The 71,104-nt window shown below is 45.0% G+C and overlaps 3 protein-coding genes and 1 long non-coding RNA gene across 8 annotated transcripts; 1 reads left to right on the top strand and 3 right to left on the bottom strand.

Moving 5' to 3' along the window:
* The first annotated feature begins 15,823 nt into the window (after positions 1–15,823).
* Positions 15,824–24,757, top strand: fgf18a (fibroblast growth factor 18a). Of its 3 annotated transcripts, XM_057042796.1 has the most exons (6): positions 15,826–17,326; positions 20,491–20,530; positions 20,647–20,827; positions 22,919–23,025; positions 23,134–23,320; positions 23,694–24,757. In XM_057042796.1, exons 1-6 carry the CDS (start codon positions 17,295–17,297, stop codon positions 23,705–23,707), a joined length of 561 nt encoding a protein of 186 aa, XP_056898776.1. In that variant the 5' UTR covers positions 15,826–17,294; the 3' UTR covers positions 23,708–24,757. The 3 variants fall into 3 exon arrangements, with proteins under 3 accessions (XP_056898775.1, XP_056898774.1, XP_056898776.1); XM_057042795.1 differs by having other exon boundaries at positions 15,824–17,326; positions 20,650–20,827; positions 23,134–24,757; XM_057042794.1 differs by having other exon boundaries at positions 15,825–17,326; positions 23,134–24,757.
* On the bottom strand, positions 17,671–18,533 carry LOC130531072 (uncharacterized). Its single transcript, XR_008952007.1, has 2 exons — positions 18,219–18,533; positions 17,671–17,985 (listed from the first exon to the last, which is right to left on the bottom strand). It is a non-coding gene; the product is annotated as an uncharacterized LOC130531072 (long non-coding RNA).
* A 2,136-nt stretch (positions 24,758–26,893) lies between the features above and the next one.
* Positions 26,894–37,590, bottom strand: fbxw11a (F-box and WD repeat domain containing 11a). Of its 3 annotated transcripts, XM_057042790.1 has the most exons (14): positions 37,428–37,557; positions 35,210–35,314; positions 34,098–34,166; positions 33,149–33,368; positions 32,886–33,072; positions 32,710–32,800; positions 32,162–32,299; positions 31,726–31,844; positions 29,624–29,873; positions 28,814–28,932; positions 28,597–28,707; positions 28,435–28,513; positions 28,118–28,282; positions 26,894–28,015 (listed from the first exon to the last, which is right to left on the bottom strand). In XM_057042790.1, exons 1-13 carry the CDS (start codon positions 37,464–37,466, stop codon positions 28,121–28,123), a joined length of 1,689 nt encoding a protein of 562 aa, XP_056898770.1. In that variant the 5' UTR covers positions 37,467–37,557; the 3' UTR covers positions 26,894–28,015; positions 28,118–28,120. The 3 variants fall into 3 exon arrangements, with proteins under 3 accessions (XP_056898770.1, XP_056898771.1, XP_056898772.1); XM_057042791.1 differs by lacking the exon at positions 35,210–35,314 and having other exon boundaries at positions 37,428–37,590; XM_057042792.1 differs by lacking the exon at positions 26,894–28,015 and having other exon boundaries at positions 28,157–28,296; positions 28,374–28,513; positions 37,428–37,560.
* Positions 37,591–38,409: 819 nt separating this feature from the next.
* Positions 38,410–43,924, bottom strand: etf1a (eukaryotic translation termination factor 1a). The gene is made up of 11 exons (XM_057042793.1): positions 43,753–43,924; positions 43,294–43,404; positions 42,121–42,296; positions 41,375–41,514; positions 41,122–41,260; positions 40,805–40,995; positions 40,232–40,361; positions 39,953–40,126; positions 39,803–39,867; positions 39,572–39,719; positions 38,410–39,117 (listed from the first exon to the last, which is right to left on the bottom strand). Exons 2-11 carry the CDS (start codon positions 43,377–43,379, stop codon positions 39,035–39,037), a joined length of 1,332 nt encoding a protein of 443 aa, XP_056898773.1. The 5' UTR covers positions 43,380–43,404; positions 43,753–43,924; the 3' UTR covers positions 38,410–39,034.
* Between the last annotated feature and the right edge of the window lie 27,180 nt (positions 43,925–71,104).

Here is a 71,104-nt window from a genome sequence, read left to right as displayed (position 1 = left end):
GACCTGACTAAGCTGAATTTCCCCCTGCTCCCCTTTCCTATTTTCCATCTGCCTCAGCGTAGGAGAACCTGTGTGGGGGAAAATGATGCCCACCGTACAAATGCCATGGCTCACTTTCTTTACACTTTCTGAGCCTCCACTGTTCATTCACTCCGCTCATCTCTGCAGTTTCCTTCTGCTTTGCGATTTCTTCCCATGCAGCCTCCCCGTCCACTTGTTCCCCTTTCTCTTTATCTCTATCCTCCCCCCTCAACCCTCCCCCCCGTCCCTTTGTCGTTCCTGCGGTTCTGCACCGTTGACCAAAAGCCAGGGAGAGACAAGTGCAGGAGTGCCGGCCAAATTTCTCTGCCTCTCCGCCCAAATTACATGGGACAGTCCCAATTACCATGTGGCCAACCAAAGCATTTCCTGGGTTAGCACTGGTGACGCGTGCCCCCCTTTGCTGTGGTTATAGGGGGTGCCATTAGATGCTTGTTTTACTGCAACCCCAAGAACGTGCCCGTCAGCCGCATCCACGCCGCGGGAAGCACAACTGCAATGTTCCAATAAGTTTGCCGAGACTGATGGATGACAAATGGAAGAACGTGAAGTTGGAGCTTGTAGTAAATTCCTGCCGGCCAAGAGGGAGATGCAAAAGGTTTGCAGGGAAAATCTGAAATTCTAGACAAGCTGCTTTGACTTCTGCAAAACAAATAAGTGTGAGCATTTCTGTTTTGCGAGACTCAAAACACGGTGAAAAAATAAGTGCGGAGGGACGGGTTTGGAGACGTATTCCACGATGCAAAGCACAGATGTGGAGACATAAATGACTGGGAATAAAACTGTTCAAGATAATCCGTAAAGGAAGAAAAATACACGGATCCATAAACACGCAGAAGGGCATGCCACGAGCGTTGTGTTTTGCCTTCATAATTCTAGTTTATGCAACTCTGGATGCTGTTCTTTTGAGGACAAATCACTTTTTTTCCTCATCTACATTTATTTGAAAGCTTTATTTACTATTTTTATATTTAAAACATACCAGCAGCCTATAAAATACGATGCCTGTTATATTTAACAGCCCAGATGTTTTAAAGTCGTTCACCCTCGGTCCACCTCGACCAGCAAAAGCATTAAAATGCTTCCTACACATTTGTGAAGGAGAAATAATCATCTAAAAATAGCCCTAACTTAATATTCCCATACTTTAAATCAATAAAGGTATTTGCTTTTGGAAACTAGAGGATTGGCTCTGCTTCTTCCTTTGCCTTAAGGTGTGCTATAGTGAATGAGGAGTGGCTAACAAGCACCCTTTCATATGCATTAAATCCAGCTTTCGTATCTCCTTTATTGACTAAATGAATGAATAAACTCTCTGTGTTGTTGGTGGTTGCTATTCTGTGGAAAACAGAAAGTGATCCGCCAGTCGTTGCTACGGCAGTGCCAACAATAATACCATGAGGGTAGCGGTGTGGGGGGTGGGTGAGCGAGGAGATTTAAATTAAACTTTGAATGCATGAGTTTTCACGCCATTCTAGTCTTACATAAGAACGCCAGCGCCTCTTCCAACGCTTGTGTCCCGGGCAGACGATCCCGTCGCAGCAAAGACCCAAAAAGACATAAACTCATTTTCCACCTTGTTTTCTTTTTTTTTTTTTTGTCTCTCCCCCTCGATTTAACCAAACAAAGTGGAGTAAAAGCAGGAAAGGGAGGAAGAAAGAGATGGCTCTCGTGGAGGAAAGTAGGCATGGGGAGAAGGGAAAGAGTGGCGACTGACGCACGGAGCGGGGATGAGGGTTTTGGAGGGGGCGTCTGGCGAGAGGTGGAGTGACGTAATGGATGAGAGGAGACGGGGATTAGCCGAGTGACAGAGATGAAGGGATGCGCCCTGGTGTCACCCGTCCTCCCTCTCACTCTGTCCATCATTCTGAGGGAGCATCGCTGGAGTGCGTGGCACATCTGTGTAATCAATTTGTTTGCAGGCCTCTCTCAGCCTGTGTGTACACACGTGTGCCCTTTGTATTAATGTTCCCTCCGTCAGTCCGACAATATTAATGGACACCATGTGTCTGCAAGAGTGTTTGTCTTATGCATGTATGCGTGTGTGTGTGTGTGCGTGTGTGTGTGTTTTGTAGGCGTGTACATGCGTTGCGTCTACTTCAAGTTGCCCATCTGGTGCTGCTATGTGGTTGTGCTCAGCCAGCACTCTAATAGCTCCAATAAGCCTGTGGTTTGCTGCCTCATACACACACACTCACACACACACGTACACATACATGCAGATACACAACAGCGCATGAATGCAGACACATACTTACACCGTTAACACAAACCTTTACACACATGCTCCTCTTACTGTTATTCTTCCTCCAAGAGAAAGAGGCCGAAAAATGACCATTTATTTATTTTGAGCTCCGCGACGCCGACTGCCAGAAACCCGAGGAGGAAAAAAAAAGGGAGTCGAAGAACAGTTAGAAAAAAGAGCGAGAAGGCAAATGGCAGACGGACAACAGAAGAGGACAGAGGGTGGAGCGGTGGATGAACAAGAAAAGAATTAGTCAGGTTGCTGGAAGGAGGAAAGATTTCGCTGGTGGATGTGGTTTGGTCCGGCGCAGTCTTTGGTTGTGTTGCAGTTTGGCTGCAGATTATGTGGGTTGGCCTGAAGAGAGCGGGGAAACAAACTCAAGAAAGTAAGAAAGTAGCGCAATTCACTCGAAAACACTCATTGCAAGTGTTTAACAAACATACCTTCGCCGTGACTTCGGTCCACATTGAGGTTGTGGAAGGGTCTGATGAGACAAATTAACGTTCACCTCATACATTTCAAATATTTAGAAGCGTGATTATGTTTGTGCAGGTATTGGGGGGGTTGAGGTCGCACCCTGCTCGGCCTGTTCCTGGCCATCCGTTAGGGATCCGTTCAGTAGCCGAGTGTCTTTCCAGCTCGCGGGGCCTCGGTCGATCCAATTCCAACAAACTTATTTACATTCGCAGGGAAAATATGCCTTTCCCAATATGCCTTACAAGTCATTTCTACCCAGATAAATATCCCTAAACATGTAAATAGGACAAATTGTCAACTTTACTTTGACGTGATTCCACTGGTTGTGGTGGATTATGCTCAGATTCAAAGCCAGGCTGTTCCAGGTTATCCAGCAAAACAGGCCTCTCTTCAACTCCATGTTTGTCTGATTCCCCCCGGGAGAAGCCAGGTGTTGCCAGTGTACACACGCCTAATGTGGTTTCGGGGAGTTTGCTGACGAGCGTGGAGCACAGGTGCCTGCAGGAGCGTGCGCGCCGCTCACAAAGATAAGGTGGTGAGCGGGCAGGGGGCGCGTGTCCCGAAACCACAGGGCTGCGGCCGCCACATTGACTGGCAGATGACTGCACGTACACACGCGCGTACCGACCGTCTCCGCTGAAGGCCAAGGTTGCCGCAGTTACCTGCTTTCTGTTTCTTTTCCTTCTACTTCTTCTCTATTTCATCCCTCTCTCCCTCCTCCGTCTCCTGCTAATCTATTCCAGAGCATTGTGATCACATGGAAAAAAAGCAAAATAGCAAGTGCACATATTTCTCCCTTAGCCAGGAGTCAAACACACACTCACACACACACACACAGGGTGGGATGGGGTGCAGGGGGAGTTAGGGAGATTGGGGGGGAGAAAGAAGTGAAATAAACTGTTTATTCAAAGGCAGCGCTCAGGCCTTTTGTTGTGGTGGGGACCTGTCTTTTATTAGCAGCCTGAAAAGCCTTCAAAGGCTGGAAAGACAGAGGACATGCCAACAGCCGAGTGTATACAAGGCAGAGGAGGGAGGAGGGGGAGGAAAAACATGGGGCATTGAAGGGGACACGGCAAGAACTTTTAGAAAGACCCAAACAAATAAAAATCCAGGGACGTGAATGGGTATAAAGGTCTGTGGTCGGGGCCACGGAGGAGGTGATGGAGTGATGAGAACTTGAGATGGTGCCACTGGCAGGGAGGACACGGTGTGAAGGCCAGCACTGAAGGAAAAGGGGTGGGGGTGGGTTCCAGATGGACCATAATACAGGGAAACTGTTCAGAACTACTCTCATATGTGTGCAGCCTTTTACACTGGCAGGACTTGCACGGAGCCTTGTAACCGATGTTGTAAGTGCGGGTGTCAGTTGGGGATTTGAAGGGAAGAATTATGTTTTGCATCATATCTGATCTTGGGACATTGAAAAGGTTCTGGCAAAGATTAGCTGCAGTGTGTGTGTGTGTGTGTGTGTGTGTGTGTGTGTGTGTGGTAGGTGTTCATAACTTCATGTGAGTTTGATGGATGTATTTATGGGTGGGAAAAGGAGACGTTCCCTCATTGTGTAACTCTATCGCTCTTATCGGTGCTCCCAAAGCAACGCGTCATGGCCAAATTCCCATCTGTGGGGCTCCGGCTGAAGGCCGAGCCGTCGCGGCTCCCCGAGCGAATTCTTTTTCAAGTTTGCCTGCGTCTGCCAATGCAAGTGCAGCACGTGTGCGCAAGTCTCCCTGCCTGCAGTGCACGCGCGGCTCTGTCTATGCGTGCGTCGCCCGCGCTGCACTTTCTCTTCAACCCAAAATCAAAGTGCTCTGCTTCCAATAAGAGTCACAATCAGCAATTGGCAGCACGCAATGACATCACTGCAGCTGCAGAGAGAGAGAGAGAGAGAGAGCGAGAGAGAGAGAGAAAACATGTATGTGCAGATCAGCATAATTTATTTTCAAAATGCATTTTTCATGCGTTTCATTAATTTAGGTTTGGAAAATGCATATGGGACCATGCCAGTGAATGACCTTTTCCTTGCACTACACACACACTACACGCGCATGTGTGTGTGTGAGATTTCCAACCTCAGTCATCCCCATCAGTCGCTGCACATTCTGTGCCGTGTTTCTATTGGAGCAGATGGTGCTGCGGTGAGAAAAACAACAGGAATTTCATCTGTCATTGATTAAGCCCATTAACGGTGGTGTCTGATGTCTTTTACATTCATTCCACACACACACGCACACACAGAGGTGTGCAGCTGTACTCACAAATGTTACACACCCTGCCCTCTCTGCTACCAAGACTACAATATAGTAACAGACACACCGTGGAATTTAATCAAGATCCACACTGTTTCTGTGTGTGTTTCCGTGTGTTTTTCTGTGCGTGTGTGTTTCTGTGTGTTTGTTTTGGGTGTAAGTGGGTTTTCACACGCTAAGTCATGCAAGCCGGAAAATACTGATCATAAACCCCCACCCAGCGTGAGCAACCAACAACCCCACAGCGAGCCAACACATACTCACACACACCGTGCTACTGGATGCAACAAAAACACCGACACCCTTCACACACACAGGTACACACACATTGTAAAATGCACATGTGAACAAACTGTGCTTTCAAATGCACACACACGTACAAGGGAGCCACTGAAAACACACCGCTACCGAGCATACCGTGCAACCAGACACTCCGAGCTCACTGATGTTGTCGCTCTGGTATTTACCACCGCACCACCGTCTTTTTATTAGCCAGCCTCGCCGCTTTGAATGTGCAAGAATTGTGATTTTAGCTGTGCGCTGAGAGGAGCTCACGGCTCATGTGAGGTGACAGTTATTGGTCGAATAAAAACAGAGCTCGAATGTCGCAGCTCCTCAGTGACTCTGATCTGTTTCATCTGGGAGTAAAAACAGATATGTGTGAACACCTGAAGGGCGGGCGGCGGCCATCACTGAGAATCAAGCCTAGCTAAGTCCTGTTGCACTTTCCAAAAGCAACGGTGCTTCTTTCTTTCTTTCTATTTTATTTTTAAACCCAAACTAGTCACTTTTCCAAATTGAATTGACCAAAAGTTACATGACCTCAACATCAGCTGGAGACTTGAACAGCTGTTGGTTTAGATCTCTGACATTTTTCTCCTCATGACGATCACCAAGCTTCAGATTCATCTACATTTTGGGGCTTTTTTTTTTTACTTACTAAATGTTACAGATCAAAGAAGAATAAAATAAAAGAATAAAAAAAACCATTTATTCACCTGTCAGCAAATGTTTCTGAACAGAACTGCTTTCTTGGTCAGGTTGGTCCGTTTCAGCATGTTTGCCAGGTAATAAAAATCAAGTTAATTACTATAAACTCCAGACAAAGTGGCATCAGACACTATTGACCCAAAACATAGTATATAAAATTTACATTTTCAACACATTGCAGCCAAAATATGTTAGGAAATATAGGAAATGTTTGCATATTTGCACTGTGAGAGCTGTGGCTTCAGGGAGGGGATAAATCATGCTCATTAGAGTGTAGTTTGTGTCAAATTACTGTTGTAAACAGGAAATATTAACTTTTCATTTGGTGCTGAATCACCAAACACAATCCAAAATCAGTGTTTGGATTGGATAAACAGGCATTGATTGGGTGGATGGATCTTTCTTCTCAGTTGAAAACCTTAAAGCTTCCAGGCTCATTCAACTCAACCCCTACAGGCCGTTTCTGGTATGACACCAAGCTGATGTGGCGGTAAAGGAGGAGAGCTGAGAGCGGAGGTAACAGCATTTATCTCTGGTCTGAGATGTTTTCGCTCCTGCTAAATGAGAACAAATCTGACAGATTAGTGCAGTCAAATCATGCATATCCCAGCATGCAATAATGGACGGCTAGGCTCAAAAACATCGCATTTAATAGCACAGCTCACTATAAATCTGCATTCAGGCTTTGTTTTTAATAACAGGAACGTTTTGAATATGTCGCTCGGTGATATTTGAGACAGTTGTGCTTTGCTAATGTGGGGTCGGCTTTAATACCTGCGCTGGTGAAGCCAAAGCCCTTCGTATTTACTGCACAGCTGCCTGATTCTCTGTAGCTAATCCTCTTACCGGGCAATTGTTTTTTTTCTAAAATCCCAGTTTATTTCACAAAAGAATATTCTTGTAAGAGTGCCAGTAAAGCTGGTAAGGAGCGGTAAACAGGTCCCCTGTGCATTGTAGTGTTGTTTGACATGAACTGCTGTCCATGGTGCTGATGCAACTGTCACGTTGTTGCTATTGTAGTCTCGGTGTTTTGCAATTGGAGCTGCAATGGTCCTTCGTTTGGCTGAGGAGGAATTGCCAATTGTAATTAGCAGGACACCTCCCAATTGGCAGGAGTTCAGCTGTTACAAATAAAGATTTGCTATATTGAATCGCAGTTTGCAATTAACTGTGATGGATTTGAGCTGATTAATTCTACGTGTCAAGAACAAAGTACGCAACATCATTTGTGGTTAGTCTTTCAGTATAAAAATACAAAAGAAAGATTTGGATGCCACACCCGACATCGTGGCTGCAGACTCTGCTGGTCTGACAGCAACATTTCACTGTGCATCGAATGCCTTTTATAGCAGAGGTTAGATGTCTTTACGTCTAAGGCGTGTGCTCATACAATGGTGGCAGTGATTAGTATCTATCACTATCTATTATAGGACTCTCAAGCTCCAAGGCTGCAGCAGCTGCACTCCAGAGATCAGAGATTTGACCTTTTGACCTTTCAGTCACCCGACCACCACTGTAACGGCTTAGCTGACTCGACATGGACAAGCTGGCCGTGTGGAGCCCCTGACAGAGAGGCTACTGAACGTGTCTTGTGTGCTCTGCGAGGATTTTGGAGGCTAAGTCAAAGTGTAGAAGCTATGTGCTCACATGCTAGAAGTGATTTATTTCACCCGTCAGCAGCTTCAATGGCACAACAGTGATTATTAATAAACGGACAAAAAAATAAAAAATACCCACCAGAGAGTCTACAAATGCCAAAGATTGTGTTTACACCAATAATATTTAATATCACGGAGAATATTATATAGTTTGATGTTTAAGTCAACAACAGAGCAATTGGCTGTTGGCGCCCTGCCGCCCACATGCTCTTGCACCACCCCATGTGGAACACAGGCACAGCCTTGGACGGCTCTCGCTGTATTTCATCTGAGTCAAAACACTGTAAAATGTGTCTTTGTCCATAAACATTCTTCCAGAAAAGTTTCACTGTTGAAAGTGTAGCTAGTTTACAAGCGAGGAAAAGAAGCTTAGATTTCGAGCGCCCCCTGGCTAATATCTGAAGCCACGCGCACGGGCAAACATCGGGCGTGCTCTTTCTCCTGGATCTGAGGAAGTTATTGTGTTAATCAGTGTATTAGTGTTGATTTTACTCCAGTACTCTTAAATTTAGTCATCACATATACATTGAAAAAGGTAATCATAAACAGAAAATAATGATACTAGTATTGAAAGACGCCTCTAGATTTGCCATCTGACCTTTACTGCAGTTCTCATTTAGCTTTTTGAACATTGCAGTTTAGTAACAAACACGTGTCGGCTCACGCCTTTAGTAATTCCTTAAGCTGGTTCTGTAAACACAAGCAGCCATTTTATTTCTCCATCACAGTTTCTGTGAGCATTTTGCGGTTGTGATAAAGGTATTTGTTAGCTTCTTTATGTGTGGGCTTTTGTATGTGAAACCTGTATCAATTTATGTGCTGTCAACACAGTTTTCTGTTGTTGTCGCATTTACATATGATACGACTTCCCACTTTTTTCCATTCTCAGAAGTTTCCTTTCACTTAATTCAGTGCACATGCAGATCTTTCAGGTCCAGAACAGTTATGGCTCATCATAAAAGTCATTTTTCCCGATCCAGGTTGAATGATGGCTATGGAATATTTGACCAAAATGTTGTCTTACAGCTGTCACCGCCTGTTTCATTTGTGCTTCTTTACGGTGGGAGGAATGAGAGTTATGACTTACAAGATATAAAAATAGAGCGGTCAAAATTCAGATATTCATCCTGAGTTCATCCAAAATACAGATCTGATGAGTTAAGGCCAAATGTTATCATCAATGTCGTAAAATATGCCCTGGCGAGCCTTTTAACAAGTGCTGCGGTTGGACGGCCTCTCATCAAAGGATTGGAGACGACTGGGAGGACCGGTGAAACAGAACAGGGTTAAAAAAACGGCTGCACGGCAGAAACAAGAGAGGAAGGAGAAGCCAACCACAAAAACCTGAGGGACCAGAGAGCAGTGATGAGGGACAGCTACCAGAGACACCCAGCAACCTAGAAAGACCCGCACACACGCACACACACACACACACACACACAGACAAGAAGAACATGTAAAGACACACACACTCTGGGGGGAGGTGCACAATCAAACAACACACACGTCCCTTAAAAACACACCTGTGACGTGCGCACATATGCCTGTTTTGCTCCAGTGCATATTGAACACATAAACCCATTCTTGTTATTAGGTTCTCTTATCTGCTTGTCTCCACTCATATTTCTCGGTGTGCTTTCACCATCATTCTTCTTCCCCCTTTTCCATCAAATTCCAAGGATCCATCATATTTTATATTTCCATCACAGGAGACAGGCTCACGGCCATGCAGCGCTCCAGAAGTCCGGAGCTCGGTCCAACACGCTGATTCCACTCCAAAAGCCTGTCATGTGCTATAAATTTAGCCTTTTCCAGAATGTTTTACCTTTCCTCCGACTGTCACTTCCTATTTATCTCTGTCAATCAGCTCCTATGTCAGCGTCAGAGAAGCGTGCATGATTGAGCAGAGCTGGCAGTGCACTCCCATGTCAAGCCCTCTCCTTGTTTCCTCTGCTCGTAACATACAGGCTAAACACAAACACGTAAGTCTGATTTGCAGAGGCCAGAGGGGAAAAGCAGGTGAGTTTACAAGGAGCGAGAATCTGGGGGGGAAAGAGGGGAGAGGGAGGCCACAGAACGAGTGGAAGAGGACAGAAAGAGCGTGAGAGAACAAGAGCCATTGAAAGGAAGGGGAGAATAAAACAACAGGCAAAAGTGGGAGCGAACAGGAGAGGGAGAAAACCTCTGGAGTGCTTTTTTGCTCCAGCGGGACAAAAGGTTACAGCATGACGGGGGTAGGTGTCAGGTGATGTGTGACAAGTCCAAATTAAAGATGACATAATGGCAGGGGCCTGCATGGGGTCCAAACTGGGGGCTGACTGAGGCTGAAGGCGGGGGCAGGCTGTGGCAACCAAGTCGATCTGGGCCATGCTGGGCTGGGCTGGGCTGGGCTGGGCTGGGCTGGGCAGCAGGGGGCTACCCTGCAGGCTCCTCCATATGGAACGTGTTAGCTCAGAGATTGCTAATGAAATGCAGGCTGACGTCAGGAAGACACCCACCCATTGTTTTGCTGCTTAATTTGGTATAATATTTGTCTTACAAATGAGGGGTTTTGCCAAAAAATGAGAAAAGAGGCTGCAGCTGTGGAAAAAAGCAGAGGTAAACGTCTAATTGGGGTCTGGCGTTAATACAGCAAATGTCATTTCTAGCATCAATGGTAAAGAGAAAACTTAGCACAAGCGCTAACACAGGAAGGGCCTCAGCTGTCTAAGTGGGAGGTATGGTGACCAGGGGACCGACGTGTGTGTGTGTGTGTGTGTGTGTGTGTGTGTGTGTGTGTGTGTGTGTGTGAGAGAGAGAGAGAGAGAGAGCTTTGGAGTATTTGTTAATTGCATGTGGAAGTCTTTAGCTGGAAACAAACATTTCTGCCTTACTCATAAACAATTTGTTTAAGGAATGCATGGCATGGGCTACTGAAGCTGTCTGATTTTTAGGTGCTTATTTATTTACAACCCGTAGTTGTTATTTATCTGTTCTCTCCCTCTTCCCAAAGCCCATTCACCCAGGTTCCAACATATGGGGGGGGGGGGGGCTCTGCCTAAAATGGGCTCAGTGGAGCAAGTTTAAGAATGCTTTTGTTATTCCAAAAGGATTTGTGCCGTAATTGCCCGGTGCCTGGGCATCTGGCAGAAGTCAAAGTGAGCCAGGCTGAAGAGGGGATGCAGAGGGAGAGGGAAGGATGGAAAGAATGGAAGAAACTACAAAAAGGCAATGAACAAATGGGGCAGAGGAAAGAATAGATGTTGAGGAGATTAATGGAAGTTCAGGGGGGTGGAAAGTGTCTGCTCCTATACACCCACCCACCCACACACACACACACACACACACACACACACACACTCACTCTGCTTTTCTGGCCTTTTTCCTCTCCCATTCTGACATGTCAATTCAACTGTGCTTTATTAACATGAGTAATTATGGGATGTGTTGCCAGGGTAATTACATGGCACATTAAAGGGATTCATAAACATTACAGTTCCTCCGTTACCCAGTGGCAAAAGGGTCAGCAAGGAGGAAGAAACAGATGGAGAGAAACGGACATGGAGGAGGCCAGAGGGGCAGAGGGCAACCAACTGGAGAGAAAATGCGTGAAAGAGATGAATTAGGGGTAAAAACGAGATGACAGGAAGAATGGTTGCCCCGGAGAGTACCTGAACATGAGACATACTGGCTGAACATCCATCAACACACTGGAAATGCCATGATTCCTCCAGTTGTGGCTCAGTGCTGTGCCATATACACACATACCCACGTCACGTAGATTAAGCTGCAGCGTTTGGGTCCCGTACGGCCCCAGTCAGCTGCACACAGTCTGTCACTGTCTGACGCTGCCCTTCGACCAAACACACAACCACAAGGACCATAATTAAACAAACATCTCGCCAGGCGCTGAGCGCTGCGTATTTATTTACAACCTCATTGGTCGAAAGCAATTATCTTCACCTTTTCTGCCAATCAGTCCAATCCCTGCCGCTCATCACGCAGAATTTTCCTTCTGTTTACTTTAACACCCCAGTTTTAGTCTTGTGCATCTAAATGTCAAAAAATCCCTGTTTTGCTTTATTCCTAGCCTGCTTTAATTTAATGGCATCGTCAGTTGCCATTAAATTAAAGCAAGTTCTTGGCTTGCAGCTGGGTTTCTGTCGTGAGCGCCCGATGAAGGCTCCTCACTCCACCTTTTACTTTTCATTTTATGTATTTATTTATTTTGTGCAGCGCTTCAACGCAACGCGCCTCACCGCGCAGCCCTTCCTGATGGGTCAGGGGTGAGGACGAGACCGTCCCCCTGCTGGAATGCATATGTCCCTGGACGCGCGCCATTGTTGTAGCCTCGGCTGATCTGAGAGGCGCACATGTTTTACATTATTACATATTTGGCAAACCTATATCCACACCAAAACCAGCAAACTCCTGAAGCCACTGAATAGCTTTCATAATGAAAATCATACCACATATCCTAGTAGAGGACAAGTGCAGCCCAGAGAACATGATTACCTGGGCACCACTCAGTGTGCAAACTAAGCTCTGGCGTGGAAGTGACAAGATAGATTGCATGAATAATTATCCTGACACGCGGCCAAAGCAGCATCCAACCCTCCGAGATGAAAGTGTGAGAGCATAAGCCAGTGCTTCAGCTAGGCGATGGGAGAGACAGTTATAAACTGTAAACAGCTGCAATGGATTCTGGGAGGGAGGAAAGTAAACGTTCCTAGTCGCTGGATTAATGTTGCCGAGCGAGAGAAGCGAGCAGGCTGCGCACCACCAACAACGCCACTAATAGAAACAATATTGTGCTCTTCTATTCATCTCGGCTGCAGCTCGCTCTCACACAAACGGCTCGCCGATAATTAATTCCTGCTTTGCTTTAGCTGCAGCTGTCGATTCTCTCGTCCCGCAGACGCTGACAAGTGGCGAACAGGTTCTCCCTTCAAAGGCCGCCACACTTTGCACATTCCTTGACTCTGCACGGGCCCCGCGTTTGTCATCAAAGGGGCTTTAGTAAGTGTCTCATTCGTTTGCACATTCGGGGAACAGCTTTAATTGGGACTGCGATGACGAGAGCAGGCGTTTTATTTCTTATCCCAAAGAAAACAATGTCAGGCTGACATCCCGGCATCAGACGTGTGCAGGTATTAATCAGAGCTGCAACCCTCCGGGTCCCGAAACAGATCCCACGTGCATACGCACGGACCCTTCCAGTCCCCCCTCCTGATCAAATAAATATATGATCCATATCTCATAGACAAAGTTAACATAATCATCTGTATTTGACAAATCTAAGAATTCCAGATCTACACAATGTGTCACCGGAATGATGAATTGCTCTCTATAGTTCAAAGTTTGAGCAGTGATTTAACACTTTCTAACACACAGTGGGGGGAACAAGGCTGCATGTCTGCCAACTTTTCTTAGACTGCCTCCAAGTCATATCTAAACCTGACTCACACCTAAACACACGCACACACACACACACACAGAAAACCATGATAATGAGTCAACAACTGGCCCGTGGCTCAGAACGCTCCACGCTCCGCCTAAGGTTCCGGTCCAGTCACCCATAACAGAGAGTCCTGCACAGCACGCCTCTCCTCCATGATGACCTTGGGGTCAGGCCAGAATGCCCTCATATAATGAGAGTGCTGTTTGGGGATTTGTTGGGCTGTGATAGAGAAAGGGCAAGCACACGCAATGCACCCTGGGTCTTTGTCTGGGTGCTGACAGTATTGACGAGTGCTGATCGATGTTAATTGCTAGACAGAATGGCCATATTGACCATGTTCCCTGGATGAAGAAGCCAGCAGACCCAGTCAAAGAGAAAGAGAGAGAGAAAACCGCAGAGAAAGAAAGGCTGCTGGGCCCAAACCCACCACACTTCACAGACACAGATACACACACACACACACCCACACACACACACACACGCGCACGCTCATTCGCTTTAATGAGTCCAGAGAAGAGCACAAAGGCAAAACGTCCATCAATGCCAAGTCTATTGAACACAACAGAGGGCATATGCAAAAAGTTGGCGCCCTGGTGTGGCTCTACTTGTGCATGTGTGAAATTTATGGATGATGTGTGTGGGGGGGCAAAGATCGGCCACATGTGAGCGATCTTCCGACACTGAAAGGGACAGGAAGAGGGCATCCATTTATGTGGCAAACATGTGTGCGCACAAGTTTGTGTGCACGCTTCTTAGCTAAGGATCAATAAGCAGGAGCTGCAGAGGCAAAGGCACTGGCAATCAATATGGTGGCTTCAAACAGAGGGAGGGACAGCTTGAGCTGATAACACCAGCCAGGGAGATTAAGGAGACAGATAGGGGGACAGACTATGAATGAGGGCGTGTTTGAGAGAGGGGCACTGATCAGAAAAGTTTGTGTTTATTTAATATTCTAGTAACTTTCACCTTTCTGCAAGCTCCAAAGGGACAACCCTTGCTGTCTGTAGTCAATTACGAAAGCAAACACAGACAGTTAAATTAACAATCGAACAATATCACAGTGATATTTTGACAGGCGGTAGTTACAGAGCTGAATGATTCACCATTTAACTTTGTTCTTTTCTCCTTTTTTCTGGTTCAAACTAAATTTTATGTTAATTGTATTACTCAACCACATGTACAAAGTCCAAAAGAATCTTGGAATGACATAAATTTTGCAGATTTACAGCGCAAGCAAGATTATCTCTGCATCTGGATTCTTTTGCAAAACCTAGTATCTTCAAATATACGGCTACCGTTAAGTCGGGATTTCATATGGAAATATGTAATCCACCATTGTACCAAGATGTTCTGCAGTCCCCATTCTGAACCCTTCCATCTGGGCTTAACAGTACCAGACGGGCCCATACCTCATCACCAGAATGTGGTTCAAATCCCTCTCCACAACATTTGCACTCATGTCCCTTGCAGCAGTGCGGTGAGGGGTGAAAAAAAAGTGCCCAGACACAGGTGCAAGGACAGGGAGAGCCAGTAGTGGGAGAGAAGGCCAGAGGCTTGTCTGTGGAGCATGACTGGAAAGGCATTCAACCACAGTACCCCTACCCAGCCTAATTCAACCTTGTCCAGTTGCAGAACAGTGCATGTGTGTGTGCATGTGGGTGATTTGAAAGTACAATGTTGAAAAGAATAAGCCTGCAGTTGGAGCCAAGATAGCCGTCCCTGATGTATGAGGCCAGCCCCCCCTTCCCATCTCTATTACACACACACATCTACGATCCCTCTATTCTTTTTCTCTCCGTGTGTGTGTGTGTGTGTGTGTGTGTGTGTGTGTGGTGTGTGTGTGTGTGTGTGTGTGTGTGTGTGTGTGTGTGTGTGAATGAAAGGTATGGCAGGAGTGTTGTGTTGGCTTGGCCGACCGTCTGCGGTTGTGCAGCGGCGGTGAGAGGGAGTTTTGGGAGCGCGGAGCGGGCGTTGCTGCCGAAATCCCTGAGAAATGTTCGTTTTGGATCTCTGTCCGTGCTTACATACCTCCCTCCCGACTGTCTCTCATTCCCCGTTTCATTTTTCCTTTTTAAGGTTTAACTTAAAAGTTATGAAATGGAGAGGCTAAATCCTTTAGATGAAAGCGCAGCCGCTCGGACCGAAGGTGCGTCCGAGGCCAACCGCACCGCGGACAGAGGTTATGGGGGGTGGGGGTGGGGGGGTGATGAGAGGCAGAAAGCTTTCAGACAAACGCTTCTTGACGGAGACAGGTGTCTTTTGTTTTCTGAGGATCTGAAGGAAAGATTTCTCGCATTGTCTAAAATAGTAGCACAAGAAATCAGTTCTGATCTTCAAAAATCGCATTTCTGGGAAGGAATGAATGCCAGTCGATACAATGACATCATTCAAATTGTTTCCAGTGCACTTTATTTGTCAGGAATTCAAACTGAACATTGAAACAAGGGAGAATAACGCAAACAAGAAAGGCCCGATGCGGGAGAAAAAGTTGCTTTTGCGTTGTCGAAATGAAATCGCCTAATATGCGTAAAGATATTAAACGGGGCTGAATATAATTTTAGACGAAAGTTGGGTCGGCATCGTATAGCTCTGACTAATCCCCATTTTGATCCAATAAGTGTGCGTGTGCGTGTGTGCGAGGGAGAGAGAGAGGGAGAGAGAGCGAGAGGAGGGAGGGAGGAGAGGGAGGGAGGGAGGGAGGATTGATCTGCGTCTGTTAAAATCTTGTTCTGGTTTTTCTTGGAGTGAGGTCTGTGCCTGCCGACGCGCCTCTCCTGTGCAGCCCCCTTCATGAAAGCTTTTTATGGAAGGAAACCTCGGATTTTTGTGTAAGAAGATCTGCAGAGCGCCAGATGAGTGGATAAAAGCGATTACACTTTTGCCTTGCGTTTGTTCCTAGAGAAAGAAGCGGGGATGCAGTTTTAAGTGTGGAAAGGACGGCGCAGGTTGAGGGATTCGGTGTGACTACTTCTTTTTACACTGCGGAACTTTTTACTCTTCTTCGTCGAGCTCCTCTCGTCCTGCACGACAGGCTCGCTTTTCTCGGAACAGGGAGACTTTCCTCTGGTCCACCACCACCACCCCCCGCCCCACCACCCTCGTCAGACAAACTGCTTAAACTTTCTAAGTCTACGAAAATAAATAAGAAGATCAGATTGCATTTTCCCCTTAAAACCTTCTGGGGGTGATGTCATCGTGCTGTGTTTTGGCTGGTATTGTGTCGAGAGGGCGCAGGGAGAACCGCTGCAGCCAGGAGGGAACCAGCGGTTGAGGCGAGCGGGGAAGTCCGGAAAATCAGGTGCAAAGTGCGGTTGTTATTTCCTCGCTGTGTCGCGGGTGGCTGAGTCCGCCACCCAGTCACAGCTGTTCCCCAGCCTCCCCAGCCACCCCCTCCCTCTTCTTTTTCCTCATGTAGAATCTTCTCCCTCTCCCATTGAGCAGTCTCCCTCTGAACTGGACCGCGCCAGGGCGGCTCTGCCTCTCTGTCGGACACTGCTGGTCCTTGTCACCTGAGCCACAGGCTGTGCGGGGCGCAGTCATGACCGAGGCCGTCTTGCATTCTTCTGCGCCGGCAGATCCCCCTTGTCTAGCTCGCCATTTGCTCCATCAGACAGCCCAGGTAGCGCACGTCCAAAAGGTTCTGTTTGTCGCCTGCTAGGAATAACACTCCTGTCTAGGCTGGGACTACAGTGCCCCTCTTTTTTTTTATATCACCTCATTTACCCCAGAAAGCTCTTTTTGAATCAGAAGTCTGCACTGACTACACGCGCATTGGATTACGCACGCCCGACATCAGTCTACAGGGCCGAGACTCTATCTGAGAGGTTGACTGGGTTGGCCTATCCGTGACACGTGAGCGCGCTTTCACCTGTTCCTCTCCTTGTCGGGGACGCGCATCCAGCGAAGCCCTCACCTTTTCTCGCTGTCTCCCCCCGCCCCCCCGCCCGTCTGGACAGCTGTTAGGGGTTGCCCCGCGGTCATAGCGGCGCAGGTAGAGCGGCCTCGCACCCCTCGTTCAGCCACAGGCGGGGAACCGGGGCACACCGCTGCCGATGCCAACGGGACTGTGCGCTGACTCTTGGACTCCGCACTTCCAGTGGATTAAAAACACAGACAGAAGCTATCCGGACTGTCGGACTGGCTCAGACCGAGCGAGGAGACTGTCTCTCGGCCAAGTTCCATAGTGGAGGGGGGAAGCGATGTGGTCCCTTCTTTCCACGCTGACCGTCTTGTAAGTTATCTTTTTATCATACGATAACAAGCCCCTTCAATCTTAGCCTATTCTCTGAATGTTTAACCAAGGTCCACATAGACCTGGCTGCAGATGAATATGATAGGAGGGTTGCAGCGTCTCCTGATTACAGCACTCCTCATCACCCCTCAGAAAACAGGCCACCGAGGGCCCTATTTTGATTGGCTGAGGGCTCAGGGTCACCGGGTCAGATTCGGGGTCCTGTTTCTCATAAAAGGTGCCATAAACCATCTGCACACTTCAGAGACGAGACAACGCTTTAGAAAAGACCATTTCCACAGCTCCAGAGGCTATCAACCCTTCTCCCGATCAAAAACGCAGAGTCAAATCGCACCAACTTTATCAAAAAAAGTGACAATATCAAATTTCAGATAGGGGGAAAGCGGGATAGAATTTGCCCATTCAAGGTGTGTCTTTAAAGTTCAGGGGATTTCTTTTTCCTTTGTTTTTGCCGGCTGCACTTCGACCAGATGGCAGTCATCTCCAAATACTTTTCATTCCTCACACAAGCTGGACAGGGTGTGTGTTGCTGTTGCGCTCCTCTCTTCATCCGTGCCTTCCTTTCAGTGTCTGCGCCCACCGAGCTGCATACATCTGTCTCCCAGCTTTGTAAATTCTAGCCAGTGCATTTGTTCAGACTGAAACATAAATAAGATAATGTTCCAGGTCACGCTGTTTGCATTGAAAACGTGCGGTGATATGCGTTGCCATAGCACATTTATCAGAGTGGAAAGCTCTATTTTCACATGCTGTAGGTTTAGCGGGGAGAAAAGTCGGAGCTTTGCCACAGCAACCTGTTACAGCCCTCCATCTTTCCCACCCGTTGCTCCACAGTAGGCCCCATTACTGCTGATCCCACTCACACACCCACCGGCTTAACCGCTCTTCTTCGCCGAGGCCTGCTGCCGAACATCTGAGGCTTTTTTCTTTTACGTTGCGCCGAAGCCCACTGCTCTAGTGTTGGCCTACCACGTTAACCGCCGCTACACACAGCTGAAACCACCGTTCTGAGCTAACTCCCACCAGGCCAACCACTCTCGCTCCACGCTGCTGCCCAGAGCTGAGGCCCGCTAGACTAACCGCAGCCTCCATATGGAAGATCTGCTGGGACGCAGGTTTATGATGTCAGACCCTTGCTTGCTTTGGCGGCCGGCCAAGGCGCACCGGGCTTTCCCTCTCTTCCATAGCTCCTTCTGTCTTTACTCTCCTCGACTTCTCCTCTGCGCTCTCTTATTTTCTCCTTTTCTCATCCCTCCCCCGCCTGGCCGTTCCCCGTCTCCTTCTTTCCTCTCCTTTTTCTCTCTATGGCTGGCATAATATGGAGTGTCTGTGGTTTTTGTGGGAGCGGGGGAATCCAGTGCCGAGGCACTTTTCCTGCAGCGTCCTCGGCTACAGTGCAGCTGTGGTGTTTTAACAGCTGAGAGTCCTCACAATGCAGGGCGCACTCGGGAGTTTTCGTTTGCGCAGGCAAAATCTGAGGGCCAACGCTCGGCGGCAGTACCTGGGATACGTGCGCGTCGGGGAGATGGAGTCGGGGGCCAAGACAGGAGCCGCTATGACGCAAATGTTGACAAAGAGAGAAAGGAAGCAGGATGGTATTTATGGTAGCCTGGAGGTGGTGACATGTCCCTCACAGTGTGCATAACGTCAAACCCCTCCCCTCTTATTTCCATTATTTGTCTTTTTGTCTACTTCTCACGCCACAGCACATTCTGCGGTTACGCGTCTGTCTCTCGTTTGGCGGCCTTTTCTCCCCAGACCTTCCAGACGTAATGCAGGTCTTTGTTGAAGCTCCTTGCACCTTCTCACATCTGTGCATCTGCCGGCTCCCTCTGGATTTACCTCCCTTATCATCTGTCCACCCTCACCTGCTTCATCGTCCTCATCCTCTCTTCAGTCCCACATCACCTTCTCCCGTTCCCTTTGTGCAGGTCCCGGTCTGCCTCGGTCTCCTGTTCACTATCTCCTTCTCTCAGCAGCACGTATGTCTTTGCTTTGGCCCAGCTGTCAGCTGCCCGCTCCTCCTGTACACACACACGTGCGCACACACACCTACACATCTGTGTACATGCCCATGACAGTGCGGAGGAGTCGCTAGGCAAACTCCCAACATAAAGGAAGATGGGAGGCAGGGAAGCCGAGGAGAAAGGTGGAGTGAAGGGCTAGATAAGGTGAAGGAGAGCGATAAAGGGCGAACAACAGGGCAGAAAGTGAGAGAAGAGGCATGCAGAAAGATAGCAAAAGATGAGGTGGGGAAAGACTAAATTCATAGAATGTCTTTCCAGCCCACACACCCTGCGCTGGGCTTCTTCGCCGCAAATTTAGAGCGGTTCAAGGACTGCCAGAGGCGAATTTAAGCAACACCATCACTCCCTTGCTAAAGCTCTAAATAACATTTGATACATCCAAGTTCAAGGTCTAAATTTCAATTAAGCAATGTGGAAAGTATTCCGAAGCTAAGTGTATGGTTTCGCTCAGAAACGTCCAGATCTGCTGAGCAATAAATATCCCATGTTGAAGTTTTATATGGATAATTTACATTAGCCTGCACGCTACATTGCCGGCGTCGGTCCCGCTACAGATCGACTTTCCTCGCCCTTTATTAACTCGGCTTCAAACGTATTCATAGAATCTCTAAATGTTTCCACAGTTTGCGGCTCTGTCCACACCTGTAGCCCAGCACAGCTGTCTACATACACGCGCCGCCAAATGAGCCTGCACATTTCCTTAGATGTACGAACCATAACACCTTCTAGTTGTCTTGGCGTGTTTGCCATTTCGCCACAGTCCAGCCGGGTCATTTGGAGGCCAGATTTTTGGTGCGCGAAACTCGTGAACGGGGTCAGAATGTGGGGCTTGAACAGAAAGCTGGTAGCGGAACAGTAAACACAGCTCTGGGTGTTGTCCGTCTGCTGATCCCGGTACATCTGTTAGTCGCTGGCGTTGCTGAGGCGGCCGCACACCCGGCCGGAGTAATCGCCCAATAAGGAAAAGGGATGCTGAACAGAAAGAACAACAGAGAAGAAAGAAATGGAAATGATGCTGTCACGCATGGACTTTCCAATACGCAGTGTTCCTTACATAAATTACAGATGAGTTTAAAGACACAGACGCTCATCTGTTTCTTGTGTTTTTTTTAACAGATGTATCCAGATGTTGCTGGTGATGTGCAATCCATTACAGGTGAGAGTCTGGATGCGTGGCCGAGAGCGGGCCGACAGTAGAAAAAGACAAGTTGTTTAGTCTTCCCGAGGCCGTGCGCGACTCCCTGACTCTCCGGTATGTGCGCGCCTCTCCAGCAGGTGCTCGGTGTGGATGGGGTGAACTTCAGCGTGCACGTAGAGAACCAGACGCAGGTGCGAGACACCATGAGTCGGCGGCACCACCGGGTCTACCAACTGTACAGCCGAACCAGCGGCAAACACGTGCAAGTGCTGGGCCGTAAAATCAGCGCCCGGGGAGAAGATGGAGACAAATATGGTAAGCCATATACATTATATGTAGGGGAGGCAAACAGGTGCTTCACCTGGAGGCGTAGAGACCTAAAGGTCGATGGGTTCATGGCTGAATGGAGACAGAATGCTTATTCTTTCTCTCTCTCTCACTCACACACACACACACACACACACACACACACATGCCCCCGGGCTTTGGCAGAGGGGCACTGCAGCTTGTCATCTGAGAACAAAAACTAATCGACTGGCTGCTGACTGGATGATTTGAGGGAGAGAGAGTGTAAGTTTGTAGCAGAAGCCTGGCAGGTAGATTGTTCAAGTGTTAGAAACTCATCTGTGCTATTGATCCCTCCATTGATTCCTCACCCTCCCTCGTTGTCTCCCTTGGATTTAAAACAGCAGGCTTCCGCTTCCTCCCTACCCGACCCCAAGCGTCCCCGCCACCTCCCTCCCTCCCCCACCGCCATTTCCTATGCATCACATTTCCCTGTCTGTAATGACGTCCGGCCCATCCTCGACGGCCCCGCACACACAGTCGACGGACAAAAGAGCTCACCCTTATGTTGATGGCACCGGCAGCCACTCTGAAACACACCGAGCCGCGCGCGGAGGGATAAATGCAAAGGTCCGTTTGTTCTCCGACAAACACCTGACCTGCCGTGGCAACGGGGGCATCGCACAAAGGAGCGGAGAACAGAGGAGGCAGATAAAGCGCAGAAACGGGAGGGCGCCGAGGTACAGATGTGAAGGAGCCGAGGGAAGATGAGAGGAGAGTTGGGGGAAGAGAGGAAGAGTGAAAGAGGGAGGGATGTATTGATTTCTCTTGACCCCTTTGTTGACTAAGGTCACGTAGGAACCATTTTAGGAATTTATTTTTAAACAGGCACCAGTGCTCTCTGATGATGTGTAGCTGATAAAACCGCAGCGGATGGATGAACACACATGCACCTGCAAACGTGCACGCACACGCGCGCACTCCTAAAACAACACTATCGCAGACATTCAGTCTGAGAGTTTGCGCTGCTCCTTTTTTATGAGGGCCATTCGTGGTCAGAGGCCTCACATCTACGTGTGTGACCGAATTTATCTGATGACCATCTATCCTGCCCGAGACGTTTATATCTGCCGGTGATTTATCCGCGCCTTTAATTGGAACTATGAATCTTCCGTCTGTTTCACTGCGGATGTCTTATCGGCCTTGAAAGGAAACCATATTTAATGGTGGCTGGTAATCTCCGCAATTAGTGTCACGCTACTCGACAGCGGTTTTGTTCTGGTAAGCTTTTTTTGTGGTCTAGCAAAGTGCGCTAGCCTAAAGCCACATTCACACATGTTGCCTTTCCCAGTAATGCTCCATCTTTTTCCTCTGGAAGGAATCATGTCCTGTGTGACCGATACCCGGGAACTATTTTCTGGGAAATTGACACCGGAAACTTTCCACCTCAACATCGAATTTAACGGGGAATTAGCAGTATTGTGAATGAAAGCAGGTTCATTACAGGGACTCTTTGTCTTTTCCCCCGATCGTGTGTGGAATATGCTTTTGGGATTCGCAACAGATGAGAAAATGTCTCCCCTTGTGTTGTGTATTGATTTTGGGTCGAGGAGATCTCGGGCCACTGTATCTTATTCCTTCTGGAGCGCACCATGAATTCCAGGCACATTATTCCCCCCACTGCAGCACATCCCAGCTAACCTATTACAGATATGACCACGTCATGTGTGAATGTGCCCGAGACTAGAACCAAGGAGCATGTGTGAATGGTTAAAAATCACATCTGCTGCTGATAATGTACATTGGGAACTACTGTGTGTTCCACTATGCATAAAGATTTATTTAAAGACTGAAGCATCATAGTTTCCCTCTGGTGGTAGGTTCCATTACGTATATACTGTAAGGGGATACGTCCACATTTGGCAGCTGTTTGAAATTTAGGTGGGGGCTCATGCCGGGGCTGCACTCACCTGTCTCTGCTGTGCAGACACCGGCTAGGAAGGGACAGGTGGCTTCAGTTTTGCACATTGGAAGGATGTAGCATGTGTCATTTGGTTTCTACTTTAGTGGAAATCCTGTGATTCTAATGTCTGTCTGTCCCTCTGTTTGTCCCTTCACAAGCCCAGCTTGTAGTGGAGGCCGACACCTTTGGTAGCCAGGTGAGAATCCGCGGCAAAGAAACCAATTTCTACCTTTGCATGAACAATCGTGGCAAGCTAGTGGGAATGGTAAGACTTTAGAGGCACATTTATGAGCCCCGATTCCCAGTTTTTCAGCCTCCTGACAAGTCTGTCTCTCTCTTCTGTCGTGTCCCTGTGGTTTCTTTGCTCTCCCAGACGGCCAATAATCGAAGTGAAGACTGTGTTTTTGTGGAGAAGGTTCTGGAGAACAACTACACAGCTCTGATGTCAGCGCGCTACGCGGACTACTACGTGGGCTTCACTAAAAAAGGCCGCCCTCGACGGGGCCGCAAGATGCTACCCAATGAGCGGGATGTACACTTCATGAAGCGCTTCCCACCTGGTGAGCAGCCCAACCTCACCACACCCTTCCGCTTCACCACCGTCAGTAAGCGGGGAAAGAGGGTGCGTGCTACTGGGCCCCGCTAGTATTGGCTAACGCTAGCACCCACCGTCTTGTCTCCCAAGGCCTTGACCTGAGCCCGTCATGGGCTAACTTCTGTTGCACATGAATGGACACCTCTCATTGTTGGGACAAACATTGACCAGAATCTTGATGAATCATTAAAGGGGTTTAGCTTTACTCTTAATTTGCCACTAAAGTCTCCTCCACTCGTAAGTGATCATTCTGAGTTATCTGTCTCTGACTGGGCCAGTTTAACCATTACTGGTCCATCACTGGAACCTCTAAGGATTTTGTCTCCTTTCCGACATAGGCCAGACACACTGACAGGAAAACTGGAAGGCTGACAGAGATCCAAGCTCAACAAAGTCCTTTATTCCACAACCTCACAAACCACAAGGACTTCAAGTCTCCTGTTCTGGACCAGCTGGACATTATCAAGTATGGAATTACAACTGGACCAAACACAGGTGTGAAAGACTGACAAGCCAGTGGGTGCTTAGCCGTTGAATAAGGGGAAAACAGGAAGGACGAGACAGGACAAGGCAAAGGGACAGAATGATCTGTTCAGATTAAACGGACTAATAATGAACTGTTGACATGTGACGCACTTATTTGTCTCTCTCTGAGACAGTTGGATGAATGGAGGAGTGAATGGTCAAATGAGTCACATGCCGAATAAAAGTCTGCTCATCAGAAGAGGAGGCCACGTCTAGAGAGTGTGCATTTGTGTGCGTGGTGTGTGTGTGAACCAAAAACAATGAAGCTGGATCTCAAGGGACAACAAAAAAAAGGGACCAACAGGTCTTTGCCTGGACCTGTGATGACTCGCCGCAGGGAGCCAAGATCTAAGGAAGTAGAATGTATTCGAAACCAAGCTGCACCAAAAACAGCTAGCAAGCTACCGCTAACCAAACCAGCAACGGACCAAAGACAACAGGAGACCCTCACTGCCACTTTTCCCGATGGCCTCCACCATCCTCGCGGACATTACACCCTCATCTTATAAGAGCAGAGGGCAGCGAGCTCTGGGGCGGGCCTGACAGGGAAGGTGCGTCGTCAGCTGGCATTGCTATGGAAACGACCCGGGGGGAGGACTGTGCTCCCCCCCTGAGACAGCGTGGATACAGAATGCTGCTACCAGGACATTCAGTGGAACAAACCAAAGTCTCACGCGTACACACAGGAGAAAAACTATTAAAGGGAACAATTTATTGAAAGTTCTATATATTATATATGAAAGAAGACAAAACAACCTAAATAAGCAACTTTACTATGATGGTTACTATAATAATTATGACAAAAAAATTATTTCATTTATTTATTTCAGCTCTGTGTGCAGCAGTCTTTCTCGACTCAGTAAACCTTACAGAAACATTCCCTGTGTCTCCGAGCCTCTTTCGACCCCATCTTCCTGTTTCATGAATACGTTGGAATACGTGGGAAAACACCAGGGTACTCCAGTGATCTGGAAGCTGTAGCGAAGAAAGGACGTGGTTATTTTGGGATGGTGCGGTGGTGACACTTGACCCTCAGCAAGAAGGTCGCCTCGGTATCTCCTCCACACGTATATTCCTATACATCAAACGCTGCAGCTCATTCTTTATCATTATAGATGCAGGTCACGGCTGCCCGTGCATATATCAGTAGATTAGTAGCTGGTCAGGTCTCCAGGCTCATCCTCGGCTCCCCTCTGGTTACTTCTCAAGGCGTGACGTTAGAAACGCCGTTTCACCCATGCAACGCATGAAAATAAATTTCCAAAGCCGCCGTGCTGTCAGAATGCGGACGGATTCACAGATTCCGCGGCCGTTACAGACCCCTTCGGCGTGTTCTGAATGATGGGAGCTCCAGCTATTGTGCAAAAACCAACGCTCGGCCCCGCGTTTGAAAGTTGGGACATGAACACGCGGCGTGAGGGATCGGGCCGAATATGGGAAGGGAAGCAGGCAGCGGTGAGACAGTTCCATGGCTGCTTCTTCTCTCCTCTATCCTGCTCTCAGCACCCCCACCCCCCCTCCTCCTCCTCCTCCTCCTCCTCCTCCCCTTTCCTTCCCCATCCTAGCAGGAGGTCAATGAAGAGATGTCGCTGCCAAATGACCCAATCATGCCAGCAGACACAAACAGCTGACTCAGAGGGGAAAAGGGCTGCACCGGAGGATTCCTTTTGCAAGACAGCAGGAATCTGTGTTGGAGGTGGGTGGTATGAGGAGGAGACAGAGGGGTGGGGTGGGATAAAGGAGACACAGTAAGGGGGTGCAGGGGTGAGCTGCTCATTTCTGGAACATTGTTCCAGTTCCACTCGGGAATGATGGAAATATTCCGCGGCGCCAAACCCAGAGTGGAAGGTGTATGGTAATCATGTCGGGGAAGGAATGCCAAATATGTGCGTGAGAACGGAGCTGTGACCTGAGAGCTGTAGGAATTATGGGCCAAAATCCCACAGACCCAGAGGAAGCACACACACCCATATCCAACACACATACACATCATACTGCAGCATACACTCATGGTGCTCCACCAAACACAGACCCATCCAACATTCACTTATTCCTAGAATTTAAGGTATTCCACCAAACAAAAATGGGAATTTCTGAAAACTGCCTGACCCTGCCTGCTAAACCAACTCCCCTTCTTCTATCTCACGGAGACGTTGAACAATAAGCAGACCGTCGGGTTAGTCAGATGTCTGCCGCAAAAACATCACTTTTAATGTCTCATGCGCATCCTCCTTCACGGTTAGTGGCTCCAGGACCGAGAATGTGATCCACTCCAACACGTTATTCAGACAAAACCTGGCTTCCCAACAGAGAGCAACTGTCATTAACAGATCACTGTGGTAAATAGATGAGTGTGTACCGCCCCCTGGCGGCCAACACGTTCCGCAGGTTTGATGCCAAATCCTGGACCATTTGGTTTTCATTAAACAACTTTCAAGCCAAAACTGGAACAAGTGACAAGCAGAATTTTATTCAGAGCACATATCTTCAACAGTCTCCTCCAATTCAAATTCCTGAGACTGCACCAGAATTGAACCGGTTCTTCCTTGGTCCGTTCCCAATCCGCCAGCCAAGATCCACCCAGTGAGTTCTTGCATAATTCAGATCACAAACACCAGATCACAACACAAGCTCGCTGGAAGTTTATGCACTGGTCCCGCTGTAGGGAGGAGGGCTTTGGAATGGGGTGTGTGTGTGTGTGTGGGGGGGGGGGGGGGGGGGGGGGCTACAACTGTTCTAATTATTCTCATCTTTTGTTTCATGTGTTGCAAAGCCACTCGAGCTGAGCAAAAACAGAGTTAATAACTTTAAATAGTGAGAATCTCTGGTTCCACTGATGGTATTAATGCTCTAAATAAAACACACACACACACACACACACACACACACACACACACACACACACAACACACACACACACACACACACACACACACACACACACACAACACACACACACACACACACACACACACACACACACACACACACGTTACAGTTGGCTGAACACCACCACTGTCATGTACTTTATTCACAATAAGGTCATTTTCTTCTTTAAAAAATCATTTTAATATACAACACAATTTGACAAGACAACTCCGTTTACAGCTAAATTTGAGCCTTTGAGTTCCAGCTTCTCTCATAACCAAAGCAAGCACGTACATGATGGAGAGAAAGATGGAGTGAAAGGGACAGATGAAGACTAAGTTAGAGGAAAGAATAAAGGGAGAGAAAGAGAAAGGACTACGTTTAGTATGATTTTTGTACTAAGAACCAAAATACTCAAAAAAAGAGAGAAAACAACAGTAATAAAAAACAGTAAGAAAGATGATTTAAGAGAAAATAAGCAGAGGTGTGCCAGGACGCTGTATCCTTGGCAACCTGACATGCATGTCTGTTCAACGTTTCTGCTCTGTTCTGCTGTTTCACAAGTCCACGCACACAGACCCAAGCAAAGTTGAGCGTGTGCCGGCCCCAAGCACGTGTGCATCTCTGGGGTTTAGAGGGGAGGAGGAAGAGATGGGACGGCCAGCAATGAGGGGGAGCAAGGAGGTCCTCCCCACATCCACTGCATCCATCTCCAGTCCTTCCCCCTTCGTGAGAGCTGAGTAAAGAGTCTCTGTCTCCCGCATCACAGCTCCAGTCATCCTCTGTCCAACTGTGCCACTCTCTGTGTGTGCAGTATATATAAATATATATAGATTTATATCTAGAAGCAATTCCTCTGGAAACTGTTTTTTTGGCAGGAAATAAACCGAGTGAAGTTGTTTGTTCTATCGAGGGGGGGGACAAGAGCTTGTGACTTACATTATTTCTATGTTAATACTGTACTTTACAAAACATAAATAAGCAGTAGGTGAACGTTCTGGGACAATCGTGTCATTTCTGGAGTTGGGAATCATCGTCGGTGTTGACCTTTGGGTGCAAATGTGTGTGAGTGCGAGTCATTGACGAGCAACGGGCACAAGCTCGAGAGTCCGTCACAACAGGCGAGGAGCAGGAGGAGGCCGAGGCAAGGTGGACAGAGAGATGACGAGGATAAAAGAAGAAGAGATAGGCTCCGTTCTGTGATGGATGCAGCATCACCCAATCAGCCCAGGGCTCCTCCAAAAAAAGGTGAGGGAGGTGGCGCCACCTGTGGGTGAAGGGGAGCAGAAGAACCTGCAATCAGACCAGGGTCTGACTGACTAGAAACACATTCACAAGTGTTTTGGACAGATAGCTGTAGCGTTTGTACCTGCTATCTAGTAATATACGTGTAGGTGCGGGAGGGAGACCGCCCCTCTGGCTGGCCATTGGTTGAGACGTTCAGGAAATCCCAGATCAGAATGGTGTCGTCGTGAGAACTGCTGATGATCTGAAACTCATCAAACTGAAGACGAAACACTCGTCCAGAATGCTCCTGGAGGAGGGAAGGGGGGGGACAGAAGACCTGGTGTTATCATACAGGAAGAGCCTCGATACCCCAGGGTCCCACCGACCGAACATCCCAGACTTTATTCCTTAAAAGGTCAATCAAAAATAAAATCCAAGTGAAACAGCAGTGCCTCTCACCACTAGAGTGCGCAGGCATAATGTGCTGGCAGGTGCTCGGGGGTCCAACGCTGCCTGAAGATCCCAGACCTTAATCTTACTGCAGATGGAACAAAAGACAACTGTGTGAAGCACAAAAACCGTATGTGTGAGTGCACAAAGAGGTGTGTGTGCATGACTGACCCATCATAAGCGCCGCTGACAATCCTTTTGTTGTCGAAGCGGATGCAACGCACAAGCTCCTCGTGACCTTCCAGGACTCGCAAACACGCCCCGCACTCAATGTCCCATAACCTGCCGTATGTTATGATAATGAAGAACATCCCTCAAATCAGTCAGATGCTAGAAAAGGCGTTTTTGGTGCGACGATCCGACTCTGAAGTCTTCTTTATTCACGTACCGGATTGTGTTGTCTGAGGAGCCACTGACCACCAGACGATCTCTGTACTGTAGACAGGCGATGCCCCGTTTGTGACCGTTTAGTGTTCGCACAAATTCACATGTGCTGGTGCTCCATACCTAAATGTGGCCAAGGGGGAAAAAACCCAAAAACTTCAAACAGTGGCCTGTATTTATTCTCACAAACACATTACGATATGGTAACATTTCTACACGACATCAAGAATATTTGATTTCTGGCCGGTCCTGGTTTTTATTTTGGAGATATCAGCTCTCACGCTCTGTCTTTACTCAAATATAATAGAACTAAATGACAGCTGGCTTGATGTGGGCAGTTTCATGCAGGAGCAATTTTCCTTTCTTACCAAAGTAAGTAACAGAAAGACGTTTTTACTCAGGACATGAGCTTTATTCTTATGACAGGACCAGATGTTAGTATTGAAATGAGCCAGCTTAGGTCGCTAGCTTCTCATCAAAGCGCAGATTTGCATCTCGTTCCATTTGTTGACCGGGCGGCTCCTTGAGTAACTGAGTCATGACTTCTGGAAAGAGGTATTGCTGTTGACCTTTTAAATGTATTGGAACAGGTGCAATTTAAACCCATTATGTTTGACAAATGGCAGAAATCTTTAAATATTTGAGCTAACTATGACAAAGAAATAACAAATAAATAAAAGTGAGTAGAAAATATGTAGACTCTTGGTTTGGAAATATGGCTGCTATTTCTAGGAAATTATTCCACCGACATAAAAAAAAAAATCTTCTGGGAAGACTTTAAATCAGCTTGATGCGTTTTATGAATTTCTGTTACCTTGATGGTGCGGTCCCCTGAGGCAGACACAATATATTTGTCATCAAAGTCAACCACGTTAACAGCAGCCCGGTGTCCCACAAGGACGCGGCGTAGGCTGATGTCGGTCGGCGAGGCCATGTCCCAGACGGCGATGGAGCGGTCCTTGGAGCAGGTGACCATCAGGCCATTTGCGAAGCGTAGATGAAGAACTGCCTCGTTGTGGTGAATCAGTGTGTTCAGTACCTCGCCCGTCGTCACCTCCCAAACTCTGCAGAAGAGGAGAGTGACAGGATGGAGGTGAAGGGGGGTAAGAACAGAACATAAAAGGGGAGAACAAGGTGGGCCAGGAAAAAAGAAAAAGTGTCAGCACAGAATGAGATACAAGGGTAGGAGGAGGACGTGGAGGGAAAAGAAAAGGAAACTCAAATTACATTTATTTAATTCATAATTGAATGGGTTTGCAGCCCCGAGCTGTTGGACATTTGGACTCTAAAGCTGAACTCACTGGAAAAGCTGACAAGCAAACCTACAAACAAAATGACCGTCAAACTGTTGCTAAGGAAGTGAAGTCACATTTTCCCTGGACACGGCCCAGCAAATATGGCGGATGTGTGGCGTAATAAGTGAATTAATGCTGAGCTTGTGTGTGTGGCAGCCAGACAAGTGTCAATGTAGGCACACAGCCAGACTGTTAAGTAAGCACAATAAAATACATCCCACCATTTCCACCAACAGGAAACTTAAGTTAGGCTTGAAAGTTTGCATACACGTGTGTAAATGAAGTGCTTGATGGCACTCCTGGGTTCTAGGCCGTCCCACAACTCTCATTTTGATGTGGCGCAATAGGAAACGCGGTTGACCAAAACACCCATAAAATGTTGTTGTGTAATCAATCATGGCCATTTAAAAGTGTTTTTAACCGGATCTTCAGAGAAAAGTTGTCACAAATGCTAAAAGCCACCAAAGTGTGGGGATCATCTCTGGATTCTTAATACAAAGCTACCAGTCATCAGGCGGGGCTTCCTGTGTTGCAACTGGAGAATGTTTTTAAGACAGAATGAACATAAGAGAAATCTGGACTTGGAGAACCTGGAGACTGACGAAGAAATGAGTCCGTGCCAATAAAAACAGCAGGGATAGTTTATCTGCACCGATTCCATGGACACAAACAGCCAGAGGCCTGTGGGTGACTGACACGGTGCATTCAAACAACAGAAATCATTAATGACGCTTTATTTGTGCGGATGTGCAGAGTGTCACTTTCAGCTCACTGCTGCACTATAAAAAGGGAAGTTGAGGCAGATACTGGAACTTACGGAAGACTGACTGAGAAAAAAAGAGAAGGCAGATTTTTTTTTTCCACCATGCAAGTCAAAATGTGGTAGCAGAGAAATAATTTCCCTTTTAGCTCACCAACAGAGCGTAGTTATCAGTATTAGGACTTGAAGAGAGTGTGCGTATTACATGACACTGAGGTTAGCTTCCGATTTGTATATGGCAGAATTGGTAAGAGAAAATAAACCCATGATACTGTTCCTTTACCAAATGGTCATTTATCATTTAGCACAAGGTGGCTCAGAAGAGAAAAAAGTCAGGGAACTGTTTCAGTTTTGCTCTCAACAGGATGATTTAACTGCCAAATTGGAAGCTAATTTCAGCGCCTCGTTTTACACCATCTCCTCAAGGTCCTAATACTGATAACTGTGTTTATCAGCTTAAAAAGGAAGCATTTCTTGGTTACTGAAGCCAAGTCAGAAGAATACTTTCACCTGCACTGCATTTTGTAGCAGCCAGTGTTCTGGATTTTTCTCAACATCACATTTCTACTTTTTTTGTTTGTTTTTTTTAATTGATATTTTACCTTTTTTCCCCCTCTACAAATTTTCTTTAAGTGCACGATGAATAAATTAAAAATCTAACTCCTCTTGTGTTTTTTTTTTCTCAGAGATGGCCCCAATTCTCATCCGTAGCAACTAGAGATACACAGCAGGTGTTGAAACAATAAAACCTTTTCTATTTTAAGTACTTGGTGATCATGTTTAACTGGTGTGTTACTGGGTGAGCGTTTTGGCCGGAGCATCTTGAAAACCACGCTTGTACGCTGGCTGTGTGTTCTGTACCTGACAGTGGAGTCAGAAGACCCGGTAACGATGACCCTGTCGTCATACTGCAGACACAATACTGAGCCTGTGTGCCCAGTCAGAATCTTCAGACACTCCAGGCTCTGTTTATCCCAGATCTATCAAAAAGAAGCAGACATAGAAGGAAGCAAACGGAGTGAGACACACTGGTCACTGGCAACAGAGGACGACAGAAAACAAGAGGTCTGCGAAAGGTAATAAATGTGGGTCATGGTGAGAACGGCCTATTCTCTCAGCGGTGTTTCTGCTCCATTTACCCTCACTGTTCTGAACATTCAGCTCTTTTCTGGTTGTGGCAGTCTCCACAGCAATATGCACTCCTTCAGCTTTTGTACCAAGTGGCTACATCATTTTATTCCTGTGCCTTCGTGTCAACTTCAATAGAGTAACCCTGGTTTACTTATGACACACATACCTTAATTGAATTGTCCCTAAGGCCACTGATGATCTTGTCATCGTCATATTGGAGACAGTAAACTCCTTTACTATTTTCTGAGCGACACTGAATCCTCTGCAAGTTGTGTCTTCCACACCGCCAATTCGCTTCAATAGTCTGGAAGAAAAACAGACGACGACATCAAACACCAGAAGCGGTGCGATGGTGCAAAATAGTCAATCAAGTTACATAATGGTATTAGAGCCGACACAGATGGGCGCACAAGTGAGGTGGAAAGTGGTGATGAGGCTGCATTTCACATTACTGGGTGGCATTAACTAGAAGCATTATGGTTTTTCTGGGATAGAGACACATTCAAGTGCAGGTTATATTTAAAACACAGAAACAGATTCACATTCTGCTCATTCATTATTTTCTTTATCAAAACCTGCGCATTTATTTCAGATTCTGTTTTATTTAGGCCACAAAGACCCGAACGCTTTTAAAATAACTGATGACGCCATAACGAAGGCTGCACAAAGGTAGAAACTGGTCAGTGGGTGCTGGCCAGTTCTCTGGGGGCGTACCTCTATGTCTTGAATAATCTTGGGATACAGTGAGTGATAGTAAGAGTTGGGCGGGACTTCTGCTGTGCGGTTCTTGAAGAGATATTTCTCCCTGGAAAAATGAGCATAATGACAGGTGTGTGTGTGTGTGTGCGAACATTCATTGTGCTTCTGTGTGAAAATGACTCTTCTCTTACCATTGGTGTCTCTCGGATAGGCCTTTCCAGAGCGGGTCGGTGCGCACCATTCGCTCAATGAGCTTCTTCCACAGCATCCCCTCGGAGATGACCCTCTGCCACTCCTTACACACCAGTTCTGCTGAGCATAGGGAGCGAGCGTCCAGGAAAGACAAGATATTCTCTGCTATATGGTCCAAGCCTTGGGCTGAAAGGGAGAAAAGAAAAACGGTGTATAAGATGTCAACTGGTTGGGTGTTGTTCGCAGTGGATTGTATTTTTACCTGGCAACGCAGTGATGAAGTCCCTCTGCAGCATGGGTTTGAGGTAGGAGTTTATGTGGCCGTGCTGGTAGTGGCACATACGGGAAATCAGGCGCTCAACAAACTCCACCTGGTCGGCCTCCGACCACTGGTCAAAGAGGGTGATGCAGTGTTCCTTCTCCTTCTCATAGTTTCCTTGTGACGGTCGCTTACGGGAGCCCACTACAGGACCGTTAGTATGCTGCAAAGACCAGCACAAGTCAACAGAGTTAGAAGAGTTATCTGGCTTTACATTAAAAAGAAAAGAAGTTTAACATCTCAAATCTTGCCCCTCAATGTAATCAGGAGATTAGAATAAAAGCTGTAGATGGACAAAAAACACCTTACAGAAGGTAAAATCTTACTTAAACTTGGCAAATAGATATGACCATGTTTGTATAGGAGGTGGCAAAAGAGGCACTGATCCAGCAGAGGACGAACGACACCATGTTTTCACCGGCAGCAACAACAAAGTGGCGGTGAGGCGGCCCGTGGTCAAATGGTGCAGAATGAGTAATTATAGGAGCAGGAACTCCCACATGGAGCCTCCTGCTAACTTCTGATTGCATCTCAGAGAGAGAGAGAGATGGTCAGACTGCTGAAATCTGCTGGTGGTGCCTGCTTCCAGTGTGGGCGCAGAACACATGGTCTGCCTCCAGATTAAACCTGGCACAGGGAGAGATGATAAAAATCCCTCTGCATCTGATTCTGTCGGTGTGTATCACCATCGTCTTGCTCGTGGGAAAAGCACGACTCTTGTTGCCTGGTCCTATGGTGTTTGGACAACCCATAAAGCATGTAGAAACCCACCCCAAGCTCTATCTCTGCATCTACCTCAGCCTTATGTTGTTTTATTCTTAACAAAACCAAAACATGTGTGAGTATCACAGTTCATGTGTCTGTCTGACATGGTGTTCAGTTAAATGCCAACCTTCAGAACCGTGTTTTTCTTTGGCGACAGGTCGTCCACGAGGTTTTGCGACTCCATTCCTGACGTGTTCTATGAAAACAGAAGAAGAGGTGATTGGTTTTTATTGCATTCTGTTGAGCTCTTTCTTTAAAAAGGCAAAGTAAAGGCAACTGAGTGGACGGCGCGAGAAACGAGTGCCACAAACAGCCAGGGAAGGGCGGCCTTCGTGAGTTCTGAGGCGTGCACACATGTATGGAGCGGAAAACAAACCCCACAACAAAAAGAATCCATTTGCTGCGTGTCTGTGATGCGGGCTAAATGTCTGGACAGGAAATTAAACTGCAGCAGCATCTTAGGTATGTCACTGGCTGCAGCTGGGCCATGACTAATGAAAGTAGGAATCAGAGCGTGGTCTCACCACACACAGAGGAGAGGATTTTATGGTTACACTACTTGTTTTCAGGGATACTTAGATGTTCTAAACAATGCTCTGAAGCTGTACACTGGCACGGTCAATGATTCACTTTATCCCGATTTTATATTAACATTATGGCAATAGAAATGTGATCCAAAAACAACCTTTGACACCAATTAGGCGGGCATACCTACCTATCAAACACAGAACTATTGATTATTGAATCACACAAACACACAAACAATTAAAACACCCAAGTATTGAGTTTTCACTTAAAGCGTAAATGATTTTGAATCACCCAGACAGTAAACGGTAAACGGGTAACGGGACCAAAGCAGACGGCACAGGGAGCCAAAACGGGCTTACTGCTTTGGATGATCATGCACAGCAAAGCAGATAGAAATAAAGACACAGACAGAGAGGTTTGGCCAAGCAGGCATGCACGCTCCCCGCCTCTCGGAGCCTAAAGAGCCCCACTGTTTCAAGCAGAGTTTGAGGGGACACCAGAGAACAACCCAAGAGCAATGTGCTTCAGACAGGGAGGGAAAGACAGTGTTACGTCCGGAAGCGGGACGGTGAAGGGGCGAATGTGTCCACCACGAGGTGGGACGAGGAGTCGTGTAGAGTGGGCAAATAATAACGGTGGTGATGGAATGCTCAGGAGAGAAGGGGAGGGAGAGGAGGAGAAGCAGCAGAATTAAGAGGAGAGAGGCAGAACCTGGTTGTGAGCCCGGGTGGAGGGGATGCTCTGCAGGCACCTGAGTGCACACAAACTCTCAGCCACCGAGGAGCAGCCCAGCCAGAGCGAGCGAGGCACAGAGCACTGTGTGAAAGAGAGAGAGAGGAAGGGAGGAAGGGAGGAGAACCGAGTGGACAGGGTGAGGGAGGGAGAGGAAAGGAAGAGCGAAAGAGCAGAGATGAGAAGTGAAGGGAAAGTCGAGGAGGGTTGGTGACGGAAACCAAATGCGGTGAATCAGTGAGTGGGGAGATGAATGGAAGGGCGGGTGGATGGAAGTGGGGAGGCAGTGGGAAGTCGCATGCAGGGAAATGTGGAAGGTTTCAAATAATGGCAGGATGGAGAAATAAGGTACGGGTTGAGATTGACAGGGGGTTGGTGTGTAACCATCAAAAGTGAGGAGAGAAAAGAAGGGGGGGGTGGGGATAGTAAGGGGAAAAACCAGTATTAGAGCTACACACACATTGGCACAGTGAGCGAGGAACACACACTCCTTCACACACAGGTTACAGACCCATAAACATACACACAAAAGCATTATTAGACATGAACTGGGTGAGGGTAGGTACAGAACAGGGATGGGCACCGACTATTGATCTATCAGGAGCCCCCACCTGCCATCTTCATTCATTTGGGGATAGTCAATAACACGGGGGCGATGCATTTATGTATATAGAAACATATACATATATATATATTGACATCACACAACCCAGAAAAAAGTGAAAACCATGACAGGCCTAAGAAGTATAAGAAACTAGTAAAAGTGTTTAATAAATGAATTATATCTATTATTTTATTTGATGCAAAGGTGTGAAATTATGATGTCAAGTATATATTATTTAAGGATCACATGCTCCTGGTATTTAATATCAAATAAACCCCTAAACATTTATTTGCTACGTATTTACACCTCAAGCACATTTACACTGTATCATTATTTTAATTGCAGGCCAAATTGGTTATTATAAGATTTGAGGAAATCAAGAGATTTATTCAAAATTGAAGATTACACGCAACTAAATTGTTAAGAACCATCAATTTAAAAGATGGAGACACGGTCGTTTTAGGTCCACTTTACTCGTCTTTACTGTAGACAAACCAGCCCACGGTACATTATTTAAATGAAAGGCGAAATAAAGAGATCTTTTTAACAAATCGTCTAGGTTTGGGAAACCAACATACATACACCTGTTTCAGAAGGGAAGAATAAATACTCGAGTGTCATTTGTAGCCACTATGCATTGATCATTTCAGGAGGAAATAATTCACTTTACCCGCACCTTAAATGAACAGCCTGCTTAACAATGGTACCGTTAAGTCGCTGGCCCAGGTTAGGACTGAACAACCGAACTATTATCGCTGCAGTGGCTACACCAAAAATAAATCCAGTAAAAGTTAGCCCCACGGACTGGCAGATTCGGTCACCTCTCTTTGTGCGGGCGAACTATACTTAATTGTGATTTTTGATCACGATTTATTTGGACTATTTTGAGGATCGAATGCTTTGGTACAACGTCTTTGCCACATATAGTTAGCGTCTTAGCGCTGTAGCTACTAAGCGTTTGCTACCCTGCTAATCGTGATAACGCTAAGTGAAAGAAGAGCAATACACTTCCTTCTACGCACTTAGATAAATGTAAACAGACAACCCCGTCGTTATGATTCACATCCACCCCTTTGTAATATATAACGTGCTCGGCTCTTCCTCACATTTACTGCCATGTGTGTTGGGTTTACGCGAACAAGTTGATGTATCACACTCGAAATTGTAGGTTGCTCGCTGCGTTCTAGCTCACGTTAGCCGAGTGGCTAGACAGGGCCCAGTTAAAGTGGCGCAGCGTCACCGCAGTGAACGATGCCCCGAGAATCCTCGCCGCTCCTCGGCCGAGCGCTCAGCACCAACTCCCCGCCGTGTGCCTAATACAGGCAACACAATGCGCATAGCCTCCGCTTCATCTCAACATACAGGGCTTGTTTACCAATATGACCATCACCATAAGAGGCACTCTCGGCAAAATTAACGATGATTTCAGGCCCTCCCTCTGATTTCTGGTGCCCCCTCCTTTCTCCGCCACCGCTCCTAACAAGCCGCTTCAGCCCGTTCCTGCCGTCGACTGAAACCTTCGTCGCTTCTGCGATATATGCGTGACACTGGTCACAGTGAATGGTAACGATGCCACGAAGCAACGCGCCTTACCATCAGCTCCAACGTTTTGTCCTCCATCTCCGGTTCCATGTTGACGATCCCCCCCGAAACTCGCTATGAAAATGGAAACCCAGCCCTGCGTCGGCGGCCCGCAAATGCGGAGACGTCATACATTTCGCTTTAACACACAGCTCTGGTAGGGCAGTGTCATGCGGGGGGGTGGGGGGATGGTAATGGCCCTGCTATGAACGAGCGCAGCGATTGGACGGATTTCGCCAAGGGAGGCGGGGCTTCAGGTCTTCGTAACTTGCTGATTGGCTGAGCGTGCTACCAAGGCTTTCCACGGTTACACCCCCAAACAAAAAGGCAAATGGAAGAAGGTGCTGTTGCTATCCTGAAGGGTGCGCTTACGCCAAACCAATCAACCGCACACCCGCGCCGTAAAATGCAGCATGACAAGAATGATTGAGGGAAGTACGACTTCTGGATAAGATATGCTCGGATAGGCATATTCAAGGTCCTGGATTTAGGCTTCTGAAACCTACCCCAGGCTACAGGTGTGGTAAAAACCCACTCAATATTATGGCTAGAATAAAATAATTTAAAATATACATGTTAAAAATATACCGTTAATGCAATACATTTTGTAAAATAACTTTTGAAATGGCTCTGGAATTTCTGCAGTAAAAACATAATATCAGGTACTGAAGCAACTTTATACTAATCTCCATTTGATGCACGTCTCTAACTTCCACATGAATCTAATAACATCATGAGCAGATGCACGTGAATGCTCGAATTATATTTTCCTTGTATTTAATGCAACTTCCGGGACGTTATTAATTCATCTTAACGGGCTGTGATATCTGGCAAATTTGATTTCAGCTTCAGGTTGTTGATCTTATTATACTGAGGCAAAAATCCATTGACGCAGACACGGATTCCATCACTCGTCCCTGACAGCGGAGTCATCCAATACAGAAAATGCAGTGAAACTGTTCTATCCAAGAAACAAAACATTATTGAGACCACATCAGATGAGCTGACGTTGGTTTTCAGCAGTTCAAATTTAATACTTTGTCCCCCTTTCTCTACAGAAACCCAGGTAAAAAAAATCCCCCACTCTCATAAAATACAACAGCAGCAGTTACCAGTAAAAAAAAAAAAAAAAAAAAAAAAAGTAAAGCAACGGAGAGAGAAGAGATAAGGAGGGGGCATGAGGCAAAAGGGGAAAATATTTTCTATATAGGTGGAGTGAATCCAAAGTTCTTCAGACCAGGTTTAGGGGCAGCGAGGAATCTGGAAACTTGCTGTTGTGTTCATTCATAATGGAGGGGAGGAGGAACAAAAAGGAGTCAAGTCCAATCCAACTAGGGGAAGGAACCAGCGCTCTAAGGCAGGGATTTATTCAGAAGGGCTTGTCCCTCTCTGGATAAAAGAAAATCTCACTCCTCTTCAGCCTGTGTGTTTTTGTCTTGTATACAGATTAAATGTATGTGCAAGTTGTGTTTTGCAACAGATAAATTGGAAGGTGTTTCTGTCATATGGTCAACATGGTCGCACCTCTCACTTGCTGCACGAGAGGTGGCATTTTTCTTTCCTTATTTCTTCATTCATTCCTTTGTTTATTTTTCTCCCACATATCAGTCCCAGACTACCTAGTAGTCATCCAAATCAAAGAACTCATCGTCCTCTCCTTGGTACTCCATGTCCTGGAAAGCGACCCTGTATCGCAAGATACCTGGAAAAGACCAGATCAGTGGATCAACATGTGAGATATTCACAGAAAAGGCAACACCAGGATGTGAACTATGTAGATTAATAAAAAACAGATCTTAACATAGGAAACAGCTTGTGCTAATGCTAAAGTCGATTCATTTATTAGCATGTACAATATAAATGAACCAAACTACACCTCCTATTACAGACATTAAATTTGATGTTTTAAATTAAAAACATTCTACGAAAAGCACAGACTCGTGTGTATTAGGCTTTTTAAGAACCAAACAGGTCAGCAGCTTAGGCATTGCCAAATTATCCTCCTTTACACGCCACACCTAGTTTTTTTTCTCAGCAATGTCAAGTTATAATTAGTGGTCAACCCGTCATTAAAAATAAATACATACGCGTACACACACATACACACAACCTTATACGGACACAGACGCCCTATCATCAAATAACATTAGACTCACCCCCAATGCCTCCGAAGCCCTTGACAAACTGGGAACCTTCCTGGCTTTTGTCTGTAACTATCTCCAACGTGGCCCCAAATTTCTTGTAGTTGTTAGCAAACCACTCCAGGAGCGGCATGCTCTCAATCAGCTCGTGTTCCTGCCCCGTCTGAGAAACACGCAAGAAATGAGGAGCCTGTCATTATCGGCAACGACAAAACAAAAAGAACCTGTTTGGATTGTGACGCTCACCTCCTTGTCTGTGAAATGAGACTTGTCTTTCTCCTGCTCTGGCGTTAAGTACAAAATCTTCTCATCTATAATCACGAGATGATGAACATTAGACCATTTTATCGGCTCACGTTTCCTCAACAGCTCCAGGAGGATTTGCACACTCGTTACCATTCTCAGCTCCGTTGCTTTCTGCTCCATGCACACGTAAAACGTAACGCATAGTGTCCAAGTTCTCATAGACTATGAGGATCTCCACCGCTCCCATCTCCAGGGCCTTGAGTGTGTCATCTACTCCAAAACAGTATTTCCCCGTGTCCTGGCTGATCTCATCAAAGTATCGCCCTGTGGAAAATGAAAACATTTCCATCACATGGAGAGCTTGTGTTTGATCATAATGGTTCCAAAAAGAGTTAAAAATCATTTCAATGGTGCAAAATGAGGAATCACCTATAAGCTTCTTCTCTTGGATGAATTTGACATTAGAGAGAACCTCTGCTGAGAGCTCGATAGCCTGATTGAAGCCATTCTCTCCTCCATAAGAGATGTCTACAAGCTTCAAAACCTTTGCTTGTAATCTCTGCAGAGAACACACAAGGTTGAAAACACATCATTTTAACCTCCATAAACACTCATTTCTGCCTACTTGTAAACACACAACAGATCTGGCTTTAAAAAAAAAAACTCACAAAAATTAAGACTAGTTTAAGTCTTTGAAGATGGTGCTGTCTTTGTTTTTATAATAATAATATAGCCTCATGGCTGATATTCTAAACAACTGATGTTAATGATTTCATTTTAAAATGATTCTTGATTGTAGATGTTAAAACTAGTTTGATATTACTCAACAGTCCTTTCTGAAAATAAACAGATGAGAACCATGTGCTGCTGTTGTTTCAAAGACTAAAAATAGTCCCTAAAAACTGGAGTTTGGTGAGAACTTGTGTTTATTCTGTAGAAATAAGGATGCCTGAAGACGCTTGTGTCAAACTTTAAAAGACAGATAATTGTTCACAGACTTACTGGATCAAACATGTCAGACTGGCTGAGCTCGGTCTTGAAGTCAGCAGAACCAGCCAAGACCATTCCGGCCACATTAACTTTATCGTTGGACACAAACAGCTGGACAGCCGTCTCAGCCACTTTCCTCACATAGTTGTGTCTCTTCTCCATTCTCAGTCGAGCAAAACGCAGGGCAGACTGTCCTCCTCTGCCTGAAATACACAAACAAACAAAAATGTTCAGTGGACTCTGTGTACTAAAGGCCAAATGTGTTTATGAAGTCCTCCAGACTAGTTGGGAAACAGCCTGTTTGTTATGCAAGTAATACGAGTTAATACCGTGCTTTTTGGGTAGGTCCACGGTGAACTTGTGAAGCACCTCCCTGGTGTTGCCCTGCAGCGTGCCAAACAGTGCGCCACTACCGTCGATCACAATAAAGCCAAACTTACTGTCATCCGAGAGCAGGGCTGTCAGAGCCTGTGTGGATGGAGGAAGAAGAGTCCACAAGCACATCAGCTGTGGAAACACTGGCCGCAGGTTCCAGCTCAGCATTAAACTACACAGGCAGACCAAACATGAAAAGGGGCTCACCTCCGTGTGAAACTTGTTGTCGCAGAGATACAAGGAGGTGTTGATTGGCTTAAAAGGCTCAAAGTCGATATTGACTTTTTTCTCCTTGCCCTCTTCTGTCACTATAGTACCACAGTACACAACTAAACCATTGGGTGGCACTGGCAAGGTGAAAAGGTCAAATGGACACAAGTTAGATGAATACAGGCTGATCACTCCTTTTTAGGAGTAATGGAGCTGTCAACATTTCAGGGTGAATTCACAAATACTTGTCAATGTGGTGCAACTTAAAATGTAATAAGGGTACCTAATGCTGAATATTGTGGCAAGTTACCGTGTGCACCAACATCAGCCTGCATAAACTGGACCAACTCAACTGCTTTTCTCTTTTTGGACTATAAAGCAGCTGAGCAGCAGAAACAACTTTAATGGAGGGTCATAATGGTGAGCTAATAGTGAATTAAGTCATCACCAATCCTTAACAAAGAGAACAGCTACAAGCAAACTATTTCAAACAGAATGATCACAATTAGAAAAATGGTGACGGATCTGGCATCAAACTAAGTTCCACAAGGTATAAAAACAAAAACCCCTACATATCTTCGAATGTCCCGATAATCATATTTATTTAACCTCTTTATGTGTATGAAGCTCAAACTGCCAATGTGACTGAATATTCATTAGAATTACGCTATAAAATCTTTTGTATTTAAAAAAAAAAAGGTCTGGCTTGAACTGAGGTTAACAGTCATTTTCTCAACACTTACCTTTGTTATAGAGTTTTAGCCTTTGCTGTACAGAAGTGATGGCCCCAAGCACAGAGAGCCTGTTGACTCGACTCTTGATGTTTGAAGCGGTTCCAAACTCATCGGCCAACATTTTGGCCACTCTGGATATCTGGTCCTTGGGTGGGATGATCAGCGAGATCATACTGGTTCCATTACTGCAGAGGAAAACAGCACATAATTCACACAGGCACCACAAATGCTGCGGCCCAAACTACTACGTCTGTTCTGAAAATGAAGACGCTCAACAACACAAGGGGACGCTGGCACAGAAGAACCAAGATCACCTGCATAAGAAGTCAAAGGTGACATGAGCTTCACCTGCACGTTATGTATCTTGAACACCATAAATGTAAAGTTTCTGCACCATGTGCCTAAGCAAACCGTGGTTTAAGCTAGGCCAGGCACAGGGGCACAGTAGCTGTATGAATGTAGGGCAAATGGTCAACTGTAACATTGCAGACAAGAGCACAGGACAGCAAATTCTGCACAGCACTGGAACACAACCTTTGCTTAACATACACAACAATGCAACAGCATTCCCTTTAAGCCCATCAGTTAAAAAAAAGAAACAACAAAAACTACTCAAATTACACCAAACCGGTGAAAGATTTAAACCGTTAAAACGACCATATTTCATCTAACGTTTTAGACCAACGAGGAAATGTACTCTACAGAATGGCAGCGTATACTTTCCGAACAGTGATTACTCAAGTGAAAACTGCTCCAGGGTGAGCGATCGTCTGCACCGGCAACCGGCCTCCCTTATCAACGTGCTTTCTTGCTAAAGACAACCATAGTGGCCTCTTTCTACAGATGACGTCTGTTAATGCGCCTCATTAGCAAGGCAGCTAACGTTAACTAATTGATACATTGGACATGGAGGCCCCTTCTGTGTAATGTCGTCAATACAAAATTCCACACAAACCCAAAGGTATAAGCAACCTTGATAATAGTTCGACGGTATTTAGCACTGACCAAGCTAGCAGCTAAAGCTATAGCTGGCTAAGTTAGCTATGCTAAGCTAACCACTCCCAAATTCGGCCGCACTTTTCGGATCTCCAGCTGTTAGGATGGTCGAGAGTCACGCCACCACAGCAAGTGAGCTCCGATGTAGCGCTGCGCCGCATTTTCACAAACAGCCCAGTCACTTACCCACGGGCAGCTTCTAAACTTTTAATCAGCTTCTTGATTTTCCATATCTCCACGTTCCTGTCCGCCGCGCTGGGGTCGTCCGCCATCTTTCTGCTGTAATCGCTTCAGCACCTAAAAGACGTAAAAAAGAGCAAACATGTCCACTAAATCCACGAGCACCCACACTGAACACCACTGCCTGCGTTACTAGACAGGTTAACTATTTTGTCCTTTTCAGGCGAGCAGGTTACCCCTCCAGAATAAGGTCTGTTAGGGCACCTAACCAGCAGTACTGGGCTACAGGCAGCTGGCCTCAACGTCGACAGCAGATCCAGCCCGGTTAGGCTATGTCAGTGCAGCGCCGGGAGAATTCCGGGCCTACCAGTCAGCCAGGCCCTATCGCCAACCGCGTTCTTTAACTTGTCGCCTCTTTTCCCACCACTGTTTATCAGACACACGGTAATGTAGTCAATGTGGTACCTGCCACGGACAACGCCGCTCCGCTCTGCTGTCGGTTCGCTGCACGACGTCAAGTCGGTGGTACAAGGAGTGACGTTGCTTTCCCGACCTGCTTCTCTCCTCTCCGCACGCCGTGCGTGGTGCTATCGCTGGAGTTCACATGTAGGAGGTGGTTAGAATTGTGGCGTTCCCTTCCTGGAAACCACATAGAAACCAATGGAAGCACGCGAATCCACCGTCGTCACGAAAATGGGGATCCTGATTGGACAATCGCTGCTGACGGATATGACGCGTCAGGACTGCGCTTTTCAATTGCCCACGGGATTTGTAGTTCATTTCTTAGATTCGTTACAATTAATATTGGCTTACAAAGTTATGAGGTCGAAAATACATTATGTGTGATTGATTATTCTAGCTGCCTAGTCTTCCTTATCCATTCAACCAATAGTACACGACATTTGATTGACTGAGCCATAATTTAGCAACTTTTACGTGTCCCATGAAACTTTGGTTCGAAGTGTGACTTCTGCTGTTTCAGCATCAATACGGTCGTCAGTTACACAATATACTTTTAGCTGGATTTGAAAAGATTTGGTTTTCTCTGTGAATAAAATCCATTCCCCCCGAGATTTCCGTAGTGTAGTCGTATAGAATCGTGATTAAAAGTATTTGCAGTAAAGTGAAATAACCGTTTTCTTAACCTATGTGGAAAAGTCAACACACGCTTACTCATACAGTATAATAAATGCTATGGCGTAAGAGAGCCGTAGGTTGTAAATACAACAAACAGCTGCAGTAATTTGCCTATCGTACCAATTGTAAACACATCAAATTCCCTAAACCTATATTAAACAAAATCACTGGAGATCACTTGAACGCAAAAATCGTAGCGGTATCCTGTAATTTTTTATTTTTTTTGCGGGGCCGGGGGGTTGCATACATGTTTATCAGAGAATACAGTGGCGTCTGTGTCTGTTAATAGCTCATCCCAAGTTTTGCATGGAACAATTTATGTTTTGACCGCTGGATGGCAGCATTGGTCAAAGAACATTAGTACATTGTGGGCGACAGTTCTAAATTATTCAGTATCTAAATTCTTTAATCTGTGCTACCCAAAACGGGTGGACCAAAATTATGAAGGCAGATGAAACCTTTTTAAACGAGATAAGATACCTAATACATGAGCAGATGAAGGTGTACTCACAAATTCTCTTGTGTCTACGACTAATTATCTCATGTAATTAGATCATCACATGGCGAACAACAGGTTGCCTATCACCCTAATCCTGGGGGGGACAGGCGCGCCCTGGCTTGTTCAGGCGCTGTTGTTGCGCCTTGACTCGTAGGACTTCTTTATAATCTGTTTCAGCATGAAACCTAAAGGTCCAGGATTAACCATGCAGGTGAGCCATTGGGTGTCTCCGGGAGTCACATGACAACTAACCATGACAATGCTCATGGATGTCGAAGGAAGGAGATCTTTATCCTTAGTGGTGTTTACTCAAAAAAGAGCCTGGTTTCTTAACATAATTGTAAAATAATCCAAACAGTAATTCTGTATCTGCTTGAATTAGAAACCACTTTTGATTTAAGGCTGGTGTTTAGAAAATAGGTCATTTACGCCACAGCAAAAGCAGAGTGACTTTCGATATGTGTAGACATCTGGATCTAAGAGAGTTACATCAAACGGGCTGTGTTGCACAGCTAATCTGTGTCTCAGTCTTTACTTCTCCACCTCTTCCTTTCCCACATCAGCATGGAAAAATCAGCATTTTAGTTTTAGGTTGTTATAAATTCAAGTGAGGTCTTTGGTGGCACAGGATGAAATATTCCGTCCATAATTCCCGACGTGTCAGCAGTGGATAAAGAGCAATGACCCCACGGTGAAGGTCAGGCAACAGGGTCATTCTCATGAATCATTAATTAATAATCAGGTTTCAAAGGTTGGAATTCACAACATTCCTAAACCTCTACCTCAAGTTCTGCTCCCCTGCCACTGATCTCAGTCTCCATTTATTCACATTCTGAGTCATTAAACTGCTTGGCAGGAATGGATTTCACATACGTAAATCAACCAAGATTAAGTGTAGAAACATTCACAATCCACGTCTTTAATTGTGATGTTGAAAATCTGTCTGAAATCCCTATAATGGAGCTGCTAGAGCAGCGTCACAGACAGAATGATAGGTGAAGGGAACAGCAGAGGGAACACTGGGAAACGATGGTGGAAAATTGATTTTCTTCAGGCCGTATTAATCAAATTGACCAGAGAAAGGGCGCCATCACTACAATGAATTAAATACAGCGTATAAAATGGAGACAAAGGCGTGGCTGGTGAGGCGAGCTCTCTTTGAAGGATAAAGACTGGAGTGATTAAATGTGGAAGTGGAAATGGGTCAGAGTTAGATGTGCTTTGGTTGTAATAGATTTTTTTGTTGTTTTTTTTAAAAAAAGATGCTTTTAGCCATTCTCCATTTTCTTACCAGTGTTTTTGCTGCGTATTTCCATGGTACCGTGATGTCACTGTGTTTGGGTGTTAACTTTTTATACCTCGTAATTGAATTAAAAATCAACAAAAAGACAATCAATGCAATTGATTTGCAGCGAGAGCTGAGTGCTGGTGGCACAGCAGGAATTAAACTTGTCAGGTAAATCATGACCTGTCTGAGAGAAGGAGATCTACAGGCAAACAACCTGAGATATGTGGAACTGTTTCACAATCCAGAGCCATAAATGTTGCTGTTTACCTGATCAACAGGCGTAAATATGATGAGGACTCTCCTCCCGCTGCAGCCTCTGGGGAGATTAAAGCCTCAGCTTTTCCTGTCACAACAACGAGAGGCAGCAAAGACATTAATGTGATCCCATGAAGATTAACGATCCCCCCGGTGATTTATAAGATATGCAGAGGCTTCAGAGTGACCTCACCATGTGAGGAGGCTTGACTCTGCTGTTTCTTGAATATTTTACCATCCTTCATCATTTGGGACCTTAAACATGGCAATAATGATAAAGTGTGTGTCATGAAGAAATCAGGAAGTATTTGACCTTCCACAAAGAACATACAGTAATAACAACAGAACTATTACCAAAAGAATCGATTAACCTCTGTGCACGCATCTGAACATCAAACTGAAACAGAATCAAATAACAGGATTTGATTATATTTCCTTGCAATTTGTTCAGAACCTTGTGCACTGATTGATCAGGCCATCAGCCTGAAACACTACCAACGGTGGATAACCCCCCTGATCTTGACGAAGCCTATCGGAGGGACCTTGTCCTCCCCATGTGTTCATTACACCAAACTCTGCTTTGTGGGTACAAAAGCCCACTGGAGTTTTCTAATATGCTTCTAAAAGACAGCAGTCTTGTACCTGCTGCGATGTGCCTGTGTAATGTTCAAAGAGAAGCTGTCTCCAGGAGTCTGGATCACACAGACACAGAGATGGCGTTCTCTCAACAGTCTTGCGACAGATCAAACGCCTACAGGCACATTTACCAGGCAGCGCACATATACTCCATAATCAACCAAGACAAAAGCAAAGAGTGGACCACATCTAACCAAAGTCTATTTGATTAAACACTTTTGTCATATTCGCCACTGAATTTATTTGGTGTTTGCAAATACATAATCAATATATGATTGAATAAGCAACATTTATAATGATATATGACATTTCACAGATCTAATCTCTGGATCAGTTTTAGATTATTTTAGACATTCTCTGTGAAAGCGGCTTCCGTTCAAAGTGCTTCACATGTAAGTAATACTTTTCCAATATTGACCGATAGAGGGCAGTAATGCGATAGAAATAGCGCCTCCATTATTCTCCACTACTCACAAAAGAACTCCCACACCTTCTATAAAAGGTTTCCCGAATTTTATGTTAAATGCCAGCCCGGTTCATGGTGCAATAATTTTAATACTAAGTCCTTATAAGACTCTGAGCAATATGAATATGTATGAGTATTAAAAAGTATTTACCCACCCAACATGCACTGAGTGAGGGAGGCAAATGGAGATGGTGTCAAATAACATTTATTGATGATGTCTGAGGAGTAGGAGCTCGAAGCATGAGGTAAATATTTAGCACCTCTTCTCCTTTCACTCCAGCAATGATAACAACAAGCGGTTTTGGAGAAGCGATCGAATGTGAAAATCAATCGTGAATGAAATCAAGCCCACACACACACACACACACACACACACACACACACACACACACACACACACACCCTGATTTCCAGCAGGAACATTACTGTAACATCCAATTCACAAGGAAACCTATTTGTCCTCAGAAATTGGCTGCATGTCAGTTTCACTCCACTTGTTACTTTTATCTACATGTACGTTTTCTCCATTCGACAGCCTTTTGTGTCCAGACACAAATTGAATTTTGACGGGACCTTCTCGCCTGTTTGACTCCTCGCGAGCTGAGACGCGTTGGACAGAAATGGTGCTGCTGCCTGTTGCTGTGCGTCTGCCACAGGGGAAAAATAATGAAAAGAAGGCAAAGGTGTCCTGTAAGAGAGCTGACACTCAGAAATGCTTTAACACTGGCAGTAGGAAGACTATACAACATTTCCTCCAGTTTATAATAGTAACCACAGACACGTTGAGTAACATCACACGCGTGCTATCTGGGTTTGTGTGGATCTGCACATCAAAATGACTTTCGTTTCTGGTGAGAGTATGAAAAACCCCAAACACATGCAGAAAAATGAATTCTTTGTGCATGAACAAATTATCCGTGCACACTTCAGTGCTGAAGATGACATTGAGATAGATGCACTGACAGGAAGGATGAGAGGAAACAGAAACAGAGAATCTAATTACAGCCTGGTTTTGTTCTTCTGAAAGGACAGAAAATGTTGTCAGAAGACAAAAAGGAAGAGATGATTTTCAGCACACTGAATGCAACAGGCTAAAAAGTGTGTGCATGTTTCATGTCTCCGGAGCCTCACACACGCATACACACACACACACACACACACACACACACACACACACCACACACACACACACACACACCCCTCTGATCTGAGCCACGGGTCAGACATCAGAGTGAATCACATGCTTCCTTCTTTTCCTCAATTTCCTTCATGCGTCTCCTCGCCTGCAGGTTAGAAAATGTTCTGTTGTGGCAACACGGAATGCGAGCATTTGGATCCCAGTAGCTCTGAATTGCATTTGAAATGATAGATTAAGAGAGTTCCCTCCACTCTAGTACAGGAAGTAGGATTTCAGCCACGGCATCCCATCCTGTAAGACCTTGGAGAGGAAGCAGTGTTCGGCCAGGTCAGCACCGATACTGATGGAGAACAGCAGCTACCATCAGGTTGGAACTGCACCGGCGACCCCAAAGATCTCTGGTTCTAGTTGGAGAGCCTCAGATTCATCCTGATGCTTTTTGCATGCTCATTATGTGAAGAGCCTCTTACGGGTGAACGATCATTACATGGTCAATGAGAAGATATTCTGAGGTATCTGCTTCTGTTAAATGACTGATTTTCAGCTCTGGTTTTAGCTTTTATTTGCACAAACAAATCTGAAATCCATCCGTGTTATATTTGTCTTGTAAAACTGGCTAGTTTCAGACACAACTAGCAGCTACTCTTACAAGCTGGAACACAGAAAACAAGTTCATTTTGCAGGTTTATTCCCTTTGCTGTTTCCCCCCGCCGGAGTCTGATCAGAGCTTTGCCGCTCTTTAGCATCTCAGCCAGACTATTAGCGGATTCAAGGATCCACGAGAGACCCCTGCTCTTTGCGAGAACCCGCTGTTCAGTATTGTTCTGCTGCAGTTGCTCGTCCGACTGCTTCACTTCTACTTGCAGTTGGTTCAGGGAGGGAGTGTGTCTCTGGTAGTTTAAGCTCCCCCAGGTCGGTGTCTTTTCTCACTGTTGTTCCTGTCCTGTGTGACAACAGCGTAGTCGTGTCGGTGCTCAGTAGAGTCAAATCACACCTTAGACAGTGGATGCATCCATCCATGAACGCTGTTCTCTATTTCTGCTCCTGAAACAGGCCGCGTCTATCTCACAGAGCACGGATCCGACGTGGATACGGGTTCTTGTGCGACAGCGCCTGTTGAGGCAGCCTCTCACTTCCCTCACAGCTCAGAGGACGGCGGAGACAGGTCCTCCACGGGGGCCCGCGTTTGTTTGGCTCACCAGCAGCCTTTTACAGGCGTGCCAAAGCTCCTGCCACCTTTAATACGTAACCTCCGGAGCCCTTGAAGACGCTGCCAGGTTGAGCCTCGGTTATTTTTGAGGATGGGCACGGTGACGGCTGCCCTCATAATCCCTCCTGGTGACATTCAAAGCAGGCTCCCTCACACCCAGAGGCTGGGTCACAGGCAATTTGCTAATAACACGGCAGCTCCGCTGGGGCGTCTAAGTGACTGTGTGTCGCACCGTTCACTTTCCCAGCAGGGCGGGCCTTGTGATGAAATTCCAGATCCGCTATTGTGATGGTGCTGCGTCATGACAACTCACACAATAATGAACAAGGGCATTTTAAACTGGGCCTTTTACTAACATTATCAACAGGAAGGTCTTTCTTTGTACACACAATAGATGCAGAAAAGGACATGATTTATCATGATTGGTCACCTATTTCAATGAACAGCTGTTTCTACTGGCCACCATGAGGCACCGCTGGCCGATGACAGTCTGCATTATAAATCTCATTTCCAGAGAATTGGGGTGAAAACAGACTGTAACTGGAGAGAAAAATACATTTACACGCAAGAAGAATAAGAAGTGAGCGGCTGTGTAAATCCTGCCTGAGAGGACTTTACATTTCATTACACAAACGTTTTTCAGAAAAGGCTGAGCTCTCTATGACCAATCTGGGCCCGGGTAAATGTGGCAGAGGACTTTGAACCATCACTGATTTAAAAGCAGATTTAAACCAGATTTACCACCAGCTTCCATCAGAGCTGAAGAAGGGACCCTCACCGTGTTATTACATCGTTTCCTAAAGTCTTCAATCACGTCAAAAGCCACACTGGACCAGGATGCTGCTGTCTGCAGAGAAAACCATCATTACACCGTCAGTAACCATGGAGACGTCTTTGTTGCCTCTACCCCGAGAAATGTCTAGAGATGGCTTTCACTGTATGGTTGATTATAAAACTCATAGCCAAGCTTCTTTCATTACCAGTGACAGCACTGCTACACTTATGGAAATGGATAAAGTGCCATAAATAAAAAAGGCCATGGAAAAGGGAATTTGGTGGGAAAACCCAGCTCAGCTGTTCCACATTTAAAGGGATCTGAGGATAGATTTCCTGGGCTTCACAGCTAGGATGTTAGTTTCTTTCTTAAAGGCTCAGTGAAGTTTTCCTCTCAGGACTTTGGTGGAAATAAATGCCACATTTTTGAGGCCTAAATCTGGAATGCAAACGATGATGGGAATGTAAAGAAAACACAGGAAGGTACAGTCTTTTCACATCACCATGTGTCCTTTGGCACATTTGCTTTGGTGGTTGATGTTTTTCTATCGTGGGCTATTGAAAATAAATCCAAATGCTGTGTTTTATGTTGCAGCTCTGTGGATGAAAGATGATACAAAAACACCTGCAAATTGCTGCTGAAAGAGCAGATGATAAACACGCCATTGGAAAGCCATTCTCTATTCCAAATGGTTCATATCACATCAGTTATGATTGACTGTGCCAATAATCTTGTTCCTGGAAACTTTCCTGACATTAATCATGGCTTTCTGAAAACAATGGCACACAAAAGCAGGAACTGTTCACTAAATCAGCAATCATAAAATTGTAATGTCCCGTACTCATTAGGTGCCTGCAGTGTCATTAATTTTAGAATGGTGCTGAAATAATAGGATAATTACATCATAGTTAAGTTTTTAATCAATTTATTATTAATTAAGAGTCATAGGAGCCTTTCTTTTCCTGTGTGAAAACATGAAAAAGGGAGAAATTTGCTATAAACGTGGAGGGCAGCTGCAGTCAGTGATAAGAGACAATCGCATGAATTAACTGCTATATCAGCCAGTTAAATGAAGCTTTAGATGACCAAGGAGGGATGTTCAAAGGTAAAAGTCAAAGCTAAAACTGATTTTTGAGGATTTCGCTTCATTTTTCTTCGCCATTGAAGCTTTAAATCGCCACAGAGTTCGCAAAATAGCACATGCAAGCAAAAGAAAATCTGATCATCACCTGCCCGAACATTCAGTTTTGTAAAGTTTCAAAGATCCCTTAGAAGAGTAGAAGCAAAACTTTAGTGCAGTGAGACTGAAAAGCTGAAACTTATGACGGAAATGACAAATGTCACGTTAATTCTGAGTGTCAAATGCTTTCAGAGTGTTGAGTTTATTTTCGTAGTCACTGATGCCTGAAAGCTGCCAGACCTGAGGAGGCTGCAAGCTTTAGTTTGAACTCTGCAACAACCCAATCCTCTATTATTTAGATACCGAAGCACATCCAGCTAGGCTATTGGCAAAATAAGTAATAGCTGAGGCCAAGCTTAAAAATTTAATTAACATAAAGGTTAAGTGTAGAGCACCTTTTCTTCCCTGGAGATAGTCTTGTATTTTATTTATTTATTTCACAGCTAATGTGCCCTCAGACAAACGCGCTCTTTAGAGAAGGGGATAAGAAGAAATTACCATCCTGAGACTTGCAGGACTGGACCAAAGCCAGAGCTGATTGGACATTTTAAACTGCCAGAGTCCAAGAGAAAAGGCCAACGAACTAACTCAGACATGAGAAAGTACAAAAAAGAGTTTTGCTTTTCAACGAATAAAACCTTCTCTTTCCTTTACATAACATTATTTTGGAGTTTTTGCCAATACAGAAACCACCATACAGAGCTACAGTTGCAACCACCATGTACAAAAACATTTTAAAAACATTTATTGGTTGATTTGATGGCCAGAAAATACCAGAATTTCCTTGTAATATTCCATCTATTCTATTAATGTGGAAGAGATGGGGTACACCCTGGTCATGCTGCTAGCTCATGGCAGGGCAAAAACGAAGACGCAAGCAACCATCCCATACATGTGTTTGGACTGTGGGAGGGAGAGTAATCAAACCATGTCGAACTAGCTTAAACTGACCCCACGGCCACGCTATCTTCCTGTTCATCAGCCTGTACGACTGCAGCTGGATGTGATGAGGATGGTGATATTATTCCTGTGGCAAACTTTGTGGCCTGTGCCAGGATGTGCCTCCCTCCCAACCCCAGGGAGAAAGGACAGAGTCTTGGGAGAGAAATGGGGGACTCTCAGCTCATCACAGACAAGGTTGCGGCGTTGCTTTTACCTTTAGCTGCAGCAGTGATGACGAATGTCCTGCCAGAACAGCTGTGATGGATAGTAGTGCATGTCATAGTCTGCTTCCCTCTGCCATCCTAATGAAACGTGGCATGTGGGCCACTCTTCTCTCCATCTCACCTGTCCATGGTTCACCTCTACCTTTCGCTACATGCAGAAGCATTGTGACGTGGCAGTTTAATCGTTCACACTGTTCATTTCTGCACATTATCTGAACATATTTGAGTGTTTCTGTGTCCAGATTGAAAGAATACTGATCAGCAGCAGTGAATAAGATGCATATTTCGTCCAATATTGATTATTTATCCATTAATTAAAACCCGCCCACTAGCGGTAGGTTTTGTATTTGACTGAAATGTGAAACCCGACCTTTAAATGGCAGATTTAATGACTATAAAAAACCTTCCCTCTTATCTCTTGATCCACACAGAATGCTTTGGTTTCCTTATCTGCTGGTATCCAGACATAAAGAGTAGAACCAACCATCCCAACAGACGCACACGGCATTTATTTGTTTTATGGGCCAGGTTGTTTGTTGTGTACTTCGCAAAATGGAGGATTCTGCATTGTTGATGCACCAGACTGAAGCCCCCATTGAGTCAACAGCGCGTTGTTGATGTTGGTTCTGGGTGTGATGGCAGAACAAATGCCAAATGAGCTGCATCTGGATCTTTTTCATGTTTGCTGTCACACACACACACACACACACACACACACACACACACACACACAAACAACATGTTTAAATGGAACTGACTTTATCTCCTCTAAACAGTTTGTTTAATCGTTTTATTGTTCCTTTCTTCCTTCTCCATTATTTCCGTGTGTCAGCGAGACTCCACATGTGCGACAGGGTGATGGGATGTGGGGAAAATTCCATGCTGCTCTCCACTTTTCTCTGAGCAACGCACGGTTACAGGAAGCCTCCCTGAAGTGGATTAATATTCACCACAGAGGTCGTGGGTGCAGTGAATCACGGCATGAACCGGGAATGTAAACGTAAACAAGCGTAACGCTACAAGAAAAATAATTTTTCCACATTAAGCTGTGGAGTGATGTGCTTGAAATATAAAAGATTGATTATGGGGTGGTAGAATGAAGTCTTAATGGATTTAATGGAATTATTTGAGTCGTTTCGTCGCTGGTTTGGCTTATGCCATAAGAATAAAATAAACAAGGAATAAGACAGTTTGCACTTAGTTTGCGCCCACTTTGTGGCTGTGTCACAAATGGTCATGTTGGGGTGCTGGATTAAGGTCAGGGTGAGGGCAGAAAGCTTCATCAGCAAACCTTTGGGGTCACGGGGAGGGTGCCTATATGGGCAAAGGCAGGGTACATCCATTAATAAGTCTCCAGTTCATCACAGGGACCTATGTGAGCATTTGGGGGTTTGTAAGTGCGCTGAAGGTGTTCTGGCACCTTCCCCTACTACCAGAACACCTTCCAGGTTTTGTCTAGAACCAAGAACCCTCCGCTCAGCTCAGACCCCAACAGACCGAGCCACCATCGTCCCATATGACACTGGTGTTCTTCGCAAATGTCCTCATTAAGACCCAGTAACGTGGTGCTATTCCTGACAGTTCTGCAGGCCTGTCTAGCTCTGGCTTCTTCTCTATTGGAAGTGTGTAAAGAAGCAGCAAACCTCTCAGCATCTAGGTGCATCCTGCTGGGGCCAAACTGCTTCGCCATCATTTGTTCTTCTCAAAAGCAAACTGATGATTTCCATGAAAGCAGAACGACAGACGCGTGTTTACACAGCCAGGATCACATGACTGAGTGCAAATGCTCGGTCCAGAACAGCTTTGGTCGGTCAGAACTCCCTCCATGAGCAACTTCTGCTGTGCTGCTCTGCGCCCGTCTCATGGTGCCTGTCCAACTCCTGTGCTCCTCTGGACGGTCTCTGATAACGCTTCCTGTTAATCCTCTCTTTGACTGCCTCCACCACATGTTTCATTACAATCACAACTTCACAAATCTGCCGCGTCTGCAGACAGACGCATCATAAAGAATGAATTTTCCCCTGCCGACATTCGACTCTTATCTCCTCCCTATTGTGTCTTCGGGCAACATTCCATCCATTACTGATGGGAAATAAACCAGATAATGTAAACAAATAACCCGAACTTTGATTCTGGAAGAAGGCTGCAGAAAGCTCAAGGACATTGTGAGATGGAAACTACAATCCATTAAAGGGAGTGTGTAATGTGCACTATGGGTATTGGCTGCAAAGTCACTTTTGCGGTGTCATTCAGCATCTGTCTCTGCAGCGAGAGCACAAACTTGCTTGACTCTGCATTTGCTGCTTCACAGAAATGGGAAATAAAGTTTCTGTCAGGGCCCAGCTGACATTTTATCAAAGGCTTCGCCTATCTATCCCCAACTGAGTCGGGACAGGGAACCTAAAATAAAGGTAACATAACCCTAATCAGCACCCTGGAATAATATAGGAAAAACCCTTATTTGAGATAAAAGTATTACATATTACATCCACGGACCCTTTTTTATTGTCATTCATCCAAAGGAAATTTAAAAATCATAACCACCATAACCTGGTTTCTCAAGAAGAAGAGAGCTTGGAAGATGTTTCTGAGGTTTGAAATCTAAAAATACATTCAAGTTGACGGATTCAAATGTGAAAAATGAAACGATTTATCACTGAAATAAATAGGAATAGAAATGAAATACAAGAGCAATATAGAAAATATCATTTAGGAAGAACAAAATGACTTCTCATCACTTCCAGTCTGTGTTATTCTGCTGTGGGTTCTGGCCCAGTCGAGGCAAATGGAAGTAAGATTAGATCTTTAATGGTGGTCCTTACTGAACTCACGTCTATAATTTTCTGCCTTTGTCCAACCGGTTTAAAGTGTTTTGTTGACTGCGAGCAGCCTGAGGCCGTATTCATGGATCTGGCCCATTATGACACTTATTCTGAGAAATAACACGATCCACAGTTCTTTTCCTCATGTACAGGAAACATTTACAGTCATTACAGTCTGACTTCTGTTAATTTATCAAGGTTTTTTTCTTTATCAAGAAACAAGCCATAACCTATAACGATGACATATGCTATGATAGTTTATTTTAAAAAAAATTCAAACAGAAACTGTCTAAATGGCTGGTTATTATCAGAAAACGGCTTTATATACAACAACAGTCTAAAATCCTTCTAAATATCTGCAGTAACCTGCGAAATGATGTCATTTTAATTAGCCCACTAATTCTACTGGTGATCACTCTCTCTAATGTCACTTACATATTTTTTATAAAAATCCGCAAACTATGAAACTCTCTTTACAACCACGTCTTCTCTGTGTCTAATATGTCGGTTTCATTCTCCTCTGTGATTTATAGCCCATGCAATCAAAACCAAACGATGTTTGCTCCTTTTTTTTGCTTCATTACTCTGGCGGGGGAGCACAAAAACACCCAGCTCACAACACAAACGCACGTCCCACACACCGAAACCAATTTCCCAGCTTTGCAAAACCCGATGAGGAGGAATGTCGTGAAATCTGGCCCCAAGCTTGTGACAAACGAGATCAGCGCGTCCAGTGTTCGCACTCAGACGGGGCTCAAATTTACCACCGGTGTGTGAAGCCCAGATGGCCGCCTCAACATTGCTCCCCTGTCTCCGCAGGTAACGTGGAACTATTGCATTCTGGCAACAGCTGCTGCATCGGCCGGGCGGGGTGGATACTGGCTACTGTGGGGGCTAATTCCATCAGATTATAGGCTGCCATCAGCCATTTGGTGGAACTTCATTTGTTACCTTCATGGTGCACTTAATAGGCGAGGCTGATGAGGACACGTGGCTGCGTGATGCAGTCAGAGACAAATGGATTTCACAGCGTCTGCTCCACACAGCCGACGGGAAACTGGATTATACAGATTTCCTTACATGAAAGCGAAAATCTGGGCGTTTCTGTGTTGAAGGTTTGGTGATCTGAGGACTTGGCTGGCGCTGTGTCCTGTATTTGTCTCTTCCTCTACTTCTCACACTGTTTCAGGCTTCTGGGAAATGGTGACATGACGTCCATGAAAGGTTTTTCTGCAGCTTTCGAGGCAGCTGCTTTGCCTGTGTGGAACCATTCCACAGTGAGGCAGACGACTCCTTTACATGGTCTGGAGAAATGGATATAGGACAAAACGAAAACACTGAAAATATTCAAAATATTTGGAAACTAGGGCTTTCAATTACATTTTTGAATCTGATTAATTACATGCTTAATGTGCGTTAAACATTTCATCCTTGCAAACGTTGCATTCTTGACAATTTTAATGGGTTTGCAGCTTTTTCTGATTCACTTGGCAATTGTGTCTGAGATGGATGAACTGGGGCTCTGGTGCTCTGCGAGTGGTTTGATGCAAGCTTGGCGTTGCCGCTGTGCTCGGCACTTTAAGCTGAAAGTGCTTCGGTGAAAGAGTGTCCACGCTACTTTATGGCGGTCAATTGTTTGGTCTTGTCTTTCAAATTTCCCATCAAGAGGACCAATATGTTGCTTAGAGCAGTCCATCTGGATCGATCGGCTCTGCCGCCAGACAACATCGGAGTGCCAATATTTGCCAGACACTGGAATTGTGGCCTTTGGAGTCATTGTGCACTGCACAAGGGTTCTGATTTTTTAATAATATACAGAGTTTTATCAGAATAATACTATCCCAAGTCCATCATCCAAATTACAAAACTATAAACCACTTAATAATAGATAACAGAAATGATCCAATGAGCGTCACACACAACTGTAGCTGAATATTTGGTATTGTGTAGGCTTCCATCAGGCTACATAAGTCAACACTTGCTCTAATTTGTTTGCTAAATAACAATGGTAGAAATGTCTCATTCATACAGCCTCTTTCATTTGATAACTGCAGCATAATGGAAATAAGGAAATCAGCACTGTAGCCAAATTGAAGGTTCAAGTCATTTTATTAACATATTGACATAAATAAATATACATTTACATTCAAAATGGGCCTGTATTTCTAATTTATTGTTATTATTTTTTTCAACTAATAAACTATTATTAATCCCCTTTCAATCTCACACTGCTGTAATGAGGCAACCAGTCCAGGGCACCTGTTGCTGACGTGTAATGTAGCAACCAATGAGAATGATCGTTGTTGAATGGTGAAGAACCGGATGTTACCTGAGCTGGAAAAACAAGTAAAATTCACGATAACCTCCCTCCCTTCCTTGTTATTAAAATAATAACACAACATGGCATCAGAAATAATCTTGGTGTAAGTCTTTGACACCACCCTGCGGGGGGAAAGTGCACGTGTACACCTCTCCCGCTCCTTTCTGTCTCGTATCCAGGTGACTTGCCGGGCGGACCTCACTTCTTTTTGACAAGCTAAATAAGCTGACATATATTTTAACATCTAATTTACTTTTGTGCAAAGACCTTAAAGGTTTGCACAATGGAAATGAGTGGATTGTACCCTCTACTGCAAGACAAAATGGCTTTTAATGGTTTGCACTCGAGGTTACTCAGAGTTATTGCTGTCTAAATCAAAGGCACATAAGACAGTCAGTCAAACCTGGACATCTTATCTAGTCAGGAATTGGGGGGGCAAGAGCTCGAGGCAAATCAAACCGTGTTATTCAATTAAGCCTATTTGCTTGTAAGTCGTGTCACAGCTATGGAATTTAGTGTCTCTGATGGTTTTAGAAGATGTAGTTGACCAGATTAAGCCATCAAATTCTTCTTGTGATGCTGTCCTGCCTCTTTTTCCAAGATGTTTTCCAAGTTTCCTAAGGCCATTTCAGCCATCATGAACCACACTGTCTTCAAGCTTTAAGCCTGCTTAAGAAAGCTGGCCATGATGGCCGTGGTGTGGTAGCCAATTTCAGACCCGTCTAAGCTGCCTTTTATCTGATAGATCCTGGAAAAATTTTCTCATGCTCAGTTCAAGTCATTTCTGGATTAGCATGATATCGCTCTTCCAGCCTGGTTCTACAACACTGTAAAAAAAAATATATGAAAAAAATATATAAGACTCTAAAAATTTGGGTTACAGCTGCATACATTGATCACTATTGTTTAAAATAATTTATTTGTGTATTTATTTATTCACATCACAGAAAAAAATAATTCTGGTCTAATTTCCTGATCACATTATCACCAGAAAAATATGTGGGTGGATATTTTTGCAAATATGTCTTCATTAGATGGAACCGTCCTCCTGCTGCTGTATTTGAAACAGTTGGAACTTCAAACATGGACCGCTGGTTATTCCTGCATTGGATCCAGAAAAAGCAATTAAAAAATAAATATAAAAAATGGAACACTTTTGGAATGCAAACTACATCTAATAAGGGCATTTTGGTTTCTTTCCAGGGCAAACCCAGTAAATTATTTGTGTAATTGGCAACAAGTCCCTGCTTTTGGTTTAGATATTAGACTACGTAATGTGTTAAAAAAATAAAATAAAAAAACAACTTTAAACACACTGCACGTAGTCTGATTAAATAAAGCTGAATTCACACAGCTGAGGCTGCACTCAGAAGTGATGACAGACAGAGCTACGAAGGGGCCAATATAAATGCTCAGCTTATCTTAAATTGACCCAATCCCACTGCCAGAATCATTTTCCTCATTTGGGAGCTGTTAAATGAAACATTTTATTGATGCTCAGCAGCCTGTGTTGCCATAATAATCCATATAATCCATCTTCTATAATCTATCAAAAATGTTCCACAATAAATGCAATATTGATCCAACACATATGTATTTATTCAGTTAATAACTGCTCCACATTTTGAGGGGAAAAAACACTCTAAATAATCAATAAACAGTAAACATTACTTTTTTATGAAGTCAAAGCGCGTTCACGCGTGTGAGGCACCAACAAAGTGGACAGTGAACAACACCATGAATAAACGTGGTTAAAAATGGCCCTTATATATGTGTAAATTACGCTTACGGTATATATGCATCCTCACCTACGTGACTTGAATGGTGTTGCTGCATGTGCAGCATATAATGAATGCACTCTGAGTATGACTCTCAAGTCAGTAGATCTGCACTGGTCTTTGGAAACCTTCATCACTTCATATTTTGTGTTTCTGCCTTTGTTCATTTCTCTCAATAATAGATTATTTAGCTTTTAAACACAATACAGCTTGTGTCCAACATGCAGTTTTTATCTGTTGGGTCAGCCTGAGATGATGTTCTTTAGCGTAGATTAAAACCAGATTCTGCAAAATGATCAGAAAACCTAGTGAAAGTCCTATTTCAATGACTCCTATACAAAAAAAAGTTTTGCTTGTGAGATCACAATTTCTCATTTCCATTTAAAGACACACACACATTCTTGTTTTCCTACCTTTGCAAGGACACTTACTGATGAAAGTATCCCCTAACCTTAACCTATAGCCCTACCTCTAACATCACAGCTAAATGCTAATTCCACCTTTTAACCTCAACCCAATTTTTACCTGAACCCTAAACTGGAGTCTGAACCCCTGTGAGGAGCAGCAGCAATGTCCCCAACAATGTCCTCATGTTGCTTATGAAATGCAGTCCTCACTATTCAGTACGTTAAAGAACAAAAACACACAGAGACAGTCTCACCCACACCCACACACACACTGAATCCTACAGGTCATTTCCGAGAACGACTTGAGCATTTCAGGATCCCATCTTCGTCATTATCAGCTTCCTCTGGTCCTCTCTGTTATTGTTGCTGCATCTTATCTGACTAAAGCAAGAAGAATGGAAACAATGTGAGTCCACAGGTGGGAATAATAAATAAATAATAAATAAGTGATTGGAATGTGCCTCTTGCTTCCTTAATACACTTTAGGCCAACTTTGTCATATGTTTGGTTAGAGAGAAGAATACTGGCTGCTACTGGCCTGCACACAGAGATAGTGCAAATCCTTAATAGGAGGAAGAAAATAGAAGTTTAAATGTAGAGAAAACAGAAAGCTATGACACATAAAATTGGCATGGCGACAGCTATGAAAACAAAACAACAGTACAGAAAGAGGATAGTGACAGAAACCAGAAGCAGGATTTTCTGTTTGAGAACATAACTGGTCCATTGTGGTAAACGATGCAGTTCAATTCTTATTCATTAGCAGCGCCGCGTTGCTGTTGACTGACATGCTGTTCTAGGCCCACAGATCCAAACTGTTTGTTTTCCGTTGTGCAGGACTCATTTTTATCGCTAATGATGGGACCGAAGCAGCCGCCATGTCTATAGTCAACACTCAAACAGGCAAAGTAACGTCCCTCTGGGCTTCCTCTCAAACTCTCAACAACAGTCAACAACCCATAAAAACCAGCCCATTAATAACAGTATGTAAGACCAGGCAAATCTTGACATTTACTATTGATTTTGAATCATCAGATTGAGGAAATACTTTGCAGGTTTTAACGGCAAAGATACAGAAGAGGTGTTCCTTGGGTGGCCACTATTTATACACAAGGGATTAAAGCTTAATCTTTTAAAATGATGGTATTTCCCATACAACAAAGCCCACAGAGCTGGCCTCCTCCCTTCTCCTGGGACTTCTCCAGTTCACCTTTGAAGACCTTAAATATAAGACGAGTTATATGTTTTAGAGTTTAGATTTTAAGAACAATCATTTGACTTAATCACAGTAATGACAAACTGTTAAATAAGTTGGGCAGCAAAAAACTCCAATACACACCAATCCATCAAACGTCGTACCAGCACATCAGACATTAACATCAGAAGTATATAAAATAACTGATGTGAACATGAATTCATTTAATCAAACAGGGTTGGGCTGAATAATGAATCCCCTCTGACAGGGCGTGATGGCTGCAGATCAGCCTGGGGTACAATCTCAGTCTTATCTGACCTGGGTTCATCATGCTCATGGCGGTGTTCAATCAGTTTTTTAAAAGAAAATAATTAAATGTCAGGCTGTATTTGACTGAAAGGTATGAAACCGGCAGTTGCAAGGAGGCAAACTGAAGAACACATCTCCCCCTGTGACAGTCATGTGACCCGCACATCCCTGAAATACCACAACCTTAGATCATCAAAGTGTCGGAAATGACATTTCACTGCGTGCCTTGAGGACAACTAGACCTGATAAAGTTGGACACCCCCACCCCCAGCCAGCACGCGCGCACACACACACACACACACACACACACACACACACACACACACACACACACAAAAACACACACCCACAACCTTCATATCACCACAGTTAAGATTAGATACAACCCTGCCCATTGTTTTAATCATTCCTTCTTGTCTCTACTTGTAAAAAATAAACTATACCAACGAGCAAAGGGGGGAACAACTGTGGAACACAGCTGTCCATCAGTCATCTCCATGACCAGCTGTTCAATGGGAAGCAGAGTGACAGCCGTGACCCCCCCACCTGGTAGACTTGACGACCCTTGCGTCCTCGTGACAAGATGATGGATGTCCGTGTGCGAAAGGAAGTGAAACATTTCTCCCTGCAGACGGTAGGTGAGCCGACAGAATTACATCTGATAAATATTACGCCCTCCGCTGCAAAACACAAACGCTGTCGCGCGTAAGAATGATGGCCTCCGACTCGTACAACAGGTGCTCCTCATCGTGTGGCGTAACAGCCATCACCCTGAAGCTGAATATCAGCACAACAGCTCATACTGCAGCGCCGTGCTGCAAAAAACAGGCATGAGAAAGTGTAAACTGTGTTGTTGTGGGCAAAATGTACACTTTCTTTGCACATTTCTTGAAATGTCTGGTTTTGACAAAGAAAAAAAATGCAACGAAATGGAGACGTATTTCAAATGGGAAGCATGCTAACCTGTTAGCATGTGCATAGTCATCATTCTGCTTCTTGGAACACCTCACAGTTGTCTCCACCTTGAATTACTGTGCCACTGACGCCGCTGGTTAGTTTATTGTCACAAGTTGCATCAAAAAGTGTCTTTTCTAGTTTTAACATTTACAATATTCTCACTGCACAAGCTCATCTTTTAAGCCAGGTTTAATGGTCGCTCCATTACTTAGATGAGGTGGTAACATCTGGCTGAATGTTGTGTTTCTGGGAAACATTATAGACCGTGTGTGTGTGTGTGTGTGTGTGTGTGCGTGCGTGTTAAATGATGCTCATAGTACAGAAAGTCAGAGGACTGGAAAATGAACAAAACAGATTACAGAGCTAAAAGGTATGAGACAACAGAGGAAGAGAGGTGGATTGAAAGACATTAGCAGTTCCATTAGTCTGTTTCATGCACATTTTGTAGTCTCACACAAGAAAAATAATGAGGAAGGAAGTGAAATAAAAAGTCTTTTAATTTGCATGACGATTAGCTGTAAGACAGTCCTGCAGTTTCCCCATAACAGAGAAATGTATTTAGCTACTATCGTCCCCAAAGCTCATGTAAAGTTGCAAACCTTTGTCAGTATTTTACATTTAGATGAAAGCCAGACTAGGAGAAGGAACACAAAACAGGAAATAAGTGAAGCTTCAGAGTCTTCGGGTCTATCGATCGAATTGAACACAGGAGCCTGAGATACTGAGACACATGTGGCTTTACTGGATGGTTTACAGTAAAAAAAAATCATGCACCATCAAGACGGAATGCAGAGTTGTTCCCGGTATTTCTTTTCCAAATGTTGACTGTTAAGTGCTTCGAAGATGGGGACATTTTTATCACCAGGAGGGATAACAGAGGGTCTGAGAGGGTATAAAGAGATAAGAGAAGCAGAGGGAGACAACAGCTTATCTATGACGTTTACTTATAGTCGGCCGAAGGGGAAAGAATATGCAAACAAACCAAGAGAGCAAACGATCAGTTATCCATGTGAGGTGGAGCAGAGTCACAAGGCACAAATACTTGTATCAGGGGAGAATGCTCAAAGGGGAGCTGTTCTCTCAGCTTTTATATGGTTCTGTGATGAATATTCATGCAAGGACAGATAAGATCTAAACCATCGTGATGGTCTCTTCCAGTTGTCCTCCCGTGAACCCCTACCGACCCTCCCCCGCGACACTGAAGCACCTTGTCTGATCACAGAACGCAGCTTATTAGCATGATGTAAGGCTCAAAAATAAAAAATAACAGGGCTTTTCCCCCCAACATCAGCACATTTTCCAGTCATTTAGGAACGTTATTAGTAATGGATTGCTAGTGTTCTGAAAACTCTCCTCCTGCTGATTCTTCCATTGTCCAATGATAATAAATAGGGAACTCGTAAAACATGAAAAGACAAGATGGAGAATATCTGTTTTATCATTTCTCTTTCCAATTGATTAAATTGAGCAGCCTTGGGAGTGTTTTCATTTTTATTCCCAGTGAATAACGACTTCTGTTGTATGTTGGGCCGTGAAATGATTAAACATTTGAGTCAGATTAATCACAGGGAAGCTGTGTATTCATCTGATTAATCAACGAGGTGCCGGATTAATTTCAATTTTCTATATTTATTGTGGGAATAAAAAGATAACTGGAGCCTTTGCCTCTTTTGAGCACTTTGTGTGCACAGACAGGACGAACAGCAGCTGCTCCTGTTGATGTTCTTGGCTGAGCGGCTGGGGTCCAGATGTGCCTGTGCACGCTCCATGGAAGCCGTACAAATAAAAGAAGGTTGCAGGAGACACCAGCCCACGAAAACAGTTGTCCTTGTAGGATCCAACCGTCCAGGCGGCGGAAGCATCACGCCACGGGCGTTCCAAGCTTTGATGGTCGGCTCTAGGCCAACCACCTGGAGCACCAGCATCAGAGGAGTTTGTCACCGCGATGAGCTGCCCTGCCCTCAGGAGCCGGCTGGCCTGACGACTGGAACAACAAGCAGATGGGTGGCGAGATTTTGCTGAGTAATCCTGATAAAGACTTTAGTTTGGTTATTTGGTGATGTTTCAGCATCAAACAGCCTCCGTAGGCATCCACCTGCAGATGAAGCCCTCACTCGCTCCTGCACGGATTCATCGGCTTTAGGTTTTATTTTCGGGTGTGCTCGTCATTCCATTCCAAGTGTACAGCAAAACGCATCTAGGTGGGGTCATAGCCATGCTAAGGTGATCCCATCTGGGATCCAACTGTTCTCTACCACTGTGTCTCACCTGCACACCCAAGGTCAATGCAGAGGGTAATTCAGCTGACTTAGACTGAGTAGCTGCAGAGAAAGGAAGACCAAACAATAATAGAAATAATAGATCATATCTTTTGGTTTTCTTTCCTCGGTTCTCCTGAATCACTGCAGAGCTCACTGTGCTAATCTTCTAGCTGCGCTGCTCTCTTACCATTTTCCTTTCATCATTGCATCATGAATCCCATTTCATCGGTTTCTCCCTCTTAATTCTCAAATATTCCATCAACATATGCCCACCATACGCAGCGATGAGGCTCATGTCTCCATTATCCCCACGTCTCCCCCCAGAAGGAATGTGGAGAATCCCCCCCTCCCCTCCGAACCACATTCAGGTGATGCGACTCCAGGAGAAAAGGGAAAGAGATAAACAGTGTGGAGATCTGTCAGGTTCTTTTATCTACTGTGAATCTCTGGTGTGTTCTTTGCATTTCGGGACTCAGGTGTTAAACTCTGCCGTGGGCACTCTGCTACCACACCTCTCGTATCTCACACCGAGAATGCGCCGGCTACATACTCTCATACAAACATGCCGCAGAGAAGCTTCAGGCCAAACGGATTACCCAGAAAAACAAGACAGGCAAGCTGGGATGAAAACAGCCGAGGAATCAATAACAGACAACTTTGTGGAAAAATAAAAGGCACATTTTTGACCCCTAAATATTGTGTATTAATGTCTAAAAAAGGGAAGAGACTGAAAAATATGGGAAAGATCAAAGAGGACCCACAAATCATTCTCATCCTTTTCTCCCAGAGATCTGTGTAGCATATAGGTTACTTTAGTGGTACATTTATCTACGTTTAAAAGAAGCAAACATGCAGGTTTTAGTGCTTAAAAACAGAAATGTAGCTTTTATTCTATTGGTTGCGGATAAATTTCATGTAATTTCACCCATAAAGAGTCAGAAATAGGTTAAATGCAAGGAAACAGCGTTAAAGATCAGGAAGTTTTAAATATGTTTAAAATGACCTTTGGCATTGAAAAAACAAGCCTAAAATCAGTTCCTTCTTTTACTTCTGTGTACAGGTAATAAAACCATGTTTCAAAAGTCCTTTTACTCTCAAGGTCACATGATTAACTGACCACCACAACAGGAAGTTCAGTATATGTTACTTAGTGAGTTAAGGTCAAACATCATCCCCAGAAAAGGTGCAGGTACCTGCAAATATGCTGATAGAACTGAGTCAAGTTCTCAATAAATATATAAAAATGTTGCTATGTCTTGTCGAAGGTGAGTTTTTTTGGCCTGTCAGTGGTGCAAAGGGACGTTATTAGCACCTAAAATGTTCAGGGTTTGTCCTTCAGGGAGCAAGACTGTTCCAATTTTGAAATTACTGTGAAGTGCCAGAGGAAAAGTCAATAATTTAGCAAATTCATTTAGATTTGCTCTCATAATTCACCGGCTGACTGACATTCCTGAACTTGCCGCGCTGCTGTCGCTCGGGGCAACACAAACTTATCCATTTAATAAACTTTCGCCGATACTGAGAAATTCTGGTTTCAGACTGATGGTGAATTGTGATTTTTATGATCAATAATGCAGTGGAATCAGCAGAACCATCCATAATTGGTTGGAAGGGGCAGGTACGAAACACACACATGCCCGTGGTGTCTCTCGTTTTACCTCACATGTTAGAGGAGAAACAAAGGTGGGGAAGAGGGTTCGGTTGATTCACTGGCAGATCCTCCACAAACGTTGTGTGTCCATAAACATCACGTGGCATTGATAACACCTTTAATGAATAATATAAAAGAATATATTTAAAAGAATTTCTTTCTTTCTTAAGTTAACCGGCAGCAATGTGGGGTAGCTTTTATGTATTCCGACTTGTGCTGATTGGACTGTCTTTGCTTTGGATGACAGTAATAATCTCTCCACGGGGAGGCAGCCATTCAAAAAAACACAACAAGCCAAGTTTCTCAGCCTTTTTCAGTGCCCCCCCCCCAGGGGACGGACAGCTTGCTGGGATTTCCCACTTCTCATTGTTTTAAAAGGCAAGAACAGCAAATTCTTTTTTTCGCTGATCATCCTGCATGTGCCATTGTTCACAATGGGATGTGAGACATCAGCAGTTTGGAACTTCAGTCATGTCCAGGGGGGAGCTGAGATGAGGGTTTAATTAAATAGGTTCAAAGCCACACAGAAGGCTTGGGGTGCAAAAGTAAAGTAATCCACCCTCCTGTGACCTGTGTGCATGTTAACATTCTTGCAAGGACAGGTTATTTTATTTTTAAAAAATGTATCCATCTGATTGATCCCGCTGACTGACTTACTTTAAATTAAAGCGTAATTTCCTCCGTTGATGGAAAGTCCCACATAAAGGATCAAAATCTGTCCCCTCTGCAGCGAACACTGTAGGGGTGCAGCAGGGCACTAGTCTCCTCCCCTCTTCTCTCTTCTTTTTAGACTAGAATATGCAATATATGCTAACACAAGCTCGTGCTTGTGGCTCCATCAGTCAAACGAGATGATGCACTTTAGAGACACTTTAAGAACACTTATGATAATCAGCTCCGTACGACATCTGGTGGAGCCGGCCCTTCCTCATGGGACTCTCTAGTGGCGCATGGCAACAGTTTAGGGTTTCACAAAGTCATCACACCCTGAATATTATTCAGCACGTCTTCAGCCCTGGCAGACATGCGGACACTATAAAGAAAGCATCTGAGCCCTCCCACAACCACTTTATCCTCCTGGCCCGCGGAGGCACACGGGGACAGTGAACATGTGCACCAGCACGAATAAAGAGCCATTTTACACCAGGGGCCACCATCATACTGAACTTTGTACTGAATCCAATAAAAAATAAATTTAAAAAAATGTTGTATTTATACTGTGCAACAGCAACATGATGTCACCTCTGTGTGCAATTCTTCACTTTTGTAACTTTTGTCTCTCACACTAGAGATGCATTTAGGTTTTTATATGGACTTTTTATTCTTTTACTTTATACACTCTTTACTGCCGAGCTGATACCATTTGTGATGTTTTGTATTCTGTATCATTTCTTTAGTAGGTAGAAGTAAACCTGTTAATGCCCAATGGTTGTAAAGCCAAGGAGAGTAGAGGGAGTAAAGGACTGGATGTTACCTGTGGTGGATGAAAGGCTGTTTCACGGGAAAGGATACAGGCATATTTGAAGCCGTCACACATAACTCAGTCATCCAGAGACCGAGAACAGGCCCCAGATGTGAAGCCAGCATGTGCTGTCACAAAGCCGATGCCCACAAACATCAAAATAAGCTGCTATGGTTACTGTGGGAATGCTCTTTTTACAAACCATGCTGTCGCTCATGGCAACAGCCCACCTGGGAATAAATCCCTCTCCTCATAACATTGATTGACCAACTCTACCTCGCATCAGATGTTGCAGCCTATCTTCGGCACACCGTGCTCACATGTGCGTGCATGTGTGTGAGTGGCAGCGTTTGTTGTTTTGCTGTGCTGTTGAATTCAGTCATCCTGCAGCTCATCTGAGCCGTCATGCCTGGCTTATTCACGCCTGCCAGCAAACAGGACACGATCGTCTTTACATTATAAGCGATGCTGAAGACCCTGTCGCAGGTCTCAGGGCTGCCCAGCGCATAGATTTCATGATCTGCACCTTCTGGAGGGTTAACTTGTTATGAAAGATGCTGTGATAATGCTGGAGTTAAATAAATTTGAACAGCTACAGTAGAGCAGCTACTTTAATGGCCTCTGAAATAAGCCCTATGTTCCCCCCAAAAATGGAGGTTTTGAAAAATAAATCCTATAATAAGCCCCTCGAACCAAAATAATGAGAAGTGAAGCAGACTGTAAATACTGTCTTTAAAGTGAGGCTTGTAGGATCACATGACGCAAAGCCTCACCTTCCCTCCTCTGGTTTCATCTTCGTCTAGTTCCGATCCATCTACATGCTGTCACTCTGCTCATAGCCCCGCTAATGTTGCATTATAAAATTATGCAAAGGAACAGCTCTCTGTCCTGTTCTGAGCATATTGAATTATGTGTCAAAGAGGGGAATAATGGGAGAAAGAGCCCGGCAGATGGACGACCTCTTCAAAAAACCGGCACGCCCCTCTCCCGGCGTTAATACGGTTTTAATGAAACCTCCATCCTACAACCGGTTCTGTCACGGTGAAGAATTAACAAGCAGTGATGCAGAGTTTCCAGTGAAACGCAGTGACGAGCGAAAGACAAAGAATTATAGCATTTGCCCAAATCGCTCCCCACGTCTAAGGGATCGGCTCTTTTTAACGCTGCCTGATAAGAACGTTCCAGCAAGCCAGAGATGATGTCTCCTGAGGTTCGGTTGGAGCTGCTCTACTTAAGAGAGAGATGAAGATGGAAGAGGAGAGATAAAGCTTACAACTACAGCAGCGCTGGATCGACCACTGTCTTGGCGGCGTGTTTAACACAGGATAATCTATTTGGGTGTATTTAGATGTGTGAAAAATACATTTAAAATCAAAAAGCCGTGTCTGCACGGTTGGAACAGACCGCAGATAAAACAAGAGGGGAATTAAGGAGAGGAGACAGAGATAATAAGATAAAAGAGGTGAGACAGGAGGAAATGGAGGAGGGGGAGCTCAGTTTAGGCACCATGTCATCAAAGATAAACGAACTGGAGCGTAAATGACAACAACGTTTTGCAGACGTGACCTTTGGTGCAATGGACAGAATTAATGCTTGACAATCAAAAGGCCAAGGCTGGATCACAATCATTAATACGATAATATAAAGGTTCACAGAAAGTTTTGGCCCTTTCCGGTGCCACATTCTAATGACGTTGACGTGTTGGAAGGTAGGTGGGTCTGGTTGGTAACCACGGTGATGTCAATGTCACGTGGTGTCAATGCACACACTCACACTAGTGATTGATGAGCTTCCAGGGGACCGGCGAGGCTGAAGAGAATACGCCGTACCTTCCAACGCCGCAAAATACTAAATAGTAAGCACACTTGTTGTATTTGCCTTTAGCTTTTGATATCTTTCAACACTGGCTCCCAAAACGATGGCAGAGGTCCAACAAGACCTCTGTCCTCCCAAAATGAAAGCTTCCCTCGCAGAACTGTGCTTTACTCCTCTACGATGTCCTGCTTGTGGGTAGATTCAGGACAGAAAGTGTGCTGCATTTATTGCTTTCTTTCCTTGCGTGAGCTCTTGCTGCCCTGTGATGTTAAAAAGAAGGGCAGCAGAATGATGGCTTACTCTCACCTGATTGCATATCGATTTAGCATAGCTGAGAGCCGAGGATAGGGTGACGCTAACTTCACCTGCACCGTCTCTGCCTCTCTCCCACGTTTCTGTTCTCCACCTCAGGTCAGATCGTGAAAAGAAAACTGAAAAGGTTTCTCCACATGAGTGAAGCTCTAAATTACTGTGTAGGTGTCAGCCATTATTTGACTAAATGACAGAGTTTGATGTGCTCTGGTGAACGAAAGGAAAACCAGTCATGAAGCACACATTAATTGTTTCAAAACTTTTTTCTGTACTTTTCTATCAGGTCAAGCATGAGCTGTGTGGTTAGTGTAAGCAGCATGAGCGTATTTTAAATGTAAACCTCAAAGCAGACCTGAACCAGTGACTTCAGGCAGATTCCAGTCGTTTATTACAATCGTAGGTTCAATACCCATTTCAATACCCATTCCCAAAAATAGATAACTGAGGTCAAGAGAAGATGACATGAGAAATGCAGAAGAAGAAGAGGACAGGGAAGTGAGCTTAAGTACCTGAGTTAAGGGACAAGGATAACCAGATGGACAGGAAGTCAGAGGTTATAACAAATTTACTAGATCCTATAAGAATAACACCAAGCTTGCTGTGGTCATGATCGTTTACAGATGCCGGCTCGTGACGAGGTGTTTTTGATTTGCTGTTTATCTTTTAAAATGAAAATAGTATATAGATTAGAATAGTAGAAAGGTTATTATAATACTTCATATGTTATTAAAATAGTTATGTAATGGGGGGTTTACAGAACCCGAGAGCAGGCCAGGAC

Source organism: Takifugu flavidus, chromosome 9 (assembly GCF_003711565.1).
Source record: "Takifugu flavidus isolate HTHZ2018 chromosome 9, ASM371156v2, whole genome shotgun sequence".
NCBI lineage: Eukaryota > Metazoa > Chordata > Actinopteri > Tetraodontiformes > Tetraodontidae > Takifugu > Takifugu flavidus.
The sequence above is the reverse complement of the archived record's forward strand: the minus strand, read 5'-3'. Positions and strand labels throughout refer to the sequence as shown.

Coding starts and splice junctions, on each gene's coding strand:
- fgf18a (XM_057042794.1), top strand. CDS start 17,295: ATGTGGTCCCTTCTTTCCACGCTGACCGTCTT. Junction 17,327..20,490: donor CTTTCCACGCTGACCGTCTT/GTAAGTTATCTT, acceptor TTTTTTTAACAG/ATGTATCCAGATGTTGCTGG. Junction 23,026..23,133: donor GTGGCAAGCTAGTGGGAATG/GTAAGACTTTAG, acceptor TTGCTCTCCCAG/ACGGCCAATAATCGAAGTGA.
- fbxw11a (XM_057042790.1), bottom strand. CDS start 37,466: ATGGAACCGGAGATGGAGGACAAAACGTTGGAGCTGATG. Junction 33,369..34,097: donor AGAAAAACACGGTTCTGAAG/GTTGGCATTTAA, acceptor TGGTCTTTGCAG/CATACTAACGGTCCTGTAGT. Junction 31,845..32,161: donor TTAGGGACAATTCAATTAAG/GTATGTGTGTCA, acceptor TCTTTTTGATAG/ATCTGGGATAAACAGAGCCT.
- etf1a (XM_057042793.1), bottom strand. CDS start 43,379: ATGGCGGACGACCCCAGCGCGGCGGACAGGAACGTGGAGATATGGAAA. Junction 41,515..42,120: donor GCTAAAACTCTATAACAAAG/GTAAGTGTTGAG, acceptor TCACCTTGCCAG/TGCCACCCAATGGTTTAGTT. Junction 41,261..41,374: donor ACAACAAGTTTCACACGGAG/GTGAGCCCCTTT, acceptor CCATCCACACAG/GCTCTGACAGCCCTGCTCTC.